We start from the raw sequence: 71,557 nt of genomic DNA, 5'->3' as shown, positions 1-71,557 counted from the left end.
AAAGGAACATCTACTCAAACTGGGGTCCCAGGCAGGAAGGGAGCAGTTTCAAAATGCAAATACAGGTAAAGACAAATAATTTTCTCACCATCTGAAACACGAGGTAACTGGCTGGAACTACTCAGTGTCAAGTCAGGCGACACGAGGAGAAGCCTGTCAAAGTATTAAGAACGGCCATATTCTCTGTGAAGATTTAACTTTAAATGGATCCAAGTGTAGCCTGAAGTAAACTGAAGTATACCTGTACAACACCAGTGAAGCTGAGGCAGGGATGACAGGAGCAAGCTTTTCACCCAGAAGGAAACGATACAGCTGCACAGCCAGACACCGGTAAGAACACCACAGTCCTGATTGTGACATCATTATCACAGGCCAACCAGACATCTAAACAGCACAGAAAACACTTCATGAAAAGAAACATGCTATCAGAAGAGCCCAAATAATATTTGCTGTTTATCCCTATTTTCTTTAGCCTGCATGAAGCCTTCTGAGTTGGCATTTATGCACAGTCTAATCTCTTTTAGGAGCTAAAATAATCTTAACCTTCCTTTCTGAAATAGGTAAAGGGAGACAAGGTCTTCAGCACACTGAAAACTCCCCTTATTCCCATAGCTCTACACCAACTCCTTCAGTCAACCAAGTGCACCTACAACATTTCTAATCACTACTGCATGTTCATGATCACATTGTGTTAATCCCAGCATTTGAAGTTAGAGATAAGTAAAGTAATTCAAAAGACTCCAGTACTGGTGAGGTTTTAAATACCACTATCTATCAACACTCTCTTAATTTTACAGGGTGCGTGCATATGCATTGTAAAAAAACCCTTTGCCCTTGGGAAGGACTGCAATTTGCTTTAACATTACGGCATCATGGATTTTCTTAATCTTTCCTCAGAGCGTTGGAATGATTCTATAAATTTCCTGACTTCTCATCTTGCAAATTAATTCAGAGCTGCAAATATGGCTCCAGAGGCTGATTCTCACTATGTCTTCACTCTGTTTAATTATGTTCAAGGAAAAGCAGCAGCAGCTGAGGACAGAATGCGGCTGCTCTGCCAGGGTAGTGTTCACCATCACAGGGAACAAGAGTAAACGCACTGCAGATGACAAGACACTGGGGATCTCACTATTTTAACAAACCCCTACAAACCAACTGGAGAGGGCACTGCAAGTGCAATGGCAGGTCCATATGCTCTGATGCTCTTGGTCTATAAGTATTTTTAAGTCTTGGAATAATTCATGGAGAAAAGGCAAATGCTGTTCAGGACCCCAAATGGTTTGTCTGACATTTTAGAGTTTGGAAAATAGACACATGACGAAAAGCTACAATCAGCAGTTTGGCATTGGGCCATACAGCAATAAGCACAATGGATATTTCATTTGGCTCCATCAGACACTATCCCTATAATACAGCTACCAGCACCTTAGGAGCAAAATGTTTTTTCTGATGCAATTTTCAAGGTCACCTTTGTAGCATACTAGAAGTTTTAATTGATGAAAACTTCTGTTGCAGTTCATCTGCCTCAGTGGGATTCTGAGTCTTCAGCCTGAACTGTAGCCTGTCCCCATTTTCATGCCACACTGATGTTTCCATTGTCCATATTTATCTCCCATGCAGTTCATTTGCTGACAAATCACCCTCTGAGATTAGTGATGCTTAAACGATTTTCTACCTGCTCCTTGAGTTTTGTTTCATTTGTTCATTAAAGAGCTTTTAAAACAGTGCCTTTCTAGATGTTCTGATTTCTCCTTTAAATAATCTGTTTAAAATGGCTTCTCTATGACCTGCTATGTTTTTTAAAGGTACATAACTATTTATTCAGCATCATAAACCGATGTGAAGGCTGAATTAGGCTTAGTCCTCCTGAGATCAGGATTGTGACATTCTTCCAAGCTTCTTAATCTGTCCTGGTGACCACTTTTTCACAAGTGCTGATCTCAAACTAATAGGCAAAGGGAGATGAGGCAATTGTGAGGAATAATTTTAGAGCACCTACGTCTTTACTTGAGGCAAATCTGTGTAATCAGGGAAACTTCAGTGATTCAAGGTATAAAGAGCTATCTGTGTTATGCTAAAGTAGTGTACAAAACTACTATTTCTGAAGCTGAGCGAATGTCACAAAACGGGCCTGGTTTGCATGGGCACTATTTTACTTCCCCTGGCAAGAAAGAGAAAACATACTGTTTTCATATTGTCTATATTAAGCAGCATTTGTCATTATTTATACTGGATCAATTCTACTTGGAGAGACCTCCAACTCCCAAGGAATAACCACTCTGCACCATCCAATATTGATTAAAAATTGCTTCATTGCAACAACACTTGTTCAAGCATCATCCACGTGACCAATCATCTCATCCAAAGCCAAATTCATTCCCCAGGAAATTCTCTTTTCTAATCCTTTATACTATACCTCCACTTCACATTTGTAGAGCAGAGTTCTGAAGTTGCTGTAACAAGTACCTTTCATTGCCAGCAGCTTTCCAAAGCCTTCCTGATGCTACTCAAAGACAGGAACTGAGCTCTGATCTCCACAGATCAGGACGTTCGCTATACCTGAAGCACACACATGATTACTCAGCATCACTGGCAAACCAGCTACTACTTGAGCCCTGAGCAATGGCGACCAACGCCTGTGTGTGGTACGATCTACAGAAAGGTGCAAAAGTGCCAACCACAAGATCACTTTGACAGTGACGTACAGAGTGATACACTTCGCAAGTGCCTGTACCAAACATATTGAGGCTATTTAGAGCCAAAAGCTGACGCTCTCTCGTGGAATATTGCTTTTGGCTTAATTAACTATTGGGTTTTTAGCTACATCTAGTGACTATTGTGAAAACATAATACCTGTTAAAATACTTCAGCGATAAGGAAGATAATCTGAATCCAAACAAAAGCAGATTACTTTCTTCCATATGCTCAGTCTTTTTGGTTTCTTCACGCTAACAGAACTTGCCTTTTACCATCACCTATAATTTTGCTTGTTTTGCAGTCCTGAAGTCACAAACTCCCAGTAGTCCCCATTCCACACTTGTTTTGTGGTTTTTTGTTGGTTTTTTTTTAATGACAGCCTGAAAATGTTTTTAGCTTAAGTTCTTCAAGGTAAAAAAAGGGCTCAGTGAGCATAAGATGTAGCACTAAGGTGCACAGCTTTTGTTCCTCCCCCAAATATAAACCATTCCCTGTGAATACTCTTTCTCCAATGGAAAATACAACCCAACAGTGAAAGGCGAAGGCACAGCAGGAGATTTTGGAAAGGCAGTTTCTGATGGTGAGCAAAATATTAAGTGTAAAATTCACAACAGAATTTGTCCCAGTCACTAGCTCTTATTTGCTCAGTTTTCTCCTGAGGCTGATTTTAGTTCTCCTGTTCTGTCGGCCGAATTCCTACAGCTCTTTTTTAAACAATCAACTAAATTAATTCCTATAACATTTAAAAAAATCAAGGTGAAAACGATTTTCCCCGAAGAGTAAATGCGGCGAGAGGGGGGTGTGTTGGGGAAGACTGTCTTCTATTATGTATGGACAACAGAGCTGAACAATAGTCTGCTAGATCAGTACGTCCTTCTGTTGCATCCTCATCCCTGCCTTTTAATTTACATATTTGTTGTTTTCTTCAATAGATCTGTTCAAGAAGTACATTGTCAAATCCTTGGCATTTACACCAGAGCATTTCAGCAACTCGTCACACCACCAGAGGTTGAACAATGTTACATCTCTGTATATTTTGTAATGACTTCATAATGCATTTACACCAATTCCAATACTAGTCATCACATCCATTTAAAAGTCTCTTTAAAGGGCTATTTCAACTAAAAAAACCATAATTTGAAGCTTTGAAGGATCATGAAGAACTTCAAGAGAACAGCTTCTGTAAATTTCCAAAATTATTTTCAAAAGAAAAAGTAGTTGCTTCTGCATATTGTGGTAAACTAATTCAATCTCAAGGACAGAATAATGTGTGTTATTATACTAGGCAAACCAGTTTTAGAAAAACAAGTGCTGAGACATTTCTGGCTGTTGTGGCACCAAACTATTAGAAAATAAATGTTAAATCAATTTAAATGCTTGCCTTGTACAGATTGTACTAGGAGCTGCATTTGCTGAGCTAACGGTTTACAGACAGATTCATATGTTGGTCAACATTGGTCTGATTCAGCATATTATCCAACAATCGATACCTCCCTTTTGTGATACTGCAGCAATTCAAAAACTGTATTTGAATGCCACCCACTTCTACGCATTGCCAAACCTGATCCCGTTCCACATAAGTCACTGCTTTTTAGGCCAACTGTTCTTTCCCATGGGTAACACAGGTTAATCACTTATCAGCTGCACCCACATGGGACCAAGAGTTGATAAAACGTTATAGAATCATAGAATAGTTTGGGTTGGAAGGGATCTTCAAAGCTCATCCAGTGCCACCCCTGCCATGAGCAGGGACATCTTCACCCAGCTCAGGTTGCTCAGAGCCCTGTCCAGCCTGGCCTGGGATGTCTCCAGGGATGGGACATCTACCACCTCTCTGGGCAACCCGGGCCAGTGTTTTACCATGTTCCTTATTTTCCTCCACCAGCCATAGAGAAATCCCCCACCGGAATACAATTATGTAAGGCTGCACATTGTTCTTGCTACTACTACCTCCCAAATTCAAACCAGTCAGGCTCAGTTACACTCTAAGCCCTGAACTTGCAAACAATGAGGAACAAGTGCTCCCCCCTCAAAGAGAAATGTAAGTGTATTACATACATTTACATATATATGAGTATATAAATACACACACACAGATGTATCTCTGTATCAGGAAATACCTACTCAAGTATAAAGCAATATCAATGCATTACTTGAAAGATTCAGGACCTTTATTTGACAGTTTTCACAGCAGCGTTTAATAAATAAACAAATAACCAAAGAAACAAAAAACACGCACACACAACTCGGTAAATATTCCACCAAGCAACGCAAGACCACCACCTCCACGTGTCCACACTGTATGCCTGGAAATATTTGTCGTATACTCCAATTAGCAATTTTCCATAAAGATATCTGAACATCACTCCTAAAAATCTGTAGCGAGAGGCTACTCCTGCTCATTTCTGAAAATCACAAAGGGATGCTTGTATTGCAGGGGACATTACTGAGTTATGTTCCTTCAACTACAAATTTACCATAGCAGCAAATTCCACAGTTACAAACATGTGCATCTCCTTAGACACCTGGGGAACTACTTTCAACAGACCTGTGAAACAAGAGTGAGCACAAACCAACTGACTGCTGCAGCATCAGTAGGAGGGAACTGTACAGTTAGATGAATTCTAAAGATTTTTCAGGTGTTTCAACCTGTTAATTGTGAAGCTATAATCGGTAATTCCTCATGGTATAAATGATAACATGACTGCCTTGTGTGATGCTTGTCATCTTCACATATCAAAACGTTTTCCAGAGGACACTGGTATCCTTTTGTTTCACAGGTGAAAAGCAAGGAAGTGTGCAGGTTAACCACAGGCACCCACTAAGTCAATAGCGAAGTTAAAAATAAGTAAATAAACAAACAAACCTTCTTCTTCTATAAATTCCACTCCCAAACTTTGCATGTAAGAACACAAAGATTATTGGAAATACTATTTTGATGGAGTCTACATTGATTTCTGTGACCTTTAAATTCTAATACTAACAGCAGAACTAACGGCATGAGTATTTGAGCCTCTGCTCTCACCCTTGGCCAGCTATTTGATTCATACATCAAGACACATAGTGGCATATTTTTGTAAACTTTCCCTGTTGTGCAGACTTTGGAATTGATTTGGGAGAAGTTTTTGCCTCGCAGCAAAACTACATGCCAGATTACAATAACATCAAGTGTGCTTTACTGAGCTCCCTTTAAGATTTAGAGACTTTTTTTTTCCTCATATCTATCCCAAAAATAACTATTATTTTCCAAGCATCACAATTCTTCCGTAAGAGTGTTTTGTTATCCACCATTCCTAAACCCAGCATATATATGTGACTTCACATTCACTTATACGTGAGACCATGTAAGATAAGAAACCACTTTAAAACAAAGAAGTACCTGAATCCTTCTTGATCCTGCAGATCAGAATCAACATTAAATCCATGTTTCCAAACCACACTTCTCAAAACAAATACTCCAGCAAGGGCAGCTTTCCAGACATATTCTCAAGGCCCATCCAAGAGCAGGAAGAGATAGATCCTAAAGCAAGACTACAACATAAATCTAATGTCCATCCAGGAGATGTGGCCAGAGACAAAATGGCAAAGAGACACTGGTCCAGGTGTGCCCAGGACTGAGCTGAAATTGGGCTCCACAGCAGGGTGAAGGCTCCAGGTGAGGCTAGTCAGGGTCGTTTGGAGCTATTAGTGCCTACAGAGTTCATGGAATAAACATTTGCAACCATTAGGATTTTTCATTGACTCTTTTTTAGGAGCTCAATTTAAATATGTGATTTTATATTCTTTTTCCAGCGAGAGCAGATTTATGTTTAGAGCAGTGGGGGGATCCTATAAAGTGTGTCTCTTTGCTTGCTTTGATGCTCAAAGTGATCAACATCACCATCTGCTCTGAGAAATCTTAGCCTAGTTATTTACTCTAACAAAGAGAGGAATGAGAATTACAAAGTTTGTCCCATCATTCATCATTTACACCCACCAAATGAATGAGAAAAAAATAGAAAACCTTTAAAAGTTATGCATACCTGAGTACTGAATTTGGTACTGTGGGAAATTCATACTTGATGTATGCTGGAGTGTAAAGGGGTGAAATTTTTCAGCCATTTGGATATAGTCCCATAGGTTCTATTAACCCTGACTCCAACCAATTAACAGAAATGATCTGTCAGGAACTAAGAGGTATCATCACATTAAAAGTAAAATTTGACCTTTCAGGAGATAAATAGAAATGGTTGATTCAGTATTGACAACTTGCAGAAACTTACAGGAAATCCAAGGGTTTGGAGGGGTTTTTTCCCTTTATGTGTTAAGTCACATAATCTCATGAAGAACATCTGAGTCATTCTTGAAATCCATTGTGTGATATTTGCTGGAGAAGAGTTGAAACAATTTTTCTTTAAATTTTAAATCACATCAATTTTTTAAAGACAGATCTTGTTGCTTCCTTTGGCAGTGCAGTGAAACAGGCATTGACAGACAGTGAGGGCTTCAACGTGGTTTCAAATGTATCATTTCATAATATAAAATTAACTACAGCAGACTGGTGCTAGAGCATTCACAGAGCACTTGTAACAGAACAGCCCCTTTCCACCTCCCTCTACCCACCCCCAGCTCAGCAGTACCTGATTTGTCTGTGTGACTTCTAATGAGTTTTATCATCTCTGAGCAATCCCAGGCAATCCAATTACTTTGATTAATTTTTAATTTTTTCCAGATTATACCTTTTTCAATAGTTCATCTTTATGAAGCAGAAAAGCATTGTTTTTAATGACTGCCAATTTGTGCTGCCTGCCATTTTATTTGCAGAATGTGTTTAAGACTCTTGTCTGCCAGCATCAAGGCTCGAGCCTTAGACTATCCCATCAGCATCTGGAGACTTTCTTTAAAAAAACAGCAGAAGGGCTACCTGAGGCAACAGGACCTGTGCACCAGAGCTCAGCAGCAGTCTGCTTCTCTTCCCATTACTAATGTTCCAGGGGGAAAAAAAAAAAAGAGTGTTGGAGCAATGCAGAGCTTGCAAACAGAGGAAGGAACTCAAAAGCACTGCTCCAAAAACCCTTAAAATGATCAAAATTATCTTAGGGTGGTTTTGTTCTGAATAGCCCCAATGTATAAGAAGTGGCACTGGCTTTGGGACCAGTTATTGGTATAGCTGAGGGTTCTCAATATTTTCTTGTATATCTCCGGCTGACTTGTTGGCCATATCTACACACTTTCCTATGGCTGGTACAAATGCAGCTGAGGCGGAGCTTCCATTCGTAGGAACAGATTGGCACATCTCCATCTGACTGATGTTAGACTTCCTGACTTAATCTCTTTAGTCAGATCTACACTAGACGGGGCTGGAGGATGCCAAGTCTCCCTGTAAAAAAAATGCACACCTTGAAGACAACATGCAGTTGAAGTATTCTGGGGAGCACTGGTCCTTTGACTTTCAGAGTGTACTTTGAAATTGCTCTTCTTTAATAGGGGACAGAAGTAGGTTCCTTGCCTCCCAAAGGTCTCCTTCATGCAATGTTTCACACATCATGTCTCTGCCTTTCTCACTAACTGGGCTGAAATAAATTTATACATGGTCTAGTTTTCTGTGGGCTTTAGCAAATGACCTCATAACTCAATTAGCCAAAAAGAATAAACACACAAGCAAAACATCTTCCTCGGCCCAGGAAACCAACGCAGACAGCTCAGGAAAATCCATTTGCCCTGGCAGAAAGGACATTGCTTTATGTCCCTGTGTAGTTGGAAGGTGGCAACTTTTCATCATCTTTCTTTCATTATATTTATTTTTGGCTAAAGGCCGTGTCAGGTTCAAAAGGGAGCTACAGACCCTGAATACGCAACTAGCTCTAAAAGCAGCAAAAGGCAGAAAATAGTATGGTAGAAACCTCCAGTGGTAACATTTCAGGTACTGGATAGAAAACAATCTGCAATGATTTGAGAGAGGGTTAGTAAGTCTGCAAGAGAAATGAGCCTTAAAAAACCTTCCGAATTGTACTCAAATACCCAATGTGTCATCCTTTTCTCTTCAAAATGAACTCCCTGCAGCAAAATTACATAAATTAGGGTACTTGGAAACTATACATTTTTTATACAGGTAAGTATCTTTACAGGTGTCCTTCCTGGTAGCTAATGACAACAAAATGGTTAATAAACAATTTCATTTGAAAAGACCAGCGGAGCTTATATTAAATATTTCTTCTGTGAAAAATTTGGGCTTAAAATTTCAAGCTCATTTAAATAAGAGTTTGCTTAGAAGAATACTGTGAGGAAAGAGCAGGCTGCCCAACAGCAGGCTACCCTAGTATATCCCCCAGCCCAAGAGCTAATGTACCAGGCTGGGAGGGCTTATTTCCCCTGCTTCCACCTCCAGTGACATGGACAAAACTCCTCCCAAGGGTATCTCACAGCAGCTAAAGTATGCTCTGATTCACAAACAGCATTAGATCCATTACGCTGGCCTTTGTGCATTATATGCCACAGGACGATATTTTTCACGAGCTCCTACCGATTTACTTCAATATCAGTAGTCACCAAGCTCAAATAACCTCTGAACACATACATTTCTTCCTACAAAACTTCTAGAGATTGCATTCTAGCTGATTAATCCATGAAGCTGAAAGGTGCCAGTTTTGGCTAAAGAGCCCATCCTTCCTGAGTTAGTTTTGTGGCGTCGTGACTGTGTCATAGCCCCTGTACAGTGGGTCTTCTAAGATGCTTACAATTAATGAGGTTTGATTTCAAAAGGGCAATACCATTCCCTGCAAATTTTGGTCTCTATCAAATATAACCAACAGTAGCCTTAGAAAAGGTTGGGAATTAGTTTACATTTTACTCCTCAAGGATTTGTAATTCAGGAACTGAGGGCTGCCCCTTCCCACACAGCTGTAGCCATGCCACATTCTCCTTTGCCTCTAATTTGTCCAAGTAGTTTCTACTAATAAATATTCCATGCAAAGCAGACACCAGGAGGTGCTAATTTGCTGTGATCCCAGTGAGCAAGGCACTCAAACTTTATTAATTATTACCTAAAATACCATTCATTAGAGCTAACATTACAAAGAGGATGGTATAGATAATCTTAGTTCCTTTGAGGCTGTGGCACCCCTGAGTTGTGTGGTGTTGGATGGGTCTCCAACCATGGCACAGCACACCATGCTGATGCCATCTGTAGAAAGCTTATCCCACTTTGGTCTTTTGAACTTGAATAGGATTTTCTGAAAAGACAGCAATTCTGTTTATCATTCTTATCTTAGTTAAAGACAAGGACACACAGGTGGTATAATTGCCAGTACTGCCCGCAGGCTCCTTCGTTACAATCAGCCAAGCGAGACTGTCTTGCTGCAGGGGATATGTGCAGCACAACACAGTCACAAAATCCGAGTTATAGGTGGAGCACAGGGCAGCACAGCAGAGTCTGCACTTATACAGGTTCACCCACGGCAGCTAGCCTTGGGGTGCCTGCGGGGCACAGCCATCATTCCAAAACACGGATGTGCACCTTCTGGGATGGATCTGCCTCATCTGCACCTAGTTTGGTGAGCACGGACATACCTTTCATCTCCTGTCAGAGCAATCACTTGTATAGTGCTACTCTCAGGCTTCAAAAATATTGAGAAGGTGGCTGCTTTGGCCCTGCAGTTTTGACACCACATCAAAGAACCACAAAACCTTTTCTGAAATCCAAAATAAGGTGTGATAGCAGCTTTTCATGCTTCCTCCTGACACCAAGATTGTGGTTTCATGGTCTGAGTAGCTTCAAACAAAACTACTATTAGTCATTATTCTATTGGGTTAGAATTGATTTCAAGTGTGTGCAGCACACAAGCAATGTTACAAGCAATAAGGCTTTCACAGTATATTAATCCCTTTCTCAGATTGATAATGAACTCTGACAGCCCTTTAAATCTCAAATAACTTGTGAGAAAGAAAAGTATTTACTTTTAATGAAGCGCCAAAAAATTACTCAGGTGGCAGAATGGAACATGAGCTTTAAATACTTCATGTCTTGCTATGGGGAGAAGCTGGGGACCCCTCTCTGCATGTGCCTAAGCAAGCCACACCTCCACAATTCACACTGCTTGATGCAGAAGTGCTTTGTAGTGACACACTCTGGTCTGGTCTGTATCTGCTTATGTTGAGATGGTAGGAATACGGAAAAGGAGGACATCTTTTAGGTAAAAGTGGAATTAGGGGAACCACAAAGGGAAATTCTTGGAACCATTCTGCCTGCCATGGAAATACAGAGTGAAATGCCAAATTGCCAATAACAAATGGCAATGGCAAAGCCATCACAATATTCAAAAGTGGAGACATGAAGAAGCAGGATTCTGTCTGGCAAATGAATGGAAAGTAATGTTCACTGAATAAAAGGAACAGAAAAAAGAAGACACTGAAGAGATGATAATACAAATCAAAGGGCTTTGTCAACAGAGAATAGTAGTGGCAAAGGAAACTGCTGACAATTTAGCTTAAATTTGAGACTATGGATGAGAGTTAAATTTTTAAGAATTGTAGCATCCAGCTTCTCCCACTTAGACCACCAAAGAAGTCAGCAGGTTTTCAGAAAGAGATGTCTTCTACTGAGACACTTCAATTAAAAAGCTGCTTCATTTCCAAAAGCATTCTGCAGCTCATAGCACCCACTGCAAGAGAAGATGCACTAAGTGTATCTTTGAGTAAGATCCAAAATAAACAAGATTGTCTCTGAAAATCCAAAGGAGTGACAAGGCTCACTAAGATATAGGACGCATTAAGCTCCTTTTAGATGTTTCTAAATTCAAAGGCTTTTGAAGACAGTGTATGAGTAAACCAGTTCCTGAGGAGGAGGCCAGATGCAGACTCCAGACCTGGATCAGAGACATTAAAATGAGGAATTTAAAGCAGGACCGTTAAAGTTCTATCTGGTGCAGCTAAGAAACATTTAATAATCTCATACAGAAGACATGACTTCTACATCATAATATTTCTTCACCAACGGCTGACAGCCATCTTTGTGTGGTGTCACTACGGTTGCTGACAGTCTGCTCTGCTGCTCCTGCAGATGCTTTGACTCTTTTCCCAAGCAGAAAAGTGATACGCTCAGTAAGAAAGCAGAAAAGGGTGGTAAGAGGAAAGTTAATGTGATGACATAATCCATTAATAAAGTAAACACTTCTCTGCTCTCTCCTTCCCAAGACTTTTCCAGGGTCCAAGTCACCACTGAACAGCTGAGTATGGTGGGACTACTCCTGCGTGCACATTTTTGCCAGACCCCATCCAAAAATCACTTTCCTCTAGTACCACAAGGCATGTTTTCACGTTAGAAAAATACACCTAACTCTTTATGTAAGCAAGTCCAGTGTCCTCTTGAACATAAGTGTCAGTAACGCATTCTTACATTTAGTAAAGCCCCTGAGCTGAATATCTGATTGGAATACTGAGCAGAAATACGCATGGTTGTGCTGCTCTTTTGTTTGTTTTTCCAAAAAATCACAGTATATCTTATGCTTTTGTCACATTTCATCAACTGATTTGTATTAGCGACCTTTGTAAAACTCCAGCCATACTTTATGCAAAGCTTATGGAAGTCCCCTAGGATTAATTACCTCGCTTGAAGCCCAATTTATTTAGCAATTAGGAAAAAACAGACAGTACCTGATGAGTTTGCTGTTTTGAAATGAAAGGCCAGAGTCCTCAGGTCTGTTCCCAGTCTAAATGCTAGTTTTAGAAATTCATTATTTGAAAGCTTCTCAACACACACTTTACATTGCAATGTTTTTTACATCATTTAGCCTGCAAATAACTTCCCTGTTCAAACCGTGAACATACTAATGAAAAGAAACCAACCAACCAGGAATGTAAATTGTTTATATGATAAGTTTTCAGAATCAACTTTTCTCTCTCAGTCTGAATTTGGCAAACTGGTAATTGTGATGCTGTGCAAAATATTGTGACAACACTGAGGAACCACCAAAACCACTATCAAGGAGAAACCTTGTCCTATGCAGAAATCCAACATCAGAATCACATGCTCTCTACAACATCATGGAGACTTTGAAATTCAATGTGATAGAGTGTAATCATATGATAAGTGGATGTCACATATGGGCTGTGGGGTAGGATCTCAGGCTCTGCAAGGCCAGGAAGCCTCCTCAGTTCCCAGGAAGAGGAGACCTGTAGGCTGCAAAGCCCCTCAGCTAGGAAATGCTGGGACAATGAAAATCCCAGCTGTGCACAGACAGCTGCCCAGGCCATAACGCAGCCTGGCTGCCCCAGAGAGCTGCTCTTTCAGCACGTTTACACCAGAAGTCACAAGAGACTACTGTTTTTGATGGGACTTCTCATGCAGCATCTGCAGCTGGGAGATCCTCCTGCACATATCCCATAGCTTTAGAGTCCTTTCGCTACTGCCGCAGCCCTTGTTATAGTGGAGCAGGTTATCAGGACAGTTCTTGAGGCTCTAAACCCAGCTTTTAGCTTTCACTCCGCCCTTGTGGCTGTAAAGGCAGCTCTCGGACCAGTGGTTTCACTGTCTATTCAACAACTATTCAACTACTCCAAAGCACTACCTTGCACAGCACATGCAAATCACATCATTTCGCAATATTACTAGCGTTTCCTGAGGAACAGCTTAACACATATAGTACAATTACTTGGAGCACGATGGATGGACAAGTGCTATACAGATGCTACATACCAAGCATGAACTGCAGGTCTGGAGGGGCTGTAGTTATCAGGGCTCCAATGTCAACTTGCTTTGAGTAAATGGGGATAGACTGTTCTGCAGCAGCTGAGGTTTTTGGCCTAAAGCAATGTAAATATTTGGATATCGTATTACTTAACTCACTAGATAACTTAATGTGAGACAGCTGAACAAAGTCTTAAAGAGATCATGCACATTCCTAATGTAAAGCTTGCAAGAGCTCTTTTTAATGTACTTGCTTTCTTTGAGAGATATCTAAGGTTTATGTGGCTCATTTTAGGGATCTTTTAGATGTGGTTCTGTTGTACACTGTAAGTTCACTTTGCCTCTCCTTATACATACTATATTTATGTTTTTTGTAACAGAATTCAACCAGTGGATTGTATCTGATTTCCTCATTGTTCATCTGGTTGCACCCTTTCACGATATTAAAAATCCCTTAACGGCTTTCCACCTATTACACTGGCTGTTAAAAATAAAGCCAAGTGAAGTATTTGCTGTGAAATTCTTAATGCTGTCTGCTGCCTCCAGACAGTGGGGACTCTCTGGCCTTCCACAGGTTTTCTGAAAGAAATGTCCCATTAGTGGCCCTTTTACCCCAGACATATTGCACATTACTTTCCTTATCTATCTCGTCCTTCTAGAGGTAAGTGCCCACTAGCTTATGAAAGTAGAGTCTTGTGAGTGTGCATTTTAGGCCACATATTTTAAGTTTTCCGCAGACCTTCTACACTCTTAAGTACCTCTACAGCCTCCTATGGTCTCATCTCCTGGGGACTACATAATGTGTCCCAACTACACATCTTGGAATATGTCAGCTAATGTGAATAAGACTGGAGGTGCAGAAGAGGACAAGGGATCTGCTGTGCATTTCCTTTCCTTCTGGAGATTCAGAAGCAAGAGAACTGCTCCCTGGGGATCAAGTGCTTCAGAGCAACAAGGAAGCAGCATTAGCAAAGGACGCCAAGTCCTTAAGGATTCACTGCCACTTTTCTGCTCTCAGTAATTTCCTGAGAGGGCAAGAAAAGCTGATTTATGGCTATTCAATGTTTGACCCTCCTTCTGCCGGAGCTGCCACAGCAGCAGATCTATAGACAATAGCCCAGGAGAGATCCGCAGAGAAAGGTCCCTGGGAAAGCAGCTCCCCCTCCTTCTTCCCCTTCTTTTCCACTGGGAGGTTTGTATTTTGCCTCTGTAGCACATCAGGTGTAGGTAGCTGCTGCCCAGAACAGACAAAACTCAAACAGCAAGTGAAGACTGGGGTTTTACACCTTTCATGCTCAGACCTGGTAACAAAGCTGCTCTGCTGATTCGATGCCTTCAGTGGGGAAAAAAAAAAAAAAAAAAAGAAAAAGGCTGTCTCTATTGTCTCCGTATTGTACTGCCTCTTTAAAATCAGAAATGCATGGACAGCTTCAAGGTGCCTCCCACTGAGAAAAGGCTTTAGATGCATGCACAGAGACAGCGAGCCATCCTCCCCTGAGCTGCAGGGCAAACCTGCTTGGGAGAGAAATGATATTCAGCGAAGTCCTCTGGCTGCTTTCAATGATCCTTTCTCTGTTCCAGTGACACGTTTGCAGGGGAGAAACCTGAAGGGTATCCCCAGGGTGCCTGAGACCTCCAAGAAGATGAGAGCAACTGCAGGTACAGTTAGCTGATAGTGTTATGTCAGTTTGTGGATGGTTGGGTTGTCTGTCTTTATTTTAAAGCCCACTCTCGGTATTTCGCAGGGAAACCTGTGTGAAACAGGTACTTCATCTTGCTTTGACCAACATACAGATTTTGCATCCAAGTATTTAATACTTCTCTCAAATGAATGTTCAAATTTCCAGGCAGCTGCGGGCATGTCTTGTAAAGCAGTCAATTGTTTGAACTGTCATTTATTTTCAGGCTTTGGCTTTCTGTTATTCTGTTGTTCTGCAACTCTCAGTTTGAAAAGCAACTTCTGAAGACAGAAGTTGTACAAGAGAGTTTCTCTCAGATATTTATTAGACGTTGGTACATCAGAAGCTGAGCGTGCTCCCAGGGAAGGAAGGGGGGCAACAGCTTCACTCTGCAGATTGTCCTTTGTAGCCATGGTGGACATTATTCAATAGCATTTGACACTCTCAAGACCTACTGCCTCGATGCGGAAAAAGTGGAAATGCCCCTAATTCTCTTCTGGGATGGGGTGGGACTGTCCTGACAGCTGGGAGTCTGGTGTGAGGATTCCCAGATGTGGCAGGGGAAGATGCAAGAAGACAGCCCTCTCAGCATTTTGATACAGAATAGAGGCAAAATTAGGAAGCAGATTAGATTTTTTTTTTCCCCTCAGTGTGGAAAATAAATCAATTTTTAACATTTGGTACAACCAGTAGTAAAAAAAGGGGAGCCTGCTCCTCCTTCAAAAATTCAAGGCACTTCATCTTGCTTAATGAAGATTTTCCCTTTCATTTCAAGAGTCTCTTTGTGGAAGCACTCTCCCTGTGAATGGCAGTTTTGTCATCACAGCAAAGCCCTACAAGCTGGTTCATGGCTCAAAATCTTGTCTGTGCAAACTGGCAGAGCTCCACTGATTTGAGAGAAGCAATAATGGATAATGCTGGCTGAAAATTTGGTCCCCCTACTCAATTAATGGCTGCCAAAAGGGAAAGTGCTGGCTTTGCTATTTCCTTGGGTCTTGGCAACTCTTACTTAATTAAGGTATGTATTCAGAAGCCAGAACATCAGCTCTCTTTTTGTTCTCACCTACCACATAGCTCTGAAACATCTAGCATAAAGCAAAAACTTTGTCCAAAAGGCATATCAGACACTTTTCAGCAAATTGAGGTGTCATCTCATTTTACTTTATTTACCTTGCCCAGGGCTGAGAGCACCATGGGCTTGAAGGCTGGCAGGGTTCAAACTGGATTTTACACTCCTATAACTTCATTTCACTGTGTGCTGAAAATAAAATTTCATAATTGGTAAACAAAACTGCTGGGTGTAACAACCAGTCTATTATGCAACTCAGGGGATGTTATGATAACAGAAGCATCGTTTCACAGGGTATTTCTTCCCACTGTGCAGAACAAGCAATATTGCTGTGAAGCAATAAGGTGGGTCTTGCTTTCCCTCAAGCACAGTATTTTTGCTGTAATTTCCTCTCAGGAAATGTTTGCCTCTTTTTTGTTTCCACAGAAGGAGATAAATGAGGCTGTTGCTCTATAATCTCATGGGGACAAAGACAAGGTGACTCACTGCTCAGACAGAAACTTTGGATGAGGTCTCTCGCTTGCCACCATTGTGCCCTGCCACCCTGGGTAATTCTAACACGAAATCAAGGGCCAGCCAAGACTCATGTCAAAAGAAGACACACATGGCCATGGAGCAAGCTGAACATAACCCAAATGCTACCATCAACCTCAACTTTGCTCCAATCTACAATCTCAATGATGGGGATTTAACCTCCTTGCGAAACTTCTCCTTCCCTTTCAATTTCAGCTACAGCGACTACGACCTGCCACTGGACAGTGAAGATGACGTGACCAAAACCCGCACTTTCTTTGCAGCCAAGATTGTGATCGGGGTGGCTCTGGTTGGCATCATGCTGGTCTGTGGCATCGGCAACTTCATCTTCATCGCTGCTCTTGCCCGCTACAAGAAGCTGCGAAACCTCACCAACCTGCTGATTGCCAACCTGGCCATCTCAGACTTCATTGTGGCCATCGTGTGCTGCCCCTTCGAGATGGACTACTACGTGGTACGGCAGCTGTCCTGGGAGCATGGCCACGTCCTCTGTGCCTCAGTCAACTACCTACGGACCGTCTCCCTCTATGTTTCTACCAATGCCCTCCTGGCTATAGCCGTTGACAGGTAAGTGGGGTGGTATGAATGCACGAGGACATTGCCAGAGCTCCTGAGGTTGGCTGTCCAGATTTCTAGGTTTTTAATGTGCGTGGCTGTTCTGCAGGATTTGCTAATGTCCAGGTAGGTACCAGGTATCTTGTTTCATAAAAATTTAATTACATGAGGTCGTGACATCACCCCAGAGAAAACTCAGTGGAAATTTCTTGATTGAGCTTTTCCCATGAAAAGAATGCTCATTTATTAAAAAAATGTTTTTCTCATAAAGATATGCTCAAGTGTAGGAGAGGATTTATGAAATAAGGGAAAGAGGAGAAAGAAATCAGAAACACCCAGAGATGGGGGTGTTTAACAGCACTATATAATCCTGATCCAAACCATACGTCTCTAAGGAACCTTCACTACTGACCTACTATGCTGGTTTGACTGAAAGCAAGTTAACGTTCTTCACGCAGTTAGAAACTCTTCTTTTTCACAGCTAGCACAGTCATTGTTTGGATTTAGTTTGAGAATAAGATGGTAACAACCCAGGACAGAAATAATGTTTTTCTTCAAATAACTTTACAGTGTCTTTGAGTTGGAACAAAGAGAACGTAAGAGCTTACTGTTATCTTAGTTGTTGTCTGGGAGCCAAGGTTTTTCTGAGCTCTCTGCCCACAGGTGCAGGCAGAGGAAGGGGACCACGGATGGGGCAGAATCTTGACTGACATTCCGAATGATCAGTAACAATATTCCATGTCTTTAGCATCATGCTTCATGTTTAAAGAAAGTCAGGTTTTCCGGCTAGGGAGACCCATTCCAGTTCTGCTCCCTTTCAGTGCAGTTCTGTTCAGGAGTTTTCTTTTAGTTCAGCCTTTTGCCATCCTGCCATTTTGCAGAGGTCTCTGGGCCTTTCTGCCTTTTTCCCTCTTCCTCCAGAATTGGCTGTTCATGACCAGGGTCCTGCTTCCTGGGACTGCTTGCTTGGTGTGGACAGAGTTCATGAGGAATTGCATTGGGTATCTTTTACCTTGTATTTTATTTTCCATTTTATACATAGTATAGTAGTGGTGGTATAATAGTAAAATTTTGTTATTTTATTAAACTGTGTTCACCTCGGTCCACGAGTTTCTCCCTTCTCTTTTGATTCTCTCCAGTTTTGGGGAGTGGCGTGGCAGTGAGCAAGTGGCTATTGTAGTTTCAGTCGCTAGCTGGGGTTAAACCGCAACACCTACACAGCTTTTCTGAGTCTAACCTTTTCTACAAACAGTTACGTAAATACTCTTCAGTGAGAGAAACAATTGACTGGTGATACAGAATTTGACAGGTGAGTTTCCAACAGGTTATTGCCTTACAGGATATTTCTTTGTCCCTCTAGGGTATTTTTCCCACTTTTTGTTTTGTTGTGAAAGTGAGTAAAAGACAAGACTTCTGTCTTGCCTGCAAAATAGAGTTCTTATTTTGTGTCATGCCACACTGAGAAAACCCAACAATCATTACATTAACCACTCAATAGTACTGAGGTCTTAGCTGGTCAGTGACTGTGGCCAGCACTCTCCGCTCTATTAAAATACTCTCCTCTCACGCTCTCCTCTCTTTACATGCTTCTGAGGATGGCACAGTGGCAAGCCAGGAAAGACCCACAGGTCATCATTTATGACACCCATATTTATGGCATTATCCAGAAAATTATAAAATCCTGCACCAACCCAGTTTAGCAGTGATTTTCCTATGGCCTTCATAATGGGGTAAGCAGAACTTAATAATATCCACCTGCTACACTACCTGCTTTATGCTGCAGTCCTGAGATATTTCAACGCCTGCCTCTCACTCCAGGAATTTTAACAATCTAATTTAATTGTATTCTTTCTTATGACTCCTGTTCTCTTAGCCTCATGCACTGCAGGCTCTGACAGACCCAGGCACTGAGAATCAGCTTCATGCTGACATAAGTCTGACATGACTGACTCACAGAAAGCCTGCAGAGTAAACTTTTTACAGAAAGGCCATCACAACAAGTCATCTTTTGTGTACAAACACAATATACATCTCTGTATACCCTCTGCATATACACACTGTATGATTCCCATCTCCCCCCCCGCTTCCCTTTTTTCACCCAATTTCTGTCATGTACCATTTTATGCTCTAGTCTGATGTTGCATAGTTTTCGGTACCTGTTCCAAAAGACAGCTCAGGAACAGTTAACCCTGTCGATAGTTGTATAGATACAGCTTGTTTGCGGCTGATTCAGCTGTCACTGACGTCAGCAGAAGTCTGTGGAATGACACTGGGGAAGTTCAGAGATGTTTGCCTGTTGTGTGGGAAAGGAAAATCAGCTCCTATGAAACAAATCCTTAACAAGTGTCTAACAAAATAACCTTTGAACAGCAGCTGAGGACTAAGGGTTAAGCTTCTAAACACCATCATGTATGCATTACCATTTTCTATTGTTTATATTTTTTCACTTCTAAAAAAATTTATTGGAAAGCTCTGCTAGTGCATCCTAAATTGATGAAGTAACATGGGTCACTGAGCCCTTATGCCTGCTAAGAAATCAGAAGATTTCTAGCATATCTCCCCACCAATCTTTAAAAACAATCCTGGAAATAATTAATCACTGAAGTTTGTTGTACGAACACACTGTTTTGGTTATACTGCCTTTTTTTTGTGAGCTTTTGACTTGGTAAACAAAGAGAAACCGCATTAATTTAACAATCAACCATTCCATGTTGGTTATGTCATGTGGATCATTGACTTCAGTTTCTAAAAAGAATGGGCTCCTAACAAAATCTAAATAATTTAAAAGGGCTCACTTGCATACAGAGGGTGAGCCTGTCCCATGGGATTTCCTGCAGGTGTGGCCCTCTTTCATCTTGCTGGATGTCTGTTCACATGAAACATAAGAATCTCACATATTTAAGGCCACATCTACACCAGAAAACAATGCAATGTGAAAGGAGAGGATATGAAGAGCAAGAGTACATGCTAAGGGCTCAATGTCCATGCTGTAAATATTTGGGGTGGTAGCTCTGGCTGGGTCCCCTGGACCGAACACCCATGGGTGACTGGTGTGTTCTATGTACATTTTTGGAGAACACCGTCCAGGGCAGTTTCATCTGAACCCAGTCCATGTGCTCCAGAACCACTCCATAGTTAACAACCCCAGTGCGATAAGCAATGACAATCAGGAAATCCATCACAAAAGCTCCCTTCTGACTCTCTTGTAGAGATTTACCCCATCCAGCCAAATGTTCTGCTCAGCACATATGCATACTTATGAATGTATACACATACATTATCCCACAACCTTGTCTCCACAGGCCACAATCTAAAAATATTCATTTATCAGCTCCACGATGAGGCAGAGTAATTCTGCTGTCCCTTGACATCTAGCCTGCACTATTAAGAGCAATGAACAATTCATCTGCTTCCAAGATCTGGCTGATGAAAAGTGCTGCTGACTTTCCATTTTATTTTCTAATTAATATATCCTGTGCATGCTATTTATGCATAGAATATAAACACATAGAAAAGCCTCTGAATGAATGAGAAATTCCACTTTTTCAAATAATCTTTTGTGTTAAATACAATTGTACTGGGAGCTCAAGAATGTCTCTGATAGAAATCCCTTTTTAGCAGAAATATCCTAATCTTTCTGGGACAATGTATGCTAACGAAAGCTCTTCTTACATCTATAGCTTCTTAAAAAAACCATCCCCCCAAACTCCAAACAAACAAACAAAAAACCAAAAATCAGAGTGAATGTCATTTGGCCCTAGCACCTTTTTAACTGAATCAAGGGCAATTGATGGATCTTGCAAGTAATATACTTCCCTTTCTCCACACTTCTTTGTGAAACACTGCAATCCACCTTGCAGCTTTACAGCCATAAGGAGTGCAAGTACCTAACTCAAGTTTTATGGTTTGGCACATCACTTAAGGCAGCATATTTAAGATTAATTAGCAATAGTCACCTCCAGCAGATGAAACCAAAACTTGCACGGGCAGAAAATGGATGCAGAGTCCTTTGCTGGCTCTAACTATTCATTAGCACCACTTTCAGCTCTCTTCACCCCATGAAAGAACCAAGAAAACAGTACAAACACCAAAGAATTTCCAGATGCTATGTCATGGTACATCCTGGATATGACTTCACCCGCATATTGTGCTAGGTCCTGCAAACATATTTGTCAGTAATAGGAATATTCCCTCTCTTCCTCGTCTTCCAGCCTTCCCTAACTCCCAGACCTGGTTCTGTGTTAAGAAGTTTGTGATACAAAGTTACAACTTTTTCAGCCTGATCTTGTTAACAGGTTTAAGACTGAAATCTTAAAACCATCTTCAGACATCCTACCATACACTCAGATTTTCAGACTGCCAAGTACCCACTGTGCTAATAAGACCTTCAGCCACTCACTCCAGAGTTTCTGACTAGATTTAGGAACTTGGCTCAAGGCTGATACTTCAAAACTCTCCTCATGGACAAATTTGTCAGGCTCTCTTTAAGAATGACAGCGATTTCCTTCTGCCAAATTCTCTCCATTTGTATTTTGAAGCGTGCTCTGACTAACAGTGTTTTCAGACTTCATTTTGAATGTATCTGTCTGTTCTAGGTATCTGGCCATTGTTCACCCACTGAAACCACGCATGAATTATCAAACAGCAACCTTCCTAATCGCTTTGGTCTGGATCGTCTCCATACTTGTAGCTATCCCATCTGCATACTTTGCTACCGAAACAGTGTTATTTATAGTGAAGAACCAGGAGAAGATTTTTTGTGGTCAAATTTGGCCAGTTGACCAGCAGATGTATTACAAATCATACTTCCTCTTCATTGTTGGCATTGAATTTGTCGCACCTGTGATTACGATGACCTTGTGTTATGCCAGGATCTCTCGGGAGCTTTGGTTTAAAACCGTACCAGGATTTCAGACGGAACAGATCAGGAAGAGGCTTCGATGTAGAAGAAAAACCGTTATGGTACTGATGTGCATCCTGATTGCCTATGTTCTCTGCTGGGCACCCTTCTATGGCTTAATAATTGTCCGTGACTTTTTCCCCACGATCTTTGTGAAAGAGAAGCATTATCTTACTGCTTTTTACATAGTTGAATGCATTGCTATGAGTAACAGCATGATAAACACCCTGTGTTTTGTAACTGTAAAAAATAACACCATAAAGTATTTCAAGAAGATCATGTTGCTCAGATGGAGATCAACATATAAAGGAAGCAAATCTAGCACAGATTTAGACCTGAGAACAAGTGCAATGCCTGTCACAGAGGAAGTAGACTGCATAAAACTGAAATAAATTTTCTGCAGTTTTAATCTCACATTTTTTGGAGAGGAGGTAAAGAGGTAGTAACGCCTCCTCAGAAACTTCTCCCTTGTCTGTGGGAATACCCACCATTGGTGAGAGCCCTCGAAAAGCAGCCTACTATGCATTTCCACCAGAACTCTTTTCACTGGACTGCTGTATAATCCCGTAACCCAGACTGATGCTGTGCTTCAGTTCACCCATCTGTAAATTTGGGATGTAGACGCTCATTTTAGAGTTGTTTAAAATTTAAGGTGAACAAAAAAGTCTATGAATGCATTAAAGCATATTTCAATGATGGAGGAGTTGACTGCTGATCCTAGCAATGATTCCTCTCTGTTTCTTCTTAGATGAAATCTCTTAATCCCTTTGAGCTTATTATTTGTAGCTTTAAGCTATTTGGTGTCCTTTTCCTTCTGCTCACAAGAGGAAGGATGGCAAAAAAAGCCCACGTTGCTTTGTGTCACTTTGTCCTCTCAGTTTACTCTTCATGATGAAGCTCCTTGAAGTCTACAGACCACCAGCTTTACACTGTCCAAGGTACAGCATGCTCTTATGAAAGACACATTCTCTACAAAGCTAAATACTGCTTCACAGTCTAGTGAAAACCTCAAGTCTCTTCTTGTGACACCTTGTTTTAAAATATTTTATCAGCATTCCACTCTGTAGTTTTATGTAGAGTGTTACTGTGTGTATTATGTATTTGGAAATGGCACAGCTGCATATTGAAGTGACCTGTTCCCTTCTCTCATCTCCAGGCACTATATGGCCAGCTTTGCTGCCTGGAGTCACTCAGCTCTTCACAGAATCAATCCCAGAATCGTAGAGGTGTGGAACAACATCTCCAGATTGCCCAGTCCACCCTTCTCCTCAAACAGGGTCAGCTAGAACAGGTTCCCCAGCATTGTGTCCAGTTGGGCTTTGACTGACTCCAGGGACAGAGACTCCACAGCCTCCCTGGACCACCTGTGCCAGTGTTCAACAGCCCTCCCAGGAAAAAAAAAAAAGTGTTTTCTTTCTGTTCAGATGCAATTTCATGTGTTTCAGCTTGTTTTTCAGTAGGACCCACCCTGCTGAACCAGGTCTAGACATCTTATCAAGTCTGTGTACACCTTCAAAATAAAGTACAAGTAGGGCCAAAAAAGGATCTTGAGATTATCTGCCCTTCTGCAAGCAATGGAGACAGACTCTAGGCTTCGGCAAGCCAGTCACTGGTTGAAGTGAGTAGCTCGTTGTCTGGTCAAAGGTGAAGAAACAACTCAAGATGAATTCTGCCTTGCCTCTCCCAGTGCTATTTTTACTATTCTGATTTTGTGCAACTCCAGGACAGGTGTTTCTTAAGCGATAATTGTGCTAAAGCAGGTGACAGTTGCAGTCATATCTACACATTTAAACTACACATAAGATATTACAGACTCTTATATATTGAAATCAAGTATTTTCTATCGTGAAGACAAATGCTTCCTGGTTTAAAGTATGTGGTATCACCTACTTTTGGAGTAAATGGCTTTTGTAAATAATTTGTCTATTTGTGAATTAAAGTGAAGAGCAAATCCTGCTAATAAAACAATAAACATGGAATCAATACCAGCATTGTGAATTATTTTTTTGTATTTTTACCCTAGCCATAATTTTCCTACCCAAGTGACTAATGTGAATTATCCCATTTCTGCAAAGAAAAACTACCAGGCTGACCAATTAAATTTAATGGCAAAAGGATATTCAAAGCCATTAAAGTGCTCAAGTCCTCTCACAATTAGCTGCTCTTAAAAATACACATGGCAGAGGATCTCATAATTTGTTCTGTTAGGCAAAACAATTACTGAAATAATTATTCAAAATGACATCTTTCAATAGGGATAAGAACTAAATCCATTTGTTTCCCAGCCTGGCAATGAAATTTAAAGACCTGGGAGTTGCAGTATTTCATCATCAAGAGGCTTGATCTTGCATGCACCCATATTTACCTCCTGAAACCTGTGCTAGTTACTGGGGATTAGCTAGCAATACTACCTGTCATTAGAGCATCCTGATACTCCTTCCATCTACTAGTTTTCTTTGTGCAATAAAGCCAAACAACTGACAACTTTCCACACCTGGAAATCCACCTCAGGCTAAGTTATTACAAAAAAACCCAAGCCAAACCAAACCAACAAAAAACAAACAACAACAACAAACCCCACCATACAATATAGTACCAAGCAAAAATTGGGGAAAAAATTGCTTTAAAATTCTGGATATCACTTTGAGAGCTCCAAGAAAACTCTTCCGATCCAGCCTGCCCAGTGTTCTCAGCCACCACTACACCCCTGTCCCTGTGAAGGTAAAGCAGCAGCTGCAACAAGGCCTGTTGCAGATTTAGCTTTCGGGATCCACAACATTGCAATTATTTTGACACACTGAGGTCTTCCCAGCAGAAAAGCAGTGTTTCAGCATGAACCACCAGATAGTGCAGCAGGAGAAGTTGTGCTTTGCCCTCAACTGCATTTCTTGTGAGCAGCATCTTGAGAAATCAGAGTATCCCACTGATGAAGGGCAGTGGTCCCCTATTCCTGATCAGAGCAGCCAAGTAGTCATATTGCCCCTAGCCTGTACCTGCACCAACTCCAAACACCCCCAAACTGGTCACAGGCTTCACTTTCAGGGACCGATGCCTGCTCCTAAACTGACCTCCAGCAACCAGGGGCCCAGGACAGTGAGCCGAAGGGCCTTGCACGGGGTCAGAAACCCCATGAAGCTTTTTTGTCCCCACAGAACTCATTTCATCTACGGAGTGACAGGGTATGGCCCCTTCCATCGGCCAGGGCCTGCCTGCCACCCATGACTGCACTTAAACGAAGAATTTAAAAGACTCTTAAAGTCACTTAAAAACTCTCTTTAAGTGTAGAAGTGTGCAGCGGGGACAGGCCCTGACCTGGGTGGCTCCCTCAGGCAGAGGGGAGCAGGTAGGCCATGGACCAGCCAGAGCAGCCAGGGAAGGGGCCAGACCCCACACTCCCTATACCTTAAATGAGTTGTGCAGGTAAAAAAGAACAGAAAGGCTTTTTTGTACCCACACAACTCAGGCTAGGGAACGTGGGTGCCAGCAGGTGCTCCAGAAATGGGTGCTCCCTCAGCTCCCTCTCAGGTGGGGACTATCCTGCTGCCCCCTGCCCGGGTCCTCCCTGCAGAAACTTTCTCACTTACATTGAATGGCAACATTTAGTGAGGGAATTGAACATGAACTGCACCTACCTGGAGCTCCGCTTGCAAGAGTCACGCTTAAATTGAGAAAGAAAAGCGCAAGCTAGGAGGAAAGCAGCATCTGTCGTGGACCAGCAGCCACTTCCAGCACAAGCTCTTACCCACTGGACTGCAGTAAAAACTGCAGCGAGACCTCCATAGCCGCCAACTGCCCACTATTAGTTCCAGAGGCACAGCAGCAATAAGGATTTCACCATGCAGGAGCTGGGGGATGCATCAAGGATGAGGAGTGGGTGGAAGTGAGGCATCTTCCTGAGAGCTGTTAGTAGGGTTTAGATAACCATGCAGTGAAAAAATCATATGCTGCCATGCCTCAGTTGTGGCTTGCTCCAACTTTTATTGCGAAAAGCAAAAATGTGGTGCTATCACACTGGAGTCCTGCTTGGCTGTCCTCCTGTGGCACAGCTCCCTAAACCACAAGCTCGCTTCCTTCTGCAGCAGCTCCTCCAGGGATAACTGAAGGTAAAATCCAGTCCCAGCTCCTTCACACTGGCTCTCTGAAAAACAGAAAAGCATGTGTAACCAGAAATTAAAATAGCAATCCCAAACAGCTAAGAGAAGATAAAGAGAAGAAAAAGAAGTTATTCTCAGCAATGGGCACTAAGAAAATAAAGTATGTATTTTAATAAAGCAATAGCAGGAAAAGAAACTCCAACCATTGTCCCTCTACCAAAGAAGAACGACCTGCACAACCCCAGACCAGAGTGGGCCACAACAGCCAGGACATGAAACTGCCCTGAGGACTGACCCACTCACTCAGGAGCCCAGACTTAACTGTGCTCCTTCTTTCAGCCTGGCAGCCTTTCCTGTGGCAACAGCACCCTCCAGCTGCTGCCTCTGCAGCACAGCATCACACACTAACGGCACAGCCCTGACAACTTCACCAGCCTGGTGACAGGGCCATGCAGATATTCCCACAATTCCCATGCCTCCAACAAGTAGCAACAGATGCTTCAGCTCTTGTCTCTCAGGCACCTGGGCACTTATGCAACACTTCTGGTGTCTGTATTCTCCCTCAATCCCTGTGCCTGCAGGGGCTGTGACCCTCGCTGGGTGCTTGGCCTACCCTCTTCCAAACACTTGATATAATCTGTGCTGGAAAAAACAAACAAACAAACAAACAAAAAACAAACAAAAAAACCCCCACCAAACAAAACCAAAACATGCCACCGAGCAGAATAAAGCAGAATTGAGACAAGTCAGACACTACCGAACTCACCAGAGCTCCTGTTCTCTCTACACCCTGTTAGGATCCTGTTCTACAGACTCTACCCTAAAACATGCTGCTAGTAAAAGGCCCAAAACCACTGATGGGAGAGGGATCACTGCAGATTCCAAAGTGACCTTCCTAATACCATCCAGAACAAGAAAATGAGTGACAAAACCTGACATGAAACCACCAAAATAATCACGAATATTAAGAATCAACATCGAGCACAAAGTTGCTCAAAGCACGAAGTCGCCTCCCTCAAAACCAGGACTGGGTAAAACTGACGGAAGACACAAAGATGGTAATATTCCCCAGAAAAAGACATTCCTGAGCACAAAAGGGCATTGAGGTACATCAAAACTCCATGTGAACTCATCCACCTGCTCACCTGCTGGTTCCAGCAGAAAAAAATGTGGCAAGTAACACAGGGAAAGTATATACTACAAGAAGCGCATTGAGGCACAGCAATAAAATGTGAGCGCATAGCACTCCAAAAGAGGCAAATGCTGAAGTACTCCAAAAAAGTCAGGCAGTGGAGTGCTCCTCCAGGAGGGCACAACAAATGACTCAAAGAAGAATGACGCGGCATGGAGAAAGACTCCAAGGAGGGCCTTCTGGGGTGCCAAACACCAGAATACAGCAAATTCTGCAAATGGGTACGTAGAGCAAAAGCAATGAGCAAGGCAATGCACTTTAGACTACACCCTACAAGACCTTCGCACGTATGACAGCAGGGAGGCCCCTCTGAAAGCGAGTCCCCTCCTTCCTCTGCAAGCAGCAGGGATGGAAGTGCAACAGGCACTCACCCCACGAGCAAAGGCACATTTGTGACACTGCTCTGGAAAGGTGGCTCCACGCTACCTTTTCAGTCAAGCACCACAAAGCTGGGCAATGCCAGAATTAAGCCTGCTCAGGTAGCTCCTGCTTGGCTTGGGGGTGATTTACAGACCCTTCTCCCTACATCCAGCACAGGAAGATTAGAGCTTAATGAGCACAAAGCCCTTGGCTGGTTTCTGCCCCAGCTCCCACCAGATGTAGCTCAGTGCGTAGGCCAGCCTTCGTTTATTTCACACAAATAATTCTGTCTGAAGAACAGGTTTTGAATGTGTTTATATATTTATGAACCTTCTTATGTGCCCCTTCACAGAACCACAGAATGTTAGGGATTGGAAGGGACCTCAAAAGATCATCCAGTCCAATCCCCTTGCCGGAGCAGGAACACCTAGATGGGGTTGCACAGGAAGGCGTCCAGGCAGATTTTGAATGTCTCCAGAGAAGGAGACTCCACAACCCCCCTGGGCAGCCTGTTCCAGTGCTCTGTCACCCTCACCGTGAACAAGTTTCTTCTCAAATTTAAATGGAACCTCCCGTGTTTCAGTTTATACCCATTGCCCCTTGTCTTATCATTGGTTGTCACCGAGAAGAGCCTGGCTCCATCCTCATGACACTCACCTTTTATATATTTATAACCATTAATGAGGTCGCCCCTCAGTCTCCTCTCTTCCAAGCTAAAGAGCCCCAGCTCCCTCAGCCTTTCCTCATAAGGGAGATGCTCCACTCCCTTCAGCATCTTCGTTGCCCTGCACTGGACTCTCTCCAGCAGTTCCCTGTCCTTCTGGAACTGAGGAGCCCGGAACTGGACACAATATTCCAGATGCCAAGGGCAGGGGTGTAATGACCACTTCTGACGGTGAAAACAGGCAGCACCTGAGGTCTCCAGTCTCCAGCACTCAGCCTCTGAACTGCTGGGACCTCACACTTCAAACCCCTGGTATGACGCCCATTTCCACACCCTGGAGCACAGGGCAGGGCCGGGCACAGGCCCCGGAGGAAAGCGGCTTTCTCCCCTCGTCGGTACCTCGGAACAAGGCGCCTGCTGCCGCGGACGTCATCCCGAAAACGCCTTTCTCCTCCTCCTCCTCCTCCCGGCCGCGCTGCTCGTGCCTCTGGCTGCTCCTCAGGCAGCGCCTCGCGCCTGCGACCGTTGGCGCCAACGTCCCGTTCGCCTCGCGCCGGCCGTTACCGCCCGAAGCGGCGCGCGCACCCGCCGCTGACGGGAGGGGCGGGAGGGGCGGGAGCAGCGGCGGGAGCGCTCGGCGGCAACCGGGCAGGGGCGGGGACGGAGGGAAAGCGGCGCCCAGAGCGGAGCACGACCCACCGGCAAAGCCTGGCGGGACAGGCAGGGGCGGCGGGCTCAGCGCAGGCAAGTCCTGCCCGGCCCCGACGGCCACACCTGGCTGGTGAGGGGTCTGGAGCACAAGTGTGATGAGGAGCGGCTGAGGGAGCTGGGGCTGTTCAGCCTGGAGAACAGGAGGCTGAGGGGAGACCTGATCGCTGTCTGCAACTGCCTGAAAGGAGGGTGTAGCGTGGAGGGGGTTGGTCTCTTCTCCCAAGTAGCAAGTGATAGGACAAGAGGAAATGGCCTCAAGTTGCGCCAGGGGAGGTTCAGATTGGATATTAGGAAAAAATTCTTTATGGAAAGGGTTGTCAGGTATTGGAACAGGCTGCCCAGGGCAGTGGTGGCGTCACCATCCCTGGAGGGGTTTAAAAGGCGTTTAGATGAGGTTCTTAGGGACATGGGTTAGAGGTGGGCTTGGCAGTGCTAGGTTGGACTCAACGGTTTTAAAGGTCTTTTCCAACCAAAATGATTCTATGACTTTTTTAGGTGGAAAAGATTTCACCAGTCTATTTTATTCAGCGCTAATAAGCATATATTACAGGGTAATACAATGCAAAGACTACAGGGTGAGATGTTATACTCTGCCTGTTGGAGGCAATTGACATAAATGGTCAGAATATGCCTTTTATTATTTCACTAATATATTTAAACTATAGCCTGAATAAATCCAATCATGGGACTATCTCTAGACTCAGCCCACTAAGTTGTTGTGCATTCCTGATTCACTGAAAAAAATATTGTGTAACTTGACATTTAAGGGTCTGCAGTGTCTGGTCTTATCTGCGCCTCAGACAGAGTAGTTTCGATCAATATTCCAATATCCTGGGGTTACAAGCTCATCCCTCCAGAAGGTTAAAAGTATACTCTGCTGTTAAGAAAAGAATACAAAAACAGGAAAATACACTTAAACAGAGATAACTTCAGTCTACCAGTATAGAGCAGTTTGCTTATGGCTTTGACTTTCCCAGTGTGCTGCTTTGGTCATACATTTATTTTTCAGTCCTGATATATCAGTAACAAAACTTAATCTATCATGCAAAACCAAGAACTACTTCTAAATTTGCTTTTGTGATTACACATCTGAGAGTCTTCAGTGATAAAAAGCTATTTCTACTTTCAAACTAAAGGCTAGTAGCTTAAAGAGCCATTCCCAAAATAATGCTCTTATACAGAATGCCAGGTTACGGTCACAGAAATCATCAGACACTGTAAAAAAACACTACTAGATTCTTCCTGTAGGAAAAAACTTTGGCAAACAGTAAGTACTGCCCAAGAGAAGCTGATGTTCTCCAAATTTGGAACAGTTGCCCATGAAGAATGTTTATATTTTCAGTATCTACAATTTTTAGGAGAAGAGTCTGATGCACAATTGGCAAAAGATGATCCTGCATCCAAAAGCAACCCAGCGCCAGTTTGCAGCAATGGCTATTTTATTTTAAGCAGAGAACATTTTGCTACTCAACTGACAAGCTTGAGTGTATTTGAATGTCTATTTTCAACCACGATTGGGCAGATGTTCACAGGGGAGCCATAGCCACACAAGAATTCTTCCCTTGCTAAATTTCAGAATTGTGTCCAAAAAAGTGCCAAATTCACATGGCTCCAATCACCTGCCTGCGAACATACTAAAACTTCTTAACTTTCTTGAAAAGTCAGGAACGTTGTGGACACACTGAAGATCTTCCAACAAAGTCTTCAGAAATCACAGAGACACAGTTACAAGTTTTTTCCCACAGTGCGGTACAAGTTTAATTGTGCAAAAATAAAGTCATCAAGACTACAGCTTTGTTGTGAACTGAATAAAATTCCAGTGATGTATATGTATGGAAAAAGGTACTACTGCAATTAGAGCAAATAAACCATAATTGTTGTTGAGACAATCAGTGGTGCAATACACTGATCTTTCCAAGTGATTTAGACAACCTGTATTTAACTACTGTACATCAAGAGAATCAAATAAATGATGCCTAAAAGGAAAGCTAGTGGCAAACTGATGAAGTTTGAGACTGCATTAACTCAAAAGAACATTAAAAAAATGGTTTAGACATTCCCAGTGATGGCCAAGAATTAGTCTGTGATACTGCAGTTTATATTGCGTTTCAGCAAAACAAAGGACTTTCCTAACGCCAGTATTTATTTAAAGCACAGGAAGACAAACACTTTAAAACTGGATTTGAAACTGTGAGACACCAACAGTATTGCAAAAGAAATAGATGAGGTAAAAAACCCCAACAAACAAACACACACAACAAAAACCAAAACAACAAAAAACCAACCAACCAAAACAAACACTTTCAGAGCTCAGTCCTCTGGCTCTACCACTTAATAAAACAAAACCCACCAAAATAATACATAAGGGCAAGAAAGGTGTTGCTGAATCCTCTTGTCCCCATTAAAATCTTCCTGTAGTGCCTCCATCACTGAGGAAAAAAAAAGAGTTTTCAAAGCAATTCCTCTCCTTGCGCACCCATGTTTTAACACAACCAGATCGGACATTTGTAAGGTTGTTCTGTGCAGCTACTTTTTGGTCTTAACAAATCTATGTGCCTCTTGCAAAATCGTTTCAACATCTTAGTTATCCTGGTCTTCTGAACTTGGTTCCCAGTCAGAGTCTTCATCAGTAGGTTCACACTCCTCTTCCTCATCATCTATAAAGCTGTCATTAAGCTCATATTCATTTGGCTCATCATCGTCATCAGCTTTCTCCACAGCCCTTTTTCCTGTAGGGACAAAACTGTCAGACATTCAGGAACCATAAATACAGAAAGAAAGAAAGAGACTTTCCAAAGACGATCTAGTTAGCCTCTCTCCTCAAGAGGAGAGAGGAACAATTAAAACACTCTACCCAGGGCTATTTTGATTTTCAAGACTTCCATGAAAAGCTGTGCTATCTCTGACACCTACTGCAGCACTTACCAGTCTGATCACTTAGAAAGTTTTCCTTACTGGCTTTTCTTCCAGTGCCTGAAAAACAGTATCAGGCCTCTTCTGATAATGTGTTCCGATATCAGAAGATGACAATATCAGATGTTTTGTGATAACTCCTCTTTCCTCGAGTAGTGGCACACACAATTTTCCCAGTCATCTTCCTGCTATTTCTATACCTAAACAATTCATCTCTTGCCATTTAGCCTCTAGCTATTGCTATGCAGCTCTTTTGACCCTACATTTTCTGCCTTCATCCATACATACTTTCTCAGGGTTATTTTACACTCATACCCTTGGCAATCTGACATAGCTTTTAATCCTCATTCACTCCTTTCCCAAGCCTCAGGTTCTAGAAGGGAATCTGCTGGATCACTCGCCTCCTACGTTCTCAACTTGGATCCATGCTGGAGGGTCTGTTCTTCCTTTCTGAACACAGGTTAAGGCCATGACAAATGACAAACGCTTCTCTCCAGAGCTGGGTGCAGCCTGTTTCCCAGTTCAGTCTATTCCATTGTGCTGCCTTCTAATCTGCTGTCCATCCATTTTCTTCACAACTTACATTTTGTGATCAAATTGCTTTCTGCCTTCATAGTATTTCACAATGCTCTGTACTGGCAGGAAACAAAGACTAAGAAAGCTCTATTGACGACAAACAGATGCTGTTCCAGCATGTTCCTGAACTTCTTAGACAGCTTGTTTTGCAGTATTCTTTTAATTACTTGAATATGTTGGCACATTTAAACCAAGTCCCAGAGGCCAGATAATTCTGCTATTTGAAGAAGCCTTATCTAATTGACTTGGTAGTGTCTATACAAAGCTGCTGCCATGGCAGCACTGTCTTCTCCTTTTATTTATCAGCAGCTGTGAACCTTCAACAAGTTTATTTCTACTGCTTCCTGATTTTGGCAGATGTGTGTAACCCCTGCTCTACAAGCTTATATTGTCTCCCTTTTTTCTTACCTGTCCACAATTCCTAACCAGCTACACTGTTAATATTCCAATCGTGTTATTCTGCCCTTAAGTCATATCCCTGAGTAAAACCGTGATCATTCCTCTTCTTCCCAGCCTCCAATTTTTGCATTCTTATCTCATCTAGAGATAACCTGTCAATGATCTCATGTAGATAATTTATCTGTTGAGCAATTCTTGTCATCATCCTTCATATGAAACTATAAACACATTTTCTTATTTTTTTTCCCCAGCTACAGACTCCAGTCCAAATCATTAACATTTGTATTAACCACAAGCATTTCTCAGCAGCCTCTTGCAACCTCAGGTCAGAGCCCCAGGCACTCAAGCTCTATGTGTGGCGAACAAACACAAACACAAATACCTTGTGTAGTTAGATCACATCCTCTGTTAGCTACATTTTTCTATGAGTGGGAACATTACTATTCCAGAATTATCTTCTGGTCTAATTAACATTTTATACTCTACAGCAACTCTCACCCAAGATTTTCAAAACCATTTACAGCATTAGTCAAGTTTCTCAAAGATACATGATTTTATGGATGAATTGTGCTACAGGGGCACTGAATGACCTCCTAGAATAATGTCAGCCATGTGTGACACAGCCAATAATATAATTGAGAAAAATCCTATGGCTAGCAATCCATATTCTTTGAAGGACCAACTCTGCACCACCTAGAAGAAAATCCTGAAAATGCCAACTGCCAGTTTGAGCTGGAATCCACTATTATGCTTGCTAGTTTATTGTTTACCAGACTTCAGAGGAAATTAATCACATCTGTGTTTACTGGTACCAGCAGAATTTCTTACAAGAATCATAGACTATGGTCCTGCAGAGTGAATTATGTCTTGGAGGGGAGAGGTCAAAACAAAGAGGCTAATTCCAATAAGAACAAAATCTCTCTTCTCAGCTTACAACAATAGTAAGCTCAAGATCTGCTTAGCGAAGAAAAGCTCTTCTTCACTTTCACAGCACCGTGGGTGGTATTTTACAACAGAAGGAGGAATTCTGGCAAAACACTGATTACTTCTATCAAAATGGTTTGTTTGGGTCTAGGGTGTTGGTTTGTTGGGGTTTTTTGTTTGTTTTTTTCCCTACAAATTTAAGAGGAGCATACTACATTTTTCCTCTCCATACATCAAAGCTTCTAGATTTCAGCAGTGAATGATGCACTTCCTTTCATGTCTTCACACTCCATCTCTTTCCACTATGGTTTAATTCAGCCCCACAGCCTCTAAAGCTGCTCATTAAGCACAATTCTGCCTTTTCCCTGCCAACATATTTATCAAGATGACCCTGAAACTTTCTCTGAAATTATCTGCTTTGTGTGGGAAGAAAAAGCTTGCTGACCACCCCTTTCAAAGAGTTGTATTTGGAAGTGAGCTGGTCAGCTTGCTAGAAAACCTACAAAGGGTGTGTAGAAGAATCCTGCATAGTCCACAGCCCCAGCAGATCATTCATCTAGGCAGAAACAACGTAGTGAGGTCATTTAGGAGTCACAATTTAATGACAGCATAACTCTGGTTTTTTTGGTTTGGGTTTGTTTTTTGGGTTTTTTTGTGTGTGTGTGATTTGGTTTTGTTTTGTTTCCTCCCTTACAACTATTCTCCCAGTAATTAGCCTTAGATTATTTCTCAGAACATAGACCACATTCTCTACAGACAACTTGCAATCCCTCTGGTAGCAATTAGGCTAAGGATGTTAAAAACCAAAAATGTCAAATGTCACATAGGCAGTACCCTTCTTTTCTTGGCTGGTGGAGTTTAAATACACTTGTATGGAAATGAATCCCGCTGTGCTTAATGGCGCAGTCACGGCAAACAGCACGAAAGAAAGGTTAATGGAGCCCTGTCTGTCTGTGTGACCTTACATGACTTGGTACGACGGCCTCGGATGTGAACAAGCTGAGCCCAACCTTTTACAAGCTTTGCCCTCAAGAGAGCTAAGCAAGCCAGTCAACAAGACATTAAAAAAAAAAAAAAGCAAATACGAACAGCACTTTAATTAATGAATTCCCTTCCTTTCCCCTGTGCACAGAACATCAATTCCTCCCTGGTTCATACTTAGTAAGAGGAGTTGAATTTGAGACACTGAATTTCACTTCCGTGTTCAAAGTTTTACACGCTTACAAGAGCAGCACTTTTCCATCCACAGTCACACTTCGCTGGCCACCTGCCATAAGCTGTACACGTAGAATCTACTGTTCGGGTAAGGAAGGCATTCTTAAGAAAGGCACAGCTGCAATGTAAAGCCCTCAAGATTTAGATGTAGAGCGAGAAGGAGTTTAGACATGCACACAGTCCAGCTTACTTCATTATAAAATCTTAACCCCTCACTGCTCTTACAGTGCTGCTTACGATCCTCACCATGTTGTAACACAGATTTCAAGAAAGGGGGCAGTGACCAAGATGGGGCTGGTACTTGCATTGTGAAGCAAACTAGTCAGGTAACAAATATGCCTCAGAATATACTAGTGCACACATTCAGGATAAGGAAATAAGGGATCGGAAAGAAATTTCTCAGTGGAAAGTATAAAAGCAACTTCTTGAATTTACCCACAACAGAAATGGAGGGCAAAACACATTGCCTAGAAAACTAACTACATCTATTTGCAATTTTGTTTTCTCTAGAAGACAGATGTCTCTATTTTGAGGATTTCTTTAGGAAATGCCCAGCCACACCATGGTGATCTCAAGGAAGACAAACCAATTCCCACTTGGGATGCAGCAGTTCCACATCCTCACACCTTTTTCATGCCAGTGAAAGTGAAGACAGCCTATTATCAAACTTTCAGACCGCTCTTTAAAGCTCAATTTTAAATTATTTTAGAAAGTATACGAAGCTTCACATTTGGAAGCTGAGACAGAAGAAGCCTAGAAACAGACCTAAAGTATACTTAAAACTGGACTTTATGCACTGCAACACCTAAGTTAACATTGTTGGCAGCAGCAAAGCAAGCTAGGTGCTCCACTAGTAAACAGAGGAGATATTAATACACTGTAGTACAATTTACAGTATCAAGAGAGACTACAGCTTGCCTGTGCTACTACATAATCCCCACTGATGACTAGAAAGTAAAGAAAGAAGGATACATGCAGAGTTTACAGCAAGACCTGCCCTCAACTCGAAGGCATTAACCTTCTTCTACACTTCAGTCCTAACAAGAAGCCAGTACCTTACCTGAAACATCGATTCCTCATAGTAAATATAAGAAAAGCTCGTCAGCACATGCACAGATATCACTTGAAAGTTATTTAAAGGTCAATGCAACGCAGAAGGGATTTCTCAATGTTTCAAGAGCAATCAATCTTTACAGGGCAACCTTAACTAGTTGTGGATGAAATATTGGATTCCTTTCATCCTGTCATGACCCCTGTGGAAGGAAGAATCAATTTAGCCGCATTGTGTCTCTCCTTAAAACATTTGTTTGTTTTCTTGTCTGCTTCCAGGGAAGTACAGGAATGCTCGTCCAGGAAGCCTGGCACAAATTCCATTTCAGCACTATTACTTGTAAAAAAGTAAGCAGGGTTTTACCAAAATAACAACTACTTTCTCCTCAGGTGAGTATTATCAAGCATCTTCAGCACTACTAAATGCCCAAAAACCAAAGCAGATCGGTTGCGTCCCATGCTGATGTGCCCATTCATAACATTAGAACATACTCACCGTTCTTTGAAGTTCGGTGCCGGGTTCTTCTTCCAGTTTCTAAAGAAAGGAAAGTTATTAGTCAGGACAGAGCACAGCCCCGCAGAAGGGTTAGTCATAGAGGTTGCTACAACAGAAGACTGATTTATTAACATAAATGCTGTAATGACCACGATGTATTTACAAGTATAAAAACTACTCAGCTGCCCAAAAAATCCTTTTCTTTTTTTGTATTGAACGACTCCTGAGAGATTACCCAGATGAACAGTTCTTACACTTACGAACCCTGCCATCTGTAGACAAGTGTCATAAATACTGGTTGGGTTTATTTTATGCAGAAAGTGGAAGTATTTGAAGGCATTTAAATGTTTTACACTATGGTTTCCACAAATGCAATTTCTCCTTAATAATGTCATAATCCTGATTCTTTAAAGTAAAATACCTTATCATTACATTTCCATAACTGTTCTGCTCTGAAGTATGGTCTATTGCATTGGGTTTTCAAGTGGAAGAAATCTCCAAGTCCGATAATCAAAAAAAAGCACAAAAAATACCAAGTATCTCTTTGGATTCTTGAAGAACAGACAAAATGTAAACAGTACATTCCCCCATGTTTTTCAACAAGTCTAGTTACTGGAATACGAAAGGCTAGAAAATTCCAGAATAGAAACTCAGATTCAGTTTTAATTATATTCCCTCTAAGCCCCCCAGAAAAGCTACAGAAATAATTTCCTGCAGTATCCACTTGAAATATTGAGAAACACTTCAGTAACACCTAAAAATATTCCCTGTTTACACTGTAATACTCCAGCTCTGAATGGGGGAAGTAGAATAGAGAGAACCAGTAATATCACACTGTACCATGAGTAATTTTCAATCAAACCTATTAAACTCATGAAAATAGCCACTTGCCATGCAGCATTTTTGTCAATATGCAAGATGCAAAGCATATAAACCACATCAATTGTGTCTCACTTCAGCTGAAAAACATTTGAAAAAGTGAGGGCAAGTTTACAGAGGCCAAGCGACCTTCCTCATCCCAGACAAGGGCAAGGCCTCATACTTAAGAAGAACAAAGGTGCAGGTCAATACAAAATAAGCTGCAAATGCAGTGTTTTTCACTTCAAGTAGCTGAAAGTATTTTAATCCAAACTTTTGGTATCTGTTCCTGGGTTTTGGGGTTCCTCCCCTGCCCGCTTTGAGCTATCTTGAACAATTTGCCTTACCTGGAGGTGCACTGTGCTTGTATTCCAGCTTGTGCTGTGGATTCTTCCTGCAAAGAAGAGAACAGTAAAAGCTTGATTTGACATCTTGTTCCACACTTAATAAACCCAGAACTCCTTGGTATTTTATGGATAATTTTCATTTCTTTCTAAAATAAAATTCTGTGACCAGTGCCTTACTGTAGTGCCTCAGCTCACAGAATGTAGGGTGGAAAAAATTCAGGTTAAATAAGAATTTCTCTTGTTTCAGCTTCAAAAAAAGATGGCTGATCGAAAATAAGAGATGGGATGAGATAGTTTCCAAAGATGCATTTTTCCAGTTATTTACTCTCATTAAAAAAAGAAACCAGAACATAACTTCAGGTGCATTAAGAAAAATGCAAGCACAGGTCTGAGACATCCAGGCATAGCTTCTATATTCTACAACATCAGGCTACAAAGGAAGTAGTTTGTGAAAATTAAAGGATTTGGAAAGAACTGCTTGTCTCGAAGGATCACAGGGAGAGGCCACAGAAGGATTCTTCAGAGATTACTCATTTCTGCAGTACGCTGCTGCAATCCAGCAAATTCCATTTACAAGCGTGTATGTCTTCTATTAAAAAATAGCATCGAAGTAATCAAAGAAAAATTTTAAAAGTCAACTTACTCTTGGATCTGCAATACATGTTCCCCTCATTCAGGCTGTGAGCCAGGTCATTAACACACTCATTTATCACTCTCCCCCCAGTTATCCAATGCTGCTCTAATGTTTTAACTTGGTCCAACTTAGATTGGGCTAAACTGTCATGTTACAGGTACAAGAGGCTTTTCTCAGGACTGCATTCTAAAATAGTTTCAATTCTATTTATTCGTGTGCAAAAAAATTTAAAATTTTCTGTGGCTTTGGGAGAAAGCCAGTTCAGTTGTCCTAATGTTTGCTTCTGAAAATAAGCAACAATTAAATCCCACTATTTGACATACCATGTGACACTGCTGGAAACCTGAGATGAATTTCTGCAATTGCAGAAGTTTTTTTGTATATTTTAGACAATACCTTTGCTGTGAAGGCTGCCTTGTAAACTAGTTGCTTATTTATGTTTTCTTATTCTTTGAAAACAGAACACAGTTACTCTTCAGTAAAAAAAATCTTATTTTTATGTCAAATAACGTGACAAATTCACACACTTCGAGTTGATTTACACTTCTATAGCTACTGCTATTCGGAAGTACGTTTCATGTGCATTAGAAGTGATAGTTATCTGAATAAAACAAAGGAAGTACAGCTTTCTATTAAATAAACTGTACTGAAACAAACAAAATCACCTACTGCAGTGTTTTACCATTATCATCAGACTGTTTGATCACAACTCAAGGCATAGCATTTAGATCATTCAATTATGCTCCCTTCGAGTACTCACCAAGAGATAAAGACAACAAAAATAACAAGAAAACCCTTCAAATTACATCTGTTGCTCTGTTGAAAGAATTATCATTGCTTTGTGGATGACTCCTTTCCTCTACCTCCAAAGAATGAAACACAGATTAAGAAATGATCAGCTAATGCAGCACAGAGGTTTTTCTTATCAGGAAGGAGAGACAGTTTTGGTTTTGTCAAAGCATCTGCTGTGCTCCTGAAAAGTATGTTGGAAATGTAATTACTGGCATAACCCCAAATTTCTAGTCCTGAGATGAGAAATTCATCTTACAGATGTTTTCCGGAAGAGAAACAGTTCTGCATTAGCAGAATATAACATGGCTTTTTCTTAAAAGCTACCCTCATTTAGGATCCCCCACACTTTCCAAGAAAGAGGAGAAAATGTTTCTGCTCAGGTAAATCCTTATTAACAGCAGCCATTAGTTTCAATATGCCCCCTCTGAAGTGCTACTGCATCAAAATATATCCTTTTGTCCATTGTGTAAATTACACAGCAGTCATTAAACTCTGCTAAATAAAAGTGGAAAACCTAGATGCTGAGAATCAAACTGGAATAAAAGAATCTTTCGAAGAAAATCAACAATGCTTAAAAGAAACTGCAGTCAGCCATAAACTGGATTTTATTGCCTAAATTATGCTTTCTAACAAATGAAATACTGATTAAAATACAGTTTTTATACAAAACCTCAACAAATATTTTATCAAAATTTAAACTAAAAGTTACATATCGAGAACAGCATCTAAAAATAAACTGTTGTTTATATATATAAAAAAGAACAGTTTTCTACATGTTGACAAGTGAAAAAGTGTTGCTCTCTAGGTCACTGAATAGGTTCCAAAAGTCAAGTTTTCTTGTTCACCAGCTGAAATCACTAACAAATATTTTGCACAGTCTTTGGTGCTTTAAAGGCAGCAGTTTGTCCACAGTAAATTTCAGAAGGCACCAAGACTTTAGACAGAGCTATAATGACAGGTTACGCTCAAGATTTAACATCAAGAATCACTCATTATTCTATTGTCATTTAGTAACTCCAGGGGAGAACATTCTCAACCTGTAAAACAAGAAAAGCCATTTTGTACTGTCTTTCTTACCTGTAACAAGCCGTTCCATATGGACATTCAGGCCGGTTATCATCGTTGTCCTGACTTACGGTCTCTGTTTCATGATAGTCATCATCATTAGGGTGACTGAACTGCTGAAAGTGAATGGGATTCTTCCTGCAAAAGACACATATATATTGAGAACTAACTGTTCCATTTAAATACAAGGAGTGGAGAAAAGAAAGGAGTTACTGAATCAGTGACAATTTATTTTTCTGTGGTTACATAAAGAAGAACTTTTAATATTTAATGTTATGCAGAATGTAAGAGCTACTTTGAGGATAACAGAAGAAAAATTTTGTCTCAGCACATGCTGCAAAAGAGGTTAAAACAGGATTTTTCCTATTTGCATCAGCTTCAAGTTTCAGACCTCCAACACGTACACAATCGCCTGATGCAGCCACACAGCATGAATCTTACCCAGTGGTGACTCTCTTGGAGCTACCAAAGTGCTACAGAAACTGCTTCTGAAGGCTCAACTCAAGCTGGAAGGGCCAACGCACGGCAGCCAAACAACTGCGGTATCAAAGACGCCCCTCACCCTCGGGTTATCGCACATTAGCTCCAGGTGATGTCTCAACTATTCTGTTCTGTATGCAAGTGTCTATTCACTTGAATGCTTCAATTGCCAGCATATTATTCCAAATGGAGCAGGCTACTGGACACTGATTATGCTGCCAAGTTTGCCTTGGCTACCACGGTGTTTTATTTGAAATATCAAATTACGAGGATGACGTGAAGTTGTACCATAAAACGCGACAACTCTGCATGCAGTTGGGTCACAGCAAAGCTACTGATGAGAGCACTTTATGAGCATCCACGACTTTTTGCTCTACTACACTTACGCAGTTGAATCCAAGGTGAGCAAACAGTGAATACAAATATACACATAATTAAAAGAACACTTCCAGTCCTTCTAGGGAATAGGTTTGAATACACACCATACTAGACAAGGCAGCTACAAACACCACCACTTAGAGAAGAGTTTGATTTCTAAAACTCCTGTAAGTGATCTTAAAGAGAACACAGAAAACTAGGTTGCAACTTCAGGAGAAATTCATTTGACAGATCTAAACACACCACAAACATTACATCAAAGTGAGCATACTGATACCAAAAGCAATTTTTTTTCCCTCTATTATTTCTTTTAGAGACACTTTTTTTCCAAGCATAATATTTAAAAGCAAGAAATGTGAGATATTTTAATAAATTATTTGCCAAGAGACAGCCACAAAATACTTCAGTGACTGACCACACTAATTCCCAGAGTACATAATCTTCAATGTGTTTGGGGAAATTATAAAAGTGAATTGCTTACCTCAAGCAAGAGGAACGGCAACTTTAAACTACAGAGTAATTACTGTTTAAATTTACACTTGTTACAGCTGCATTTAGGAACACAAAGCCAGGAACATCTATGTAGTGAGCTACACACATAACGGCTTCCTCATTGATCACAGGCATTTTTTGCTTTACATTCATAATTCTCTCTTATGAACTCTACAGGGAACAGCCAATGTTAACTTCAGCATTTCAGCTACCACCATAAGAAAATAAAAGTTTTTGTTACAGCTTTTGCAAAACGACTACTTAAGCACTGCGAGTGCCACTCAGGACTCCTTTTAGGCATTTGAAAAAGATTCAATATTTAGTATTAATACTTTAAATCTCCATTTTCCTGGTACCTTTCACTCAGGAGACTCAACAAGCAAGCTGCAGATAAACTTCAATGAGCTACTTAGCAGAAACTTAGGGTCCCTTGGACCTATTTACATAGGTGACAGACTTCTTGTCCTGGTCTTTTCTGTTAATTTCTGCAACCGGAGGGTAAGTAAATACTGTTTCACTAGAAATCACTGCAAGGCTGCTTTTCCCAGTCATTTACTCTCCCACAAGTTCACGGGAAATGTCGCTTATGCCAAATTCAGGCTGGCTGCCTACTTCGTTTCCCATTTTAAAATTAATGGGATGAAACCAAGTCATTTTAGAGGCTACTTGCTTTGTTTTCTAAATGTGTAGAGCTAACTTATTAGCAATACTAGCACGAATTTTCAGTCATTTGAGACACAATTCATCTTCTCAAAAGGATACAGAAGCAGCTAGTGCTCTGTGAAATAATTATTACATTTATTCCTGCAATAAGATACATGTAGTACCATAGTCACCAGGGAAAGAAGGCCTAATAGCTGCCATTCAGCCAGCCTAGAGTATTTTACGAGATATCCATTTCCATTCAAAAATTTACTTTGAAACCTACTTGGACAACACTGAACAGCCCTTACTGGAGGAGAGAAAAGTTAAAAAAAAAAAAAAAAAAAAAAAAAAAAGTAGTACAGGAGGAAGGAGAGAAACAAAAGGGTCATGATGCACACTCCTTATCACAAGGCTTCAGGATTTTTTTGGCCAGTGGATGCTGCTCCTCAATTTGTACATTACCTGTGAGCATCTTAAACATGTCTTACTTCAGATGCTCACAACTAAGAGAAACATCATATTTCATCCTATCTTTATCTGGATTATTTGTACTTATTCCCCTTCTATGTGTTGTAAAATGATATCCAGCAAAATAAATTAGAAAAGCACATAGCTTATATTAAGCAAACATTTCCCCTTCTTGCAAAAATCTAAAGCTTCTTCCTTTCATTAAGTGTTTGGTTTCAAAATTTTTAATAGACCCAAGAGATTTGAGTTGTAAGAGCACAACATCTATTATGCCATGAGTTGCCCTCCAAAGTTAATTAGTTTCACAACAAAACCTCACTGCACAGGAATGTTATTCATATCATCAAATCAAAATCATTAAGCTTCCCTCACAGAAAAGTTAACCAATTAAAAGTCTATTAAGAATAAAGTTTTATCGGAGATTTGCCTTCTCATAAACACACAGAGTTACTGCCACTTTCACAGAAGCTCTGAATTTGTGTACTCACACTTCATGATGCAGAAAACGATGCAAATAAAAATCATGCAAATAAAACTGATAAAGTTCTTCAGAATCAACGCAGTCATCTCAAGCAGAAGTCAAATATTGCTCAGTGAAATATTTAAGACAGTTTTTCATCTGTGCAGCTACTAAAAGCACCTTAAAAGCTTTTTCTAAATTAAGTTTAACTGATTGGGTCAGGATCCCTGGCTCCTCATCACATGCAAAGACCTCTGCCATCTCCAGGGCCTATTTTCTCAGCTACTAAAGAAACTGGTAGTGAAGATGTAACGAATTACCAGCACTAGTCATAAAGCAAAAGAACTCAAGCCTGAAGTTATGCCACGACTGCATGCAAGATGTTTGTAAGTTCTAAATTGTAAGTCTTAGTAAAAGACTCAAAAAGAGATAGACGCAGGTCTGCAGCTGCCAGATTTACAAGTTTAAAGTTAAACAAAAAAAATACTTATTTTCATAAGCAAACAAAGAGCAAAGTATTTTTGCGAAATGCACGCACAAATCCAAAAGTTGGTTGAGCGTGTCCTGCTTTGACAGCCACGGGAAAGATTTACACATGCCCACTCAGCAGAGCACTGTATCGCGGGCTAGCAAAACGAGAGAATTGTGCACAAGAATTGTGAGCCACGGTTTTAGGGACTGGAGTCCCAGTCTACCGCACCTCTTCTATGTAGCTCTTCAAAAAGGGGGTTGAGTGTAGATTTATTTTTAATTCCCTATTCTTCTAACTTTGGAAAAACAAGCAGCAGACAGGAAAACAAACACGAGACTATTCGAAGAGTAAGCTCCTTGACAACAAATACAGTCACATATAACACACACAGAGCACTTTGCCTCCTGGTGGTAACAGCAGTTTATTTGAATCAGGTAAAGCTTCAAGCTACCTGAGAAAAAGAACCTGATGTGAAGGATGACAAGAAGAATCCCTGGAGCAAGAGGTGTGCATCGAGCTTGATTCTTTCCAAAGCAGCGCTTTCAAATTAGTAAATGAAGAAACTGAACTACGGATTACAAAGCCATTTCCTAAATGTTTAAGATATGTGTTAAAGAAATCTAATAGAATTAACGGAACTAACGCTTAATCTTTTCAGTTTGTATTGTTCTACTAGGCACCTGACAAAGGTGCCAAAGTCATATCCAGAGGACAAGTACTTCTTAATATGGGTTTACAAAATAAAGACTAGAGCATTTAGTTATTGGATAAATTACATTTTGTGAACAAGAAACGTCACCTAGAAGAAAACTTTAAAGAAATGTTATGGTTACCAAAGCAGCACTCATTTAAGATGTTGATGCTTACTGCACATCTTGTCAGGAGTCACCTTTCGTAAGGCTAAAGTAATGAAGGAGAGGGAAACCACCTACCCATTGCACTCAAAAGAGCAATCAAAGAAGCTCCTCATCCTTAGCAACTCTAAAAACTAGTTATTGCTCAAGGAAAACACTACACAATGGAAAACTGAATATGCTACCAAGGTGTTCCTTCAAAGCAGATGTTCATGTCATGCTTACATAAATGTTCTGTTAAAAATAAGGGTAACTGCAATGACTTGCTTTACTCTAACAGAGCTATCCCACCATGCAGAAAGACTACCTGGTGGTCTTGTACTAAAAGCAAATGCTAAGACAGATCACAAACCGTATTTCTTTTGCTGCAAACAGGCGGGTTTAGTTTCATGACATTTCCTGAGGATCAACACGGATGGTTTTGATACTTCGTCTTTACAAATTTCTCCAAAATAAGATTTTGGAATGTGTTATTTCAGAGCATTTTTTCTTATAATGCAATACTTTCCAAAAGTACCGCTGCCAAATGTTTTGGAATAAACACCCAAGAAAAAATGTGCACATGCAGACCCCTATTCCTTATTACCTGTAACTAAAATTTGCCTTCTTAAACATTAGGAATCCTTCAGCATATCAGAGCATTAATCAGCTTAACCCCCATACAGGAGAAAACTTGTTTGAGCAAAATTAATAGTAGCTGAAGCAAACTAGAGGTTGCATTTGTACTACTGGATCAGCTTAACTGCCTAATAAAACATTTTTTCATCATATTCATTAAGGCAAAAACTGAGATATGTGAAAGCTACATAAAAATTGGAAGTCTGATATGTTCATTAACACAACAGCTTTACGCTTTTGATTTACACAGTTATCTGCAGCATTAGGCACAGCAAACATAAACAAGAAGTTTAGAAAATAAGCAAGCACAGTAAATAGCAACCTCACTGTTCTTCCCATTGCTCAAGTCCCTCAGAGGAAGAGGAAAAAAAAAACAGAAGAAAATTTTTTTTAAAAAAAGAAAACCACAGGACTCTCTGTTTCCTATATTACCCTTATCTTTCGTGCTTACAATGTACATGGATTTACCTACATCTCAAAACCCTCTCCTAAATGCAGTTCTCAGGTCACTGGCCATTTGCTTGCCTCAAGAACACCTCCAGATTTGTGTCTTCCCCTCCATGTATCACCACATGGCACTCCAGATCTTTTCTGGGCAAAAAGAGCTAGCCAGAGATCAGGCACTCAGCACTGATGTTTTGGAACTTCACTGGAACATTTGTATCTCACAGATTTGTATAACAGATCTTTCACTGTGAATTGAGAGGATAAGAGAAAAAGAAAAAAAAAAGTTCTTCACTTGTATTACCAAAGAGGCTGAGCAGATAAGGGTTAACATGGAGTTTGTAAGTACGCCTTCTTCTGGTTTTAGGGCAGGAGTGGAAGCTAATGAAAAAAGAAAAAAAAAAAAAAAACAACAACACCAACTGGCCAAGTTATAATAAAACTAAGTCTTGACTATTTAAGAAATGACAAATAATAGGTATTTTAATTATTCAAATAACAAAACATGCAATTACCTCAATAAATACAATCATCTTTCACAAAAGTGAAAAAAAATGCCAATAAAACAAGCCTACAGGGTCTATGTTGGGCATTTCAACCACAGACATATCTTCTCCCTTCTGGTACATGCACAGTACACACAGGTTTTTTTACTTTCTTTTTGAAATTGACTAGTTTTTTCTTATTTCCTAGAACACTTCATCTTTTAAAGTTGCTGAAGTACTTCATCCCTTGTTTGGGCTATATTAGCAGCTAGGAAGCCATCCTGGCTCCTCCTTTCATACTTTTAAAATTCTTGTTATGCCATTTGCTTCTCATCAGTCTCTTGTTTACCAAAATTTTGCCAATCAAAGCTTGTAACAACTTTACTGTTTTCTCTTCCACAGCCAATACATTACTTCTTAATAATAAGCTAACTTAAGCTAGTTTTAATTTTGTTTTACCTGTAACAGCCTGTTCCATACATGCAAGGTGTCCTCTTACGCTTCATCTGTTTGGAGCTTTCTGAAGCATCTGCACTTCTGGTTGAATCAGAAATCTCAGTCTTGTAATCCAGATTTGCATCAGGCTCAAGAAACCCTTCCTGGGCATCAAAATATTGAGCAGTCCTGCCCCTGTGCGCTTGTTGGCTTGCAGAACCAGTAATCTGCTCTTTGTTTTCTGTTTCCTCAATTCTACTTGTTTTACTGGAGATCTGACCTATTCTTTTAGAACATTTACTATGCAGCTGCCTATCACTTCTTTCCAGAGAACTTCCAGGGTTTTTTGTTCCAGTCTTGCCATTTCCTTCCATGTTTCTCATGGTACTCTCAAGAGGAAATCCAGATGTATTCTGTGGAACAAGGTTACATTTTGAAGGACCTGAAAATTTACGCTCTTCAGAATTAAAAGCTTTAAGGTCAAACTTTGTCTCATCTCATCATTCCGGTTTTCAAAATCACAGAACCGCTCAGGTTGGAAGGGACCTTCAAAGATCATCTGGTCCAGCCTTTAAAATCTTCTACTCCACTTTGCAAACTCAAGTTAGCTCCTAAATACAGCTGCTGAATGAAAGGTTCAAGTTAAGAACACAGGCACACATAGAATTTAAAGAAAAAATTATCCGAGAGCACCTGTCCTCAGTTTCAGTTCCCTCATACCACAGTCAGGCTCCTCTCTTACCACCTCAGTTCGCGAATATTCCTTTAGCTTAAATTAATTTCCAATGCTCCTGAAAAATGAATGGGGGTTATACATGTGAAGATATAGCAGACTCTAGAAGAACGTATATTCCTGTACAAGGATCAATTTCAGTCCCTTAAGTACGAATGTGTAGGGATATGTACTTATTTATGTATACATGAGAGATATATGTGAATTCATTATATACACCTTGAGCTCAATCCCAACCCAATTAATCTTGAATGCTTCAGGTCATGACTCTAAATCATAAAACGAGTTTGTCAGTAGATACCATCAGGCAACAATTTCACTTTGGACAAATATTGCATTTTAAATTTTGGAACATATGTAGACTTAAAATAAGAGATGTGTGTTTTAGAAAACAAATGAGATACGTAACTAAAACAGGAACATTGTCCCAACAACCAAGACGTTACCTGGAAGCATACCTATATGGAAGGCCGGACTACTCTGATACACCACAGAACTATTCAAAGGTCTCGGCTCTCTACCTTTTATTACTAGGTTCCCCCTGTAGTAAATGTATACTTAGTTTTACATGGATGCGTTTGGCAGAGCTTGAAAATCAGCTGGTGGTCTCCTACTTTATTTTGCCCCTTTCAATACAAGTCTCACAAAATGTTAACCAAAACAATTACATTTGAGCAGCAATGTGATTAAGAAAGGGCAAAGTCAGCATTAATATCAAATTATCAAATGATCCTGACAGCAGCATATTTAGTGTATGTCAACTCAGAGACACAAATGACTCTTTTATCAAGACTCCCAAAATAAGGCTCAGCAAAAAAACTGCAGCTTAGGAAATAAGTCCTCATTTTCAAAAGGAGGACTAAAATACTCTAATTTGCCACTCCCACTTGTGGCTTCTCTACTACATACTTCGATCCATTGCCTGTATTGTATATAATGAGTTTAAACCCTTTCACGTTTATTATGATGAAAAAACAGGTTGCAATCAAGGAAAACCAGAGACAACAGCACTATTGGCACTGGTTATAACATGTATGTGACCTCACTGCCATCTGGAGGCTGCTGGCACTTAGAATTAAGATTCTTTTTACTTCCTACCATACAACGGATTTTCTCAGTTGCCTTAAATATGACAGCAGGAGTGATTTTGGTTTTCATATCAAAATTCCAATCTTTTAGAGCTCTCTCTGATTATTACTTTTGCTTGCACTAACCCATTATTTTTTCTGCAAAGTTCTGAAAGCAATTTCTTACACTGTGCTTGAGAGAAAAGTGATTTATGAAATTATTAGGAGAAAGTAAGTAAGGCTTCATGCTTAGAAACTGCAAAATGAAATCATTCATTATGTAGTCACTCACCTTATAATCTGACAAAGAGAAAACAGCATTGCAGCTAGTATTAATGTACCTGACCTACGACAGAGCTCACCACTCAGAACACTTTTTCAGATTAAAATATACCACTATGTTGTATCAAAACTACCCTGAAGGGCATGCCCTCCATCAGGAGATCATTCCATTTAACATTAAGATTTAATTAAAAAACAAAAGTCCCCAATTGTTTTCAGTGTCAAAAACAATGAAGCATTCCAAATAATAGTATTTTAAGTATTTTATCAGATCCTATAACGGATCCAGGCAGTTCTAATATTAGAGATCAGAAACACCTCTCCAGGTTGTTCACTTAAAGGAAAAGTCAGAGAAAGCCTCACTTTGGTCTCACCAGAATATGTTTTGTCTTTGATGATGATCCTTTTCATTATCAGCAGGGTGCTATCAGTAAGCATTTAACTGCCTATAAATGCAACTGTACTTTAAAGACACACAGACACACTGGGCAGCTGGACTGAAGTGTCTGTTCACTCACTGCCGCAGATCGTTCTGGATTTCAGATTACTTGTTCTTTTTCCTTTTTTTTGACCCAGATTTTGAGATAGTGACATAAGCACACTCCCTGCTACCTTTCTTCAAAATACAGCAGTTGCTAACCCACATACCATAATTCTCTGACCATAAAACTTCAGCAACTAGAATGCCACTAGTTTGGGCAAAGTCCAGTGACACATTACGTCAGTGTCATACCATCACCTATCCCTAAAGGATTCTCAGGAAAAGAAACCACCAATCAAGCCACTCCTAAGACCAGTACTTTCGCCCATGTATGCCAGCTTCTTGCTGTAAAGCGGAAAGTCTGGTATTTCTGTGGAATGTTCGGGGCTTAAGTTCAAGATCAGGAGAAGTGTAGAAAAACCAAGTCTCTGAAGGCTTCCAGGATTCTTCTTATTGAGCTGTCCAATGGACTGGCATTTCAAAACAAATTTTAAACAGTAAAGCACAAGTAGAACACGTATTTGTGTTGTAGACTCAACCTTCAACATGACATTGCCAACTACATTCTCATTTTTTGAAATACCATGGTTCTGCCCCAAGCCAAAAAATTACCTGAGATGAGGGGACGCGGATGGAAAGATGGCTTCTTTTCCTTTGATCTTGCTCTTCACCTTCAAAATCCTCTATAGTTTCTTCAGAAGCTAATCTTCTTTTCTGTTGCACATTTACTTCTAATGACTCCATATCACTTCCTCCCCTTCCTTGGCCTCCTTTCACTCTATTACCTTCAAAGAAAAATAAAAGGGTACTTTTGGAATGCAACTTCTACAGTGAAATCCTGACCAGATTAGAAATCTTAAAACTACATTGAAACAGGACACTGGGAAAAAGCATGAGAAATAGTAGCAGTTGTGCATGTGCTGCTTCAATGGCACATTTTTCACTTCCTGATTATAGGAGTAAAAATCATGTAATAGAATAAAAGAGATGCTTGAGGGGGAAAATAATAAATATGTGGCAAAGAATATTCTGGACTGACTGTATCAATATGACTGACAATTTCATTTACACAATAGGAGCTGATCAAGTAAACCAAATGTCCAAGGACAACTTTTACCACAGACGACCTTTCATGTAAATATCACTTCAGATATACACACAATCACAAATTAATTGGAACATGGCAAAATCAGGGTATGCCCACTTGCCTAGTCAGCCATGTGATGGTTGCTTATTTCATCAGCCACTAACTGACAGAAAGACAGCAAGTGTTGTGCCTCTCTTTGGAAAGCTTAATATCTCAGAAAATTTTAAGTTCTCTCTACTGAAGTAGTATTTTCTGGATATGTAGTTGGGAGACAGTGAGGGCCATTGTGCCGGTTTTGTTATAGCTCCATCTGCTGCAAAACACATTCAGAAGGAAGATACTCGATGACATTTTGCAAGACTTCAAAAATGTGAAGACTTCAAAAAACCCTTGAAAAAAACACAGCCGTGCCAGAGACATCTGTAAGAAGCAAGGAATTTTTCCAGGTGTTAATGTCTCACTTCAAAACAACAAATCAGTGTTCCCTTTCCAGTAGGAAGACATACAGATGAGAAACAAAAGGGCAGCCTTTTCATTTTATTCTCTACTTTTCCGTCCAGTGCCACCCTAAAAAGATGCAAACCTTTTCACAATTTTAAGGAAATAGGAGATTTGCAGAAGAGATTGGTTGTTTTATTAAAGCAGCCCATTTTAAGCTGGAATCATTATCTCACATAATGAATGTTTAAACAGCTCCAATAGTGTTTGTCTGTATCCCTAGCTCCTCAAGGTCAGGCCTTCAACATCACACAGGTATCCCTTACCCACACAGCTCCAAATCTCAGCATCTAGGTGATCAAAATGTTCAGTCTTTGAAACAAACGTTATATACACATCTATAAGAAACATTATAGTATTTTTGGAGAAAAAACACAAACCAACAACAGGAAAAACAAACAAACCCCACCAACACACAAACCCAAACCAAAACATAATAAAACAATCACACTAGTGCAGAACTCAACATAGCCAGTGGAAGTCCTCTGGCACATGCAATTATGCAATTTTTGCATGAGGGAATAACCCAGCAGAGAACAGTCGAGATTTGGGGGTGAGAGGGAAGTAATGTTTCTTCTGCTTCTTGTAATTTTCTCAAAATTAGCTTTTGAGGAAAGGAATAGGCAGGGTAGCCAATGGCATATGACAGAGGTGTTGAAAGCCACAATTGCCCAAGTCAATCCATCCAGACACTGCACTCGCTAGAGAAGATAAGAAGCAATTGGTCAGACACTACATGAAACACTTCTGTAGGTCTGCTCAGGCATCATGAGTCAAATTCCTCCATTGCATCATCTCAATACAAATAGCAGGTGGAAAGAGGGGCATTAAATAATAAATGTTGAACACAGAGAAGCAGACACGCACACATCAGTCACAGTTCATACACTTGGACCGACTAATGAAGGAAGCTCAACAGTCACCACCTAAACCACCTCACCCCAGAACGGCAAGCAGGTTGGGGTGGCCTGTCTTCAGCACAGAGAGAGACAGAAACACTGGTGATGTGTTAATGTACAGAGTCATTTACCTTCCCCTCTCTCATTTCCTTAGTCCTCCTGTTTCATCGACAAAAGTCAGAGCAATAAATGCCTTGTGATAAGTTTGTCAGAAAATGCCTAACGGCAGCTTTAGAAGTCTTTATAAGCTCCCGGGACCAAAGCCAGACATCCTAGAAATTTTTCTTGGGATTGTGCCAATGCAGCACCCTTGTGTCTCCTATTGATAGCGACTAAACACAGTTTTCTACTGCTGTTGCCACTGATATAATATAATATGCTGGAGAAGTTTATCATACATTCAGCAGTTTCCTTTTGCAGGAAGGCCAAGAGACCATGCAATGCTATTTTAGCCTCAAAAAGGCAAGAAGCTACTATACTGCTATGAACTGCTCCTCCTAGGAAGAAACTTTGGACTAATCAATCAAGTTTGGTTCAGTCACGGTTAAAAAACTGACACATGCCACCACACAAAAAACCCCACCTTTACAACCTGTGAAATTAGAAGAATCTACATTTAGAAGGGCAACACATCAGTGACTTAAACGTGGAGAAGACTTGGAATTAAAGCTACAAAAACCATCTAGTATTTACATACTAAACAAAACAGGCAAGTTTATAGGAAAGGGCTTCAGAACATGAGATGTTCAGCTGTCCAAAGAGAATATATTGCTTGGCATGAAAAAAAAAAAAAACAACCACCACAAAACAGAAAGAAAACAAACTGATCAGAAAGAACACTGTCACATGCATAGGACTGATGACAAAGGAGACAACAGAAGTCAGTCTCTGTTAGCTGCCAGGCACAGAACATGGAAAAAGAAATAAGAAATTAATACTTTGTACCACCACCTGTATAATTTTAAAAAAATTATATCAAAGCACATAAATATACTACAAATGTACTACACATGTACTACACTGCAAACCTACCTCCTTCCATTACTGGTTCAGAAATCCTCTGAACAAGATCTGTTTCCAGCATCCACGATGGAAGAACTCGCCTTCTTTGAAAAGATTTTGACTGTTCGCTTTCATTATCATGATCAAGAAGAACCTGAAACAATATTACTGTTTAGTACCTTTCTCCAGTTAAAAAAAGAGGTGGGAAAACTAGAATATAATTTTGTACACAGTTATGTCCTTCAAACACAGCCTAGATTACGGTGCCCATTGCCTGAAATTTTTTTACGGTTCCTACCCACTCTGAAAAACAACATCTATGGAAACCTTCATTCAGTTAAAAAACCAAAACAACACAAACAAACAAAAAAAACCACACACACCTCCCTTGACCTTTGGGGTTCACAGAAGAGCTTTATCAGCATCTTGCTATAGAGTTTCCACACATAAAATAAGAGAAAGAGGAGGTTTAACAAACAAATGCCTATTTGAAAACAAACAAACAAACCACAACAAAACAGAAGAGTCTTGCTAGCATTCTCTCAATTCCTTTCTCCAAAAAGGAACCACACTCTAAACAAATTAAACACACCGAAGTCACATTCAGTACACACTTATGTGCTGAAAGTAATACTATCAGTTTGATAGTAAGGCTGACATTTCATTTATTGCACAGTTACCTACTATACAATTATGTTGACCAATGTGTCTCTTTAAGCACTGTGTTGCTGGATACAAAACAGAACACCTAAGAAAAATCCTACTGGCTCCATACACCATTTATCAGACTGTCTGAAAGCCATTTGACTCGGCAACATTTAAAAAAGCAAGAGAGGCTTGCTTTGCTGGACAGGACGCTGCCTGCCAAGGAAAAATTGGAGGGTTATTCTTCTGTGTGTTCATAAGGATCTTGACAACACAACTCCACCACAGTTGTACTATTCAAATTAAATAGGCTCCTAGTACACTATAAACAGTTATTACTTATAGCCAGCACACAGCACCTACAGTTCAACTCCAGGCTCTCCAGATAGAAATTTCAGAGGCCTCTAGGCTGGTCACTCATTCCCCAAGGCCTTCACAGGTACTTACAGGGCAGTTACTGATAAGGACCAGAGACCAGAACTGGACTTTGTTCTGTAGTACTGAACTCAGCGACCGTACAGCTATCCCTGTAGCAATCGCGATTTTTGTATATTCCAGAGAACCGATTACTGCGGCATAATAACCATAAACACGTAACAGAAACATATTTATATACTAGTAAAGCATACAATCCCAGTCAATAAAATAACAGATGCTTTAAGCATAGAACTTTACCAGAGTTTACTTCTCAGGGGGAAAAAAAAAAAAAAAAAGTTTAGAAAACACAACACCTTCGTTTTGTCTTCAACACATGCTTACAACTATTAAATTAATTTCAAAATTAAGCACCCACCAAATGTCTGGAAGTAGTGTTGTTTTTTCTCATTTTGGTGGCTCCTTGTATCTCAGAGTTGGAATGTGTTGGTTCTATTAGCAATGGACTATAAGACATCTCAACAGGACGAATAGTCAGTCCTTCTTCTGCATCAGTCTCTTGATGTTTTTCTGAGAAAGCAAATTAATTTCTATCCAGTCAAACTCATCACGAACACAAACACGTACTTCCCACTTAAACACAGAAGTTGGTCTGAACATTTGCCATTAATACACTTCTAAACTGAACATAAGGTACTCTTACATCAACAGAAAAAATAAACATGCCTTCTTTTCTACCTTCCACTGAAAGTATTTTGAACCAAAGACTTTCGAATCGCTGCTGACCCTTACTGCACTGTGTTTTGTTTTTTAAGTACATGATTTATACTAGTCTCCGCCATCATGACAAAACTTTGATAAAGCTGAAATTACAGTTTAGGATTTGCTCTACCGTAAGTCTGTGCAACTTCTCAAAATTTGGTTCTATACTAAGTCAAATAATGTTAAGATGCAGTATTCAGGACCAGATGCCCAATGAATCCAGCCCTTCTCGTTGTCACCAAAGGCTACGAGTCTGCAGCTCTGAGGTGACACCACGTACTCAGGTGCTTGAAGCTGGTTTTAAAAGCTTCAGCTCTGAGCTACCACATTCAAAACGTTTTTCAGTCGTGAAAGAGCACTGAAATTGCAAGTGTTTTTCCTCCAATGCTTTGCCCTTCGACAAGTTGACTCACTAACACAAAGGATTAGTAAAAAGTCTAAATACTGCTGTATTCACTGCACAGCACCACTCAGGAGTTGCTGCTGCCCCTTCCACGGCTTTTTGCATTACAGGGAAGGCACCCACTGACCAGCCAAACTGTTCACTCTGTCGCAAAGAAAAACACAAAGAGAATCATAGAACAGTTTGGTTTGCGAGGGACCTTCCAAGCCCGTCCAGTGCCACCCCTGCCATGAGCAGGGACATCTGCACCAGCTCAGGTTGCTCAGAGCCCCGTCCAGCCTGGCCTGGGATGTCTCCAGGGATGGGGCATCCACCACCTCTCTGGGCAACCGGGGACAGTGTTTCACCACCCTCACTGTAAAAAATTTCTTGCTCACGTCTGGCCTGAATCTCCCCTCCTTCAGTTTAAAACCATTACCCCTTGTCCTATCGCAACAGGCCCTGCTAAAAAGTCTGTCCCCATCTTTCTTACAGGCCCCTTCTAAGCACTGAAAGGCCACAATAAGGTCTCCCCGGAGCCTTCTCTTCTCCAGGCTGAACACCCCCAGCTCTCTCAGCCTGTCCTCCCAGCAGAGCTGCTCCAGCCTCGGATCATTTCTGTGGCTCCTCTGGCCCCTCTCCAGCAGGTCCGTGTCTGTCCTGTGCTGAGGACCCAGAGCTGGACACAACCGACCTCAGTCCACCCTCCCTTCCCAAACAGGCCCCTCCAGGCGCTTCTCGAAAGGTTTCGGTTCCGCGCCGGCTCCTCCCGCCCTTTCCCCCCCGCCACGGAGCCGGTAACGAGCCCGGACCGGGGGCTGCAAGTCACAAAGCGCCCCTGACCTCGGGGGCTCGTCCGCAGCGCGGCGGTGGCCGCACGGGGCCCTCAGGCCAGCCCGGGCCGCCAGCCGAGGGGCCGCTGCCCAGGGCCGCTCCGGCGCGAACGCGGCTCGGCGCGCGGGCTGCGCCGCCTGATGACGTAAATCTCTACGTCACTCGCCTCCGGAGCGACGAGGCCCAAAAAGCGACAGATTCGCCTTTAAAAAAAAAAAAAAAAATAATAATAATCGTAGTCAGCGAGAGCGGCCCGCAGGCGGGGACATGCCGGCCGGCGGAGAACCGGCCCCGGGCGCTGCTGGCCGAGGCCGGCCCGGGCCGCGGTGACGCGGGGATGGACGGGGAGCGCCGGGCCGGCGGCAGAGCCGCGCCGAGAGGGGGCGGCCCCGCCGACTTCGTGTCTCTGCTCCCCCCGGAGGTGAGCGCGCGGATTTTCAGCGGTCTGGACGTGGAGAGCTTGTGCCGGGCGGCCGCGACGTGCAAGGGCTGGCACAGCGTCATCGAGGGCAACGAGCGGCTGTGGAGGCACCACTGCCTGAGCGCCCGGGCCGTGTGCCGGCGGGAGATCGGCTGCGACCGCGGGAACGGCTACTCCTGGAAGGTACAGCCAGCGCCAGCGCTTCTGGGGTGGGCAAGAGAGTCACTGAGCCGCTTTGGTTGGAGGAGACCCTCAAACTCATCGAGTCCAAGCATAACCTGGCTCTGGCACTAACCCATGTCCCTAAGAGCCTCATCTATGTGTCTTTTAAACCCCTCCAGGGATGGTGACGCCACCACTGCCCTGGGCAGCCTGTTCCAATGCCCGACAGCCCTTTCCATGAACAATTTTTTCCTAAGATCCAATCTAAACCTCCCCTGGCGCAACTTGAGGCCATTTCCTCTCCTCCTATCACTTGTTACTTGGGAGAAGAGACCAACCCCCTCCACGCTACACCCTCCTTTCAGGCAGTTGCAGACAGCGATCAGGTCTCCCCTCAGCCTCCTTTTCTCCAGGCTGAGCAGCCCCAGCTCCCTCAGCCGCTCCTCATCACACTTGTGCTCCAGACCCCTCACCAGCTTTGTTGCCCTTCTCTGAACTCTCTCCAGCACCTCAATGTCTTGTAGCAAGGAGAAAAATACATAAAGAAATGACATCTGCACATCTCATCTATCCCAGGCTACTGGAGAATGGCTGTAACCACAGCGTGGCTCAGTAGTGCACCCCAGCAGCTGGGCATCTGGTAAAATACACAGATGAAATGAAGGCTGGCCTGTTTCCTACCCGGGACCACATCTGACCAGCCCAGCACACCCCATTTAGTCCTCACACTGGCCCGTGCAGCCTCAGCACTGATGTTCTTCACATTGAAGTCTGCACCCTGATCTGGTTGAAGATGTCCCAGCTCATTACAGGGGCATTGGACTGGATGACCTTTAAAGGTCCCTTCCAACCCAAACTGTTCTATGATTCTATGACATGGAAGAAAGCCCAGGCTGCAGTAGACCGGGCCAGCGGGGAGAAGACAATGTTAGGCAGTGTATGCTCTCTGGTTGTATTTTGTGGGAGCAGTCCTGCTGGTGAGGCATGACTTCCCAGAAATTCACCTTGGGCAGCTCTGCCTCAATACGCCTTGAGCAACATGCATTCAGGGGAAAAAAAAAAAATGGGGTAGTGAAGAGGGAACAAGCAGGAGCCCTGAGAAGCTACTTTGAAACTCTCCACACGCACACTCCCACTCACAGCTGCTCTGAGGAGTTAGGAGCTGAACATGCTAGGAGATGTATGACTGTCAAGTCCAGCCTGCAAGCTGAGGTAGGTCAGGAAACGATTGGCTTCACAGTCACCACTCTCGACCAGCCAAAGGGTGATCCCCACCCCATTTTAGCTGGTGTGTTTGAGAGCAGGGTGGCGGTGCAGGGTTGAAAAGAAAGCAGCAGCAGCAGCAGTAACACTTGCTTCTGGAATCTGACATTTCAGTAGTTGTTTCACTATGAGGAAACCCCATGGGCAGGTAGTGGATGCCCTTCAAATGCACAGATCCTGCTACTCTTGCATAGGAGTTTCCAGAACTCCCTGCACTGATTCTCTACTTTATCTGGAGGGGATTTGAAGTAGACGGAAACACACCATGTCAGCATTTTCTTGCACTGAAAGGCTGGCTGAAGAGAAGAATCCAGCCAGCCTGCATTAAGAGCCCAAACAAGAGTTAAAGGTCACAAATAACCTAAGTAGGCAGAGAAAGTGAAAGGCACCTCTTTTAAGGAGTAAGATGAATTCCTGGCTTAGGGTTTTCATCTTGACCCTCAAAGAACTGAGGCAAGAAGTAATTCTCCACCCATCTTAGAAAAGCTGGAAGCAGACAGAGGTCCGCTTCTTGGCAGCAGTGCACCTTCCTGGGCTTAGTATATGGATATCCAGAGACAGGTTCCAAAGCCTTTTTCTAGCATTACTCTTCCAATGCAAAACTTACTTGTACTGAATGCAACTTAAATCAGTTCATTTCCAAGATTTGAGCAGTCTGTTTTTCCATCAGATCACATTACTGAGAAACTACTGGAAAAGCAAAGTGAAGCAAGAATGGCTGAGCAGGAAATACAGCAACATTCCTTCACAAAACAGCTTGCCAGAGAAAAGCATGTATCCGATGGATGTCGACACATGGGGAGAAATCCTGGAAGCAGAACTTGAGCGGTGAGAAAGCAGTGCTGGCCCCTGCAACTCGAGAACCTTCTACCAACAACTCACAGACCGCCAAACTGTAAATATTTTGCCGTTGACTATCAGTTGTGTTTGCAAATGCATGATGGAAGTTTATACAAAAAAAAAAAGTTATGTCGTTTTATTATTTGCACTTTTCTGATTAATTTTATGTAAAATCCTAAATAAGACTAAATATTGAGTTGTAGTTTTATATTTGTAAATTTAATGATCTGCTGTATTGTCAAAAAGATGTTGATTGTACTTTCAATTTGCACTTCTTATTTTGGAAGAGATTACTTTAAAAAAAAAAACAGTGTGTTTGACCTGGTAGCTTATTGTATCAGCAGCACAACATGAGAGCCCACAAAGGAAGGCTGAGGGAGGGACAAATCCAGACATTGGCAAGCAAAGAAGAGGACAAGGCAGCCACATCGGGATCAGCTGAACATCCCCAGTGCCCATCTCAAGGGACGGAGCCCCTTCACAGAGATCTTTTCTGAACCCGCACCCACGGAGGTGTTAGTGCTTGTAAAGCTGCTTTTCCGCTGCCTGGCTGTGGGATTTCTGAATGAGGACTCACAGATCCAGGCACCAAGCAGGACTGAAGCAGCCACATAACTAACAGCCTCCCTGCCATTAGCTATGAACTTCAGTCATTTGCATGACAAGAGCAAAATTTAATGCTTTAAACAAAATAACTCAGATAACCACACACCACAGCTTCATGTATTTTTGTAGTCAGGCTAAAACACATTCAGAATCTTAGTTTTTTCCTACAGGATGGTCTCCCATCACACAAACCCTGCTTTGCCAGCAGCAATTTTTGTCACTGACTTTAAAAACTGCTGCTAGTAAAAGAAATGCCTGTCATGTTTCTCAACCTAAAAGCAACCACAAAAATCAATTCTGTTTGAATATCGCCTTTCCTTACCTACTTTGCACTAAGGAGTAAAGTAAGTGGGAAAACACTGGGAAGGTCCTATTGCCTGAGGTATTCCTACACAATTCAGTCACCAACCTGGGACCAATTCTCCACCATGCTTATGAAACAAATCAACCACTGCAGCCTTTGGCAGAGGACCTTCTGGCAACATAAGGGCAGAAGTGTCCTGTCATGAACATGAGGTTCAATGTCACTAGATCAGGCTCCTGTTAGGTACAGTTTACTTAAATGAGGTCCAGCCCTTACTTTTAACGGTAGGGAGGGAGCCAATAACACTAGATGGAGCAGTAGAGCAAGTTTCCTCTGAAAATACAGCCCATGGTCCTCTGGACTAAGATCGAGTAGCACTTTTTGTTTGATGGTGCTGGGGGTTAAACAAACCATTAAACTTGCTTCCAACTTATGCATTTTTATTTTCTCACAATTATGTAATCATTGCAGAATATCCGGTGAAAATATCTAATATTTTTTTACTTCCCTTAATCGCAAGTGTCTGGGTTCACAGGCTGTTCGTGGTAGATGTCCATATCTACAGGCCAAGGGATAAACAGAACAGTCAGGTGAAACTGGTAGTTCCAAAATGCTTCCGAGAACAGTATGTTACCTGATCCCTTTTCTAGTTTGGAGCATTCAACAGATTTCATCAAAACTGATTCACTTCCCTCAGCCTCCTACATGTTCCTTATTAGAACACGTGTAACTCGGAGTAAAGAGCACTGCTAAGTATAATGATTGTAGCATAAAGCTCAATGAATTACAAACACAGCTGCATTATTAGCTATTGTGCTCTAAGATTATATCTACTTAGCTCAAATTTTTTAAAAAAAGGAATTTAAAAAAATACAATAAAAAAACCCAAGCACAACATTTTTTCCACTGAAAGTGCTACCTCACTCCCTGCTCAGAGTATCTTTTACCTGGACTTTAAGAGAGCTAGAAGTGGAAAAAACAAAGTGCAAATCACTTAACAATGAATAACACTAGCAGTACATCCTCATCACCTCAGGAGTGCCCAATTTATTAATCATAAGAGAGGAAAAGTGCAGCATATTGGACCTAGTCCCTCACCCTTTTCCTCCTGTTACCTCCAGTCTCTCTAACTCCCAGACATTTATCCCCTTTTTCTGCTCCTTTCCTGCCCCTCAGCTGTCAGTTCTCATATATTTGTCTCAGGATGCAATTTTAAAATAGAATAATAATTCTAGTATAAATCCTGACACGGAGTTGTGTGACTGTGCACTTAACTGTAGCTTTTCCCTATTCTCGTATGAGTGCAGGTATCACCAGTATTTGTCACACCTCTACCTCTGTCCAGACCAGGTGGTTGCGCCTCTTTAAACGCACAAGGAATCAAACACTCAGCTGTGCAATTTAGACAAGGCCTGGATCTTTAAACCTGGAGTAGCAGATGTGTTTCTCATGAAAAATCTATTACTGACAGGGGGAAAAAAAAAAAGTATTGAAGTACAAGTTCTCATGAAAACAAAGCTTGGTTCCCGTCCCCACTCTAAGCTCCTCCTTTAATGGTTTTAATGCTCCCTGGAGATTTCATTACATCAATTCTGTGATTCTGTTCCCCACCCCTGTGCCCCTCCACCCCCCGCCCAGCCTTTGAGCTGCGCTGCAGGCTGGCTGTGTGTTCTCTTCACTTTAAAGAGAGCCCCAGCAGCATCCATCACTCCAAACAGTGGCACTTCCTACACGAGCTGGTTTGGGCTCATCTCTTTCCCCTTCTACATGTGAGCAAAACCTACCAAAATGCCAGTGACAGGAAAAACCGTACTGGTGGCTAAATTAGCCCTAATGAGTAGGCATACTTCCCCAGAGAGCATCCTCAGCAGCAAAGGCCACACATGTAAAACCCACCTACTGCCCCAGGACATGCGCCAGCGAGCCTCACACTTAGGTAGCTGGTGAAACTATTTTTCAAGACTAGTGCCCAGCTCTCTTATACACAAGTTTTTGAGGAAGTGGAAAGTTCTACTTTAGCAAACCCCACTGACCTTCCCACCACATTCACACACCACTTCGACCCTCCTACTCGGAAGCCATCAGCTGCAGAAAGGTGTCCAAGGCACCCATCAGCTGCATGACCTTCCTGCCTGCCCAGCTTTCACAGAATCATTTTGGTTGGAAGAGACCCTCAAGGTCATCAAGTCCAACCATAACCTAAATCTGGCACTAAACCATGTCCCTAAGAACCTCAGCTATACACCTTTTAAACACCTCTAGGGATGGTGACTCCACCACTTCCCCGGGCAGCCTGTTCCAGTGTGTCACAACCCTTTCTGTGAAGAAATTTTTCCTAATAAACAATCTGAACCTTCCCTGACACAACTTGAGGCCATTTCCTCTCATCCTAAGACAGAGAGGCCTTTGAGAGACAACATGAAGCTTGTCTGGTGCAGAGCAAATACAATGTCCTCCAGCCACACAGCCCATCTATGCGACACAGGCTCAAACCAGCCCGGCTTCTGCACAAAATGTCCCGAGCTGCTGCACACAGCTGGACACCAAAATGCCAGCACTGAAGCTCAACTTCAGGTCCCCTGAGGTCAGTACTTTATTTCTGCACCTCCAAAATTGCCTGTGGTGTTAGAACCCTCCTTGCAACCACTGAGTATTGCACTGTTCCATTTTTGAAGGGAGGAGCTGACCGTGTGGCTTTGTTTCATCATGGTGCAGGATGTGGCTTTTGGGCCATTGCCATTAAGAGTGAGAATAAATGAAAAAGAAAGCACGAAATGTTTAATCATAGAGGTTTTGTTGTTTGTTTTTTTTTTTTTAATAGACCACTCAAATTTCAAAGCTAATTTTGTCAAGAGAAGAGTTTGTCTTGATAGGCAAGCACTGGCGTTTCATGTCTCTATCCTGCTCGTCTCTGGAAGGTCCCAAGTGACAGAGTTACCCCAACAGAAGGACAGAGCAGTTGGGCTCAGGACTGGGATCAGCTGCTTCAGCCTGTGAGAGCTGACAGGAAGGCAATAAGGGCATACAGATCAGAGGACTTGGGTGGCGGTGATGTTATTTTCTCTCCAAATGAACCTGAGTAGAGGCGTATCAGATTCCCAAGAGCATCCTGACGCTTCGTGGTTGTTTTTCAGCATACTGCTTGTTCAGGAATGTCTGTTCCCAAAATCATCCTGCTGCATTTAACATCACGAGTCAGCAGCAGCTTCTGATTAGCACAACAATGCTAAAAATCAGGCGCTGGTGGTGTGGGCTTTTTCTTTCCAGGCCTCAGTGCTAAGGGCTAGACCCACTTCTACTATTCTGGTAAACCAAAAAAACCCCACACTACAACTGTGGGCAGAAGGGGGAGAAGGAGAGAGGTGATGGAGAGCAAACTCAGAGGTCCTGGGGGACCTACTGAGATGAAACCCGAGGGGACAGTTCTATGTACCAAGAACTGCAGCCACCTCTGAGTCCTCAAAGTCATCCTGTCTGACACGGACACCACATCCAGCAACCGTGGATTCACAAAGCGGGGAGGGGAATAAAAAGCAGCCTGCTAAAGCATGCAAATCAGGTACAAGGTTAGCTTTTTTTGATTCACATTTTAAAATATTGTTAGCGCGGCACGTGCCGATTTTAACGTACAGTCCTTAAAATTCTTAACAGGCAAAGGAGCTGCTGCTTACTAATACAGGGGTGTCACTGCACAGGCTGTTTTGTTGCTGAGATGTCAGACAGTAGAAGCTCCACACAAAGACTTCTCCAGATGCCATAGGACACCACTACCCATGTATTAGCCATGGCACTAAATTTTGCTTTTAAACATTTTGGTGATTTCAGAACACCAAAGACCACAAGATGCTATCAGCTACCTACTGGAGGAATCAGCTTGAAGGCTGAACTGAAGGTAGAGGTTGAGCAAGTTGGGAACAGAAGGAAAACTTCAAACAAACCAGACACCTTAAGCCTTTAATCCTAACAGAGGAAAAAAGACAAGTTGAGAAAGGCAATTTTTTTTTTTTCAGCAGTATCTGACTGCTAATAAATGAAGTCTGACAATACCCTATAAGAACTTCACACACCTGTTCAATCAAGGGAATATCTTCAATAGCTTCCTCTATTATTTCACCACAACACTACAGAACAAGAGTACTCTGCAAGTTCAGCTAGGAAATCCTAACACCAAGGTTTCTCAAAATACAGTATATAGCCATTTGATAGTAGAGCAAATAACAGAAATGTGCCTCAATTTCACCTAGGATGGCTCACTAAACTCATCAGCTTTTCTAATGCACCTTTATTCTTGAAGATCACTAGTCTGTAGACAATTTTATCACTAAATTATACTGTTTTTAAAAATCATTCTAACACACATATCTTAGAGATGATAACACTAGAGGCTTCTCAAATGCTTAAACAGGGAGACTGTAATAGCACTCGATATCCATAAAGTAACCAAACATCCATACACAGCATGTAGACACGAGGAGATGAGAGGAAGCTTTTGCTGTTCTAGAGGGGTGATTAAAGACCACGTGGCATGTTGTAGCACATCTAAAATGCTACTTGGCATTTATGTATCTGAATTCCACTTTATGATGCCCAAAAAGCAGAGCCACGGGCTCCCTTTTTAGATTAGGAAGCTTAGGTCAAAATAGCTTTAAGAAGGAGGAGGTGGGGTGGGAGGAAGAGGAAAAAGGGGAAATTGAAGATGTAACTTGGGGGAAAAAAAAAAGCCTTCCTTCAAGTAAATATATTAAAAAAAAGCCCAACCAAACAAAAAAAAGCCATGACTTATTTTACCACTTATGTATCAGAAGAATGAAATATTTCCTTTTATTAATCAGACAACGGCACAAGTGTTAAAAATCTGATATAAACAACTCTTCCTATTATCCAAAAATCTCTCACATGCACGTGTTTTGCTACTGTACTTTCACCACCGCACACTAGGGAGTTACACAGCAACTTCGGCCTTCAAAAGCAGGACACCTATGCACACACAGAGCAGGAGCACTGAAGGACAGGAGAGATAGTTTCTTGTTTGGGTTTTTTTTTCATATACATCGGTGCTTCTCAGACTTTTCCTTATGATGTGGAAGCAGGTACATGAAAAGACTGATTATACATTGATTTATATAATTGAGACTCGATCAGTCTGCAATAGGTTGTTCTTGTATATTTGATAAAGTGGCTAATAGCAATGCCCTTAAGAAAAAAGTTCTCAACGTCCTTTTAGTATCTGGGTTTGAGGATGGGGGAAAATTGGGGTGTCCAGTTTTGGATTTTTTATATTTTTCTTATAGTTGATCCCCAGTTCCTCCTTCTCCTCTCCCTTGATCACTCTGGCTTATTAACATTCAAGATTTTGGTGAAAGACATGCTGAAGGCAAATTTACAAAAATTACTAACATAACTTTCCTCCCTTTCAACTGCTGGAAGCAAAAATCCATCAGTTTCATCAGCTTTTGCCTTCAATTCCCTTCCTCCCTCCTTCTCAGTCATCTTTTAGTGGGATGGAGGAAGAGAAGGAAACATGGTGCCATCTTAAAAAAAGGCAGAGTCTACACAGGCAAGGTGAAGTGTTTTACTTATACCCTATTACACTTACAGTGGACGTCCAATGAAGTATTAAAAGTAGCATTTCCCTCAGCTTTCATACACAGTTGTACTCTCCCTTAAACTAAATTGAAAGGAAAAAAAAAAAAAATTAAGCCATCTACAAGAACCAGAAACAAAGTGTGAAAAGCCACGGGTTTGGTTCTGAATGCAAAGCAGGAAGTCTGATGTTCTAATCCAGGGGAAAAAAAAAAAAAAAAGCAGCACATTTATTTTGAAGCCAAACAAGAAACTCCATTTCAAGAAGTCTCGTGAGTAACAACAATGTTAGAGCCTTGTTTTCAAGCCAGAAATTCTTCAAGGGTGTATGGGGGTTTTTTTGCTTGTTATTGGTTTGGTTTGTTTGTTTTTGTGGGGTTTTTTGTTTGTTTCTTTGGTTTTGTTTTTTGCTTAGCTTGCAGATCAAATTATTCTTCCTGCATTAGATTCAGACTTCAATTCTGTCATCATCCCACACAACAATAACAACTCACAGGTGCAGATGGCAGCTCCCTGCCACATTCATTTGCAGATCAGCTAGGACTAAGTCACAGAAAGCTACGAGACAAGAACCACACTCCTAGGGAGCAGAGAAAGGGTTAGAAAGTGAAAGACTCCTTACTCGCTGTCAACATTGGTCCGCAAGAAGCAGGACTGAGATTTCCATCCTGTATCCTGATATTGAAGGACAAACATCTGACACTTGATATATTGAGAACTGCTCGGCTTACAGGCTAAATAATATAACTATGCAATTACTGAATTGTATTACCTGGAAGCAATCCTCCAAACCAGAGGCTGTGTGAAAAGCCTTGATTTTATTTTATCCTAATTTTCAAAAAGAACCTTTGACATATTGTGGTATAATATTAACATGTAAAAGCACATATATTCCACTTCTGTTTACTTTAAGACAAACCCAACTTAATACATTTACTTAGAAATTATTCAAGTAGGGAGGCTAAAGAACTTGGCATCATTTATTGCATAGCACATGCAGTTTTCTCAGGCTGCCAAAGCTATCAGACCCAAAGAGAAATTTGAAGCCTGCTTTAAGTCTTCTGTTGCACACAGAAGTTCACACTGAGCACAATCAAACCTCTACAGATCAACGAGAAGACCAGAGCTCACAAGCAAAAGTACATGCACATTTCAAAACACAGACTCAGGACATCCACAGAAATATCGACAACCAACAACCAGCAGAGGACTCTTAACCTACTCGCTCATTTACTTTCAGAGTTCCTCCTACAGTTTTAAAATGTATAAACAAAAAACAAAACAAAAAACCACACCAACACTCTGCTAAAATGTTTCTGGCCCCCACCAAAAAGCTTATCTAAGGGAAATTTTCAGGATTCTTTGTTTTGGTGCTCCCCACGCCTGAACTCAGAACAAATGGAGTCATATTACAAAGAACAAAAAGAGCTTATCCAGAGCCCTGTGAACCGAGTGCTTTAAATTTAAAATAACTTCTAAATTACCTGAGAACAAATGAGGAAAAAAATTGTGGTGCTTAACGTGTATTAAAGTGAAATCTAAGACAAAGACAGAAACAGTATTACTGCACTGAAAAATTACCTGCAATATTGCAAGCACAAATGCAAATAAAAAGTGAGATTTGACAGCACACACTAGATCATACCTCACAGGCCTAAAGTAGTTTTTTCATCTTTATGAATATGATTTAAGATTCCCCAATAAACTGTTGCATTACTAAACCCACATATTCAGTGGATGTTTAACACTTTCTATTATCTAGTCTTGCAAATAAAAAGCAACAACAGCATACTGCAAAGAACAGCACCAAAATAAGTACATTTAGCAATGAAATAATGCTAACCTTACCTTTCAGAAGAGAGCTGCAGCATAGGGAAAGTAAACAGCTGTAAGAAACCATTACTAGGGACACATTAAGACAGAACTACCTCCATCTGGGGGGGTGGTATTAAATGATGAGAAAAAGTAACACCTGTGGCTGAAAGCTTGTTAGGCTGCTGCAGTCCTCATGTATGTTCCTTTTCAATGTATACATGTGTGGTTTCCTTTGTCCTGTTTTCATTTAAACTGTGGAAGAAGGAGCTCTGCATAAACATGGATGTTTTTAAGGGTGCATGGTTAATTAACATTCCTGAAAACCTGACTGTAGTAAGCACATCGTCAGTGTTCCAGAGGAAGGAAAACTGCTCAGTGTAAGATGAGGCAAGTCAAATATGAACCTCGGAGGATCTTTATAGTAGATGATATCATGTGAGTCTTACACTAACTGAAGGTTATAAATATAGTCCTTATTCACAATGGTTTCTTCTGCTGTCTTTTAGTCTATGAAAAAAAACTAATTCGCAAGTAAAAAAGGAAAAAGGAACTGAGGTTGATGTAGTACTTGCTGAGTTTGTAGAAGTGTGATTTGAATAGAAAGAGGGTGAAAACAGATGGAGGAAGCATGGTACATGAAGGTCTGCTCTTCTGTTTTTCCTCTTTCAATTAATAGCTCCTTGCACTACGCCTGCTCTCTCTTCTCTTGTGGCAGTATTCAGGATATCTGCCTCTTCCCTTCCATGCCTTCAGAGTAACCAAGATGGCCTCGTAATCTCTGTAGGCTTGTAGTTGTTTTTTAATACTCAGTTCCCTTAAATGAGATCTATTTGTTATCACTGGAAATTGTAGTGACGTAAAACTAACCTTTCTTTTCCACAGACAGACATGGATTACAGTAGCTCTCACTACCTTGTCTCAACTCCCGAGCGACTGCACTGGCTCAGTTCAAGGGCTGTGACAATTATCACTATCTCACACGCAGTTCCCAAGGTCACACTGCTGGTGGTATTCAGGTACCTCCTCTGATTTTCAAAAGCACTGCTGTGAATTAGGAAGCTGAGCGTCTTTGAAAACTAGCCCCATAATCACCCTGGTCCCCAATCCATCCCTCGTGAAAAGCTCATCAGAGAGAAAGGTCTGTGATCCCTGATCCTAAAAGAAAAAAAGGCTGGGACTGGCAGAAATGTTTTTTTTTTTTCTTGTCAGGCTTTGTCTGAATATGGACCAGAATGCATTCACCATGGAATGTGGAGCTAACTATTGATGTCAAGAAATGCATGAGAATCTGACTACAAGAAAGAACAGCTTGGAGTCATTCCCACTATCAGTCTCAGGCAAACGAAACATTTATAGCAGGAAATGGCATCAGACATACACTTCCAATCTTCCCGTTTCCTCTAAGAAGCAGAGACAGCTACAAACTTCTGTGATCTCTCTTCAAAAGAGCTACCTATGAGGTTAGAGACCCCATTGACAGAGTCTGGTACAAACGCCAGAGCTCTTCCCCAAATACACTCACTAGCATCATCTACCAGAGAAAATACCATTCATAGGTGGGCAGCTGTACCCTTGACAGGGTGCAGGGAAAAATTACAAGTCAAAGAGTGGTAAAACTTTTTAGTCTTATTAAAAATTGGGAGTTGCATCCCTCCTTTGCTAAGCTGGGCAAGTTTCTGTTGTTTGGTTGTGTGAAGTTTTTTTTTCTATTTTCCTGTGCCAGAGGGTATTTTTGGGTTAGCCAGCTCCGAAAGCAAAAACAAACAGCAACCACAAAGCCATTATCAAGAAAGCAGGCTGAGCAAACACCGTATCTTTTTGCCATAAGTCTTCCTTACTCAGAATGACAGAGCAGGCTGCAGCGATCCTGCCAGCTCGTGTGAGACACAGGAAACACCTGCCAGAGGCCAATTTCCTCTGGATGTCTTACATGGACATGACGATGCCATGTTTCCCAGCCTGCTGCCCTGGCCAGCCTGTGTTTTCTTTCTGATAAGCAATACTAAGGCAAAATACCTTCAGGCTCATTAGCTCAGATACAGGTATAACTAAGCAGAACTGAAGAGAAGCTCTAGCTCCAGATCTATTTTTACACTGAAGAGATCTGAATCAGGATTCTTAAGGATAAGGCACCTTGCTAGATCTACAAACAGAATTTTAGAAGCTTTTAAGTTTATTTGCACACTCAGAAACATCAACTTGCAAAAGGAACAGTCTACATGTAGGATCGGACATTAACTTTCAGCTCCCGCTTCAAATTTAAGACTTGGAAGTTTGATACATACAGTCAGACAAAAAAATAAGGATTGATTAGGTAAACTGACCCTGTCCAGTAATGATGTTTATTGCAGCTACAGCAAGCATAAGGTTTCTCTTACATTATTAAGGCACAGAACCAAGGACTGAGTATGTTGCTGGAGGTTAAAAAAGACCTGAACAAAATCACTTCAATCAGTAGTTCAAGTAAGTAACCCATGGATCCTTTCCTTTTTCCTGCAAGATTCTTAATTCAAATGCAGGTCAAATACAGCAGTACATGACACCCTAGCAACTGCTTTGGAAACCTCAATGAAGGGAAACAATGGTCCTAGAGCAGATTCTTGTAGAGAAATTCAGCAAAGGTCAAAATCGGGTGATAAAGAAGTTGAACTGAGATTACTTCATGTTTGAAATACCATTGGGAAGAGACATTTCCTGAATGGAAGCTCATACCGCTGCCACGGAGTTGTACTTGCTTTCCAGGTGTTTCCATAGTTGTCTGCATTCTTCCCTTCCTTAACACTGAAGGATTATAAAGGAGTGGATTAGGTTTCCAAGTGACTCGATTTCTTTCCTTAAATCCATGGCATTACATGTGCAGGTGAACATGGCAGCAGAAAGATCACTGGCTGGTAAAGAAGAAAGTATAAACTTTGTCTTGGGAAGACTTTGAAATATCTGAAGGTACTGAACCACAACACAGGCTGAATGGTAGGTAGTTCAGTTCCTCACTTACAGTCAGCGACATGACTCTGTCCTCTGTTAATGGTGAATTCTCATCAGCTTTGGCAGCAGAGAAAGGTGTAAGGTACAACCTGACCAAGGTAGACTGATTACTCTAAGCAGCACACACTAATATGCCATGTTCTATGCTATAATTTAGTAAAATATTACCATAACACAAGTGGAAAAATGTTAGTTTGTTAGTGCCCACTATAGAATTAAAACTTACTACCTTCCCTCACCCCAAACCCACAAGCCCTAGGATGCTTTTCTGGATGATATCGATTTCTCTCAGTGAAATGCTAAAATTCCTGGTTTGAGTAACTCATTTCAGTTGTCGGTCTTCTCACTGGCAGATCATCTTCATTTTCCAGTCCTAGCAACTGCCTGAATTGCTTTGATCCACTCTGTACGTTCTGTGGATGAGGCTGCTTGCAAATAGTAGTGGATTTCATCTGCCGTGATGATTTCAAAGAGGATGTTGTCACCATCATACTTCTTGGCTACAGGGAAGAAATATGGAAGTCAGCTATGAGAGAATAAAGTCTTGTATTTACAACGTTTCTTTCTTTACACACCATAAGGGGATTTCCTTCCTTTCTACAGCTGTGCATGAATATATATGCCTTTTCAAACAGACTGCAAGATTGTGTCCGTGAGATAGATCTCTGTCTTAGAGAAACAACCCAGGGATTCACCTTCAAGAGTCTCTGGTTAATTGATCTTCGATCACAGAAGGATCTGCAGCTCCGCAGGGAGTATATATTCCCCAAATCCTTCTGTGCCTTGCCAGCTACAAGCACAAGACATTGAAGTTCACATCATACCCAAAAATTGCTATTTCTTATCTGCCAGCACAGACTACAGAGGTGCTGAGAATCCAACAGGCTTTCTTGCTTGGTATGACAGTCTGTCTCTCATGGAAAGGAGAATTCATGCAATGAGTGTTTCTTGTTCCTTGCAGCAATGTTTAAGCATTGCTGTTCCCACATCTTCTAGTTTTGGGAGGGAGCAGAATGTGAACAGTAATAATTTGTAGGCATAACCATTTCTAATGTAAAGCTTTCATCCTAAATCCGTCACCTAAAATGAGTCGACTCAGCTTACTTTGTCTAAGGGCAGTTATCCTAACGTAGTGATGGTGTCATCCTTTTGGCAGGTCTTCTCTAAACAACAGACAAAACACAAGATTCTGTGTTGCTGCCTTTCCCACAGCATCCTCTCCACTAACTAAGACATTAATAGAGAGACTAGTTACTAGAAGAGTTACACATAGATTGCTTTTGAGTAAAAACCACTTGTGATTTCAGGCAGATTGAAAGAATGCACCACAAACTTATTACACAGCTCATTCAATATAGTTCCTTACAGTCTGGCATATCTTCCACCGCTGTCACCACGCAGCCTCTCAAGTGAATTGCTCCCAGTGGTTCTTCTCCCTGGTGAGGGCACGAAATCAAAAAGAAATGCAACACTTCTGAAACTGTTCACAGTTAATATCTGGCTACTCCAGAATGGAAACAAAAGCATTTGCGGACTTAGTCTGTCACCTGGGAAACCAGGGGAACCTCAGTCTGTGTGTGACATGGAGGGTGGGGAAAAGCGGTAGAGGGAAGACCTACAAGTAAATAGGAAATCTCTTTTAGGATTTGGAATTCAGGATCTGCAGAGTATTTAGCATGTCCTGAATAGAGGTACAAGAAGAATATAAGCCTTGTGCCAGATAAAAGTTTCTTTTGATGTCACAGTGAATAGAAAAAAATATTAGATAGAAAAATAGTAGATACTAGAAGTAGTCTTACCAAGCAGTAAGAGCAGCTACCCTGTTTCCCCAAAAATAAGCCCTAGCATGATTTTTCAGGATTTTTGAGGATGCTCAAAATACAAGCCCTACTCCAAAAATAAGCCCTAGTTAC

General features: G+C 41.5%; 4 protein-coding genes across 6 annotated transcripts in view; 2 read left to right on the top strand and 2 right to left on the bottom strand.

The window, feature by feature from the left end:
- Positions 1-16,709: 16,709 nt before the first annotated feature.
- On the top strand, positions 16,710-22,489 carry PROKR1 (prokineticin receptor 1). Its single transcript, XM_065632681.1, has 2 exons — positions 16,710-17,209; positions 21,793-22,489. Exons 1-2 carry the CDS (start codon positions 16,713-16,715, stop codon positions 22,487-22,489), a joined length of 1,194 nt encoding a protein of 397 aa, XP_065488753.1. The 5' UTR covers positions 16,710-16,712.
- An 8,220-nt stretch (positions 22,490-30,709) lies between these two features.
- On the bottom strand, positions 30,710-55,781 carry APLF (aprataxin and PNKP like factor). Of its 3 annotated transcripts, none has more exons than XM_065631366.1 (9): positions 55,675-55,781; positions 54,106-54,257; positions 52,698-52,821; positions 49,794-49,966; positions 46,643-47,031; positions 40,400-40,525; positions 37,897-37,943; positions 36,692-36,730; positions 30,711-31,847 (listed from the first exon to the last, which is right to left on the bottom strand). In XM_065631366.1, exons 2-9 carry the CDS (start codon positions 54,202-54,204, stop codon positions 31,699-31,701), a joined length of 1,146 nt encoding a protein of 381 aa, XP_065487438.1. In that variant the 5' UTR covers positions 54,205-54,257; positions 55,675-55,781; the 3' UTR covers positions 30,711-31,698. The 3 variants fall into 3 exon arrangements, with proteins under 3 accessions (XP_065487441.1, XP_065487438.1, XP_065487440.1); XM_065631368.1 differs by lacking the exon at positions 30,711-31,847 and adding an exon at positions 35,996-36,398; XM_065631369.1 differs by lacking the exon at positions 55,675-55,781 and having other exon boundaries at positions 30,710-31,847; positions 54,106-54,251.
- A 78-nt stretch (positions 55,782-55,859) lies between these two features.
- FBXO48 (F-box protein 48) lies at positions 55,860-58,547 on the top strand. Its single transcript, XM_065632143.1, has 2 exons — positions 55,860-56,269; positions 58,182-58,547. Exons 1-2 carry the CDS (start codon positions 56,003-56,005, stop codon positions 58,341-58,343), a joined length of 429 nt encoding a protein of 142 aa, XP_065488215.1. The 5' UTR covers positions 55,860-56,002; the 3' UTR covers positions 58,344-58,547.
- A 10,342-nt stretch (positions 58,548-68,889) lies between these two features.
- PLEK (pleckstrin) overlaps positions 68,890-71,557 on the bottom strand; it is a 15,831-nt gene continuing 13,163 nt past the window's right edge. Inside the window, exons 8-9 of the mRNA XM_065632166.1 lie at positions 71,011-71,080; positions 68,890-70,144 (exon numbers count right to left, since the gene is read on the bottom strand). Coding sequence (XP_065488238.1) covers positions 70,005-70,144; positions 71,011-71,080 — 210 coding nt within the window. The 3' untranslated portion in view covers positions 68,890-70,004. The remainder of the gene's footprint in view (positions 70,145-71,010; positions 71,081-71,557) is intronic.

The sequence above is a fragment of the Caloenas nicobarica genome, chromosome 3, assembly GCF_036013445.1.
Source record: "Caloenas nicobarica isolate bCalNic1 chromosome 3, bCalNic1.hap1, whole genome shotgun sequence".
In the NCBI taxonomy this organism is placed as follows: Eukaryota; Metazoa; Chordata; class Aves; order Columbiformes; family Columbidae; genus Caloenas; species Caloenas nicobarica.
Note: the sequence above shows the minus strand (reverse complement) of the source record. Positions and strands in the feature narration are given on the sequence as shown.

What these genes read in the sequence shown, in the direction of transcription:
- APLF (XM_065631366.1), bottom strand. Translation starts at nt 54,204, where the DNA reads ATGTCTTATAGTCCATTGCTAATAGAACCAACACATTCCAACTCTGAG. An exon ending in TGAACCAGTAATGGAAGGAG is followed by an intron (nt 49,967 to 52,697) that starts GTAGGTTTGCAG and finishes TTTTCTTTGAAG; the next exon opens with GTAATAGAGTGAAAGGAGGC. An exon ending in GCACCGAACTTCAAAGAACG is followed by an intron (nt 31,848 to 36,691) that starts GTGAGTATGTTC and finishes TTGTCCCTACAG; the next exon opens with GAAAAAGGGCTGTGGAGAAA.
- PROKR1 (XM_065632681.1), top strand. Translation starts at nt 16,713, where the DNA reads ATGGCCATGGAGCAAGCTGAACATAACCCAAATGCTACCATCAACCTC. An exon ending in CTGGCTATAGCCGTTGACAG is followed by an intron (nt 17,210 to 21,792) that starts GTAAGTGGGGTG and finishes TGTCTGTTCTAG; the next exon opens with GTATCTGGCCATTGTTCACC.
- FBXO48 (XM_065632143.1), top strand. Translation starts at nt 56,003, where the DNA reads ATGGACGGGGAGCGCCGGGCCGGCGGCAGAGCCGCGCCGAGAGGGGGC. An exon ending in GGAACGGCTACTCCTGGAAG is followed by an intron (nt 56,270 to 58,181) that starts GTACAGCCAGCG and finishes TTTTTCCATCAG; the next exon opens with ATCACATTACTGAGAAACTA.